Consider the following 72,089-nt stretch of genomic DNA (forward strand, 5'->3'; position numbering starts at 1 on the left):
GTAATTTAAGCTTCAAAAAAAAGAATACAAATTAGTTACTTTCAATAAGAATAAGAAGGTCCATGCTTATTATGTTGAACGCTTCAAGTGCTACTGATGATGACAAGAAATCAACAAAGGAGAAAGCACTTGCAAGCACTGCAAGAAATCTTATATCTTCAACACCACTACCTCTTCATCATGCTTCATGACCAAGCGCTCTAATGTACAATATAATGAGAGTGGTTGTAAAAGTGAGGATATGAAGGATCCCTCCAAAGAGGAACTCTTTGAGCTATTACAAGAGGCTTATTCTCTCATGGACAAGAAGAGAGAAGAGTTTAAGGAATTACGTAAGAAGCACAAAGCCCATGATTAGCTACTCATGAGAAGCTCATTGATGCTTATGAAACTCATTCTTCTCTTCTTGTCTAAGAGAAGGAACATATTGAAGTAGCTAATGTAGGTGTGATATGTGATGTTCTTGATGAATCTATTTATGAACATATTGTTGTTTCTCCTACTAGTCCCTCTTGTAGCACTATTAGTGATGGTTTCACTGGCGATGCCTCACTTATGGTAGAAAATGTGATCCTCCAGAAGGTGGATGAGCTCCAATACGCCTTAGGTAAAACTTATGGCGATAGAGACGCTTGCTTAAGTGTTTAGGTAACCGAAGATTCTTTCTCAAAAGAGAGGGATTGAGATATGACCCTAAGAATGGCAAGACGGGCTTTGCTACTCACAAGATTAATTTTGTAAGGGGTATTGGTCGGTTTTTCTCTATATTGGCTACTTAGAGCAACAACACAAGAATAAAGACAATGCTATATACTCAGCTAAGTTTGATTCTTGTTATTTACATACAAGGGTGTGAATAGTAAGTAAACTAAGTATTATTGGTGCACCTATTGTTTGCCAAAAGAAGACAATCTAGGCGCCAAGAGTCTAGGTACTAACCTTGGATTACCTAAGAAAGTTTGAGTACCAAAAAGAAATCAATCTAAATTATAAGATCGAAGGAAGATATTGAGTGTGATAATGGATGCACTCAACATATAACCAAAGATCAAGGATGTTCAATTGGTACGGTGGCAAAGATGAGTTTGAAAGTGCCACGTTTGGTGAGAATAGCAAAGCCATGGTTAAAGGTCTTAAAAAATTACAAGATTCAATGATATAAGTATAGCAAATGTGTTGCTAGTGGAATGTCTCAACTTCAGGATTTTACTGTTTTCACCCTATTATTGTTTGCACAATTGTGAAAGCATTTATGTGGAAACTAAAACATTCAAACCCCAGTTTAGTTTTTATAATTAATAAAAATATAAATTAATTGTGACTGCCAGAACAAATAGGTTAGGTCACAATAATACAAGATGGTTAAACTAATATAGTATTCATGTCCAGATCAATGATCGTTAATGTACTTGCTGATGAAGATCGATGGTCGTTTTTTAAAGAATGGTGAATCGTTGGAAACTTAGATTAGTGACAGAGCACTTGACCTAGACATATCTAATTAAACATGGCGGTGCACACTTTTAAAACTAGTGCTAGCTAAGTAAACCCAAGAGAGACCAAAAAAGTTTAAAACAAAAGTCAACTCAAAAAGCCAATAAGTTCACGGTGCTGAAGTAGCAAAGAATATGTCCGGTATTTCATCACATAAAGCAACCAAAAGAAGTGTGCCCTACTGTGTTTCAGAGTAACACCAGCAATCCACTTTCTAACTGGCACTACCGGACTATGCTACACCAATTCAACGGAACGGAAGCCCAGCAATGAACCCCATGCACTTTCTAACTGGCACCGACCACACTATGCTACACCAACCCAAACTAGCCAAGTCCTTGACCTACAACAATACTCTAATCTAAATAACTGCCTACTGTCAGATTTCCTAAACCAGGCATCTTGTACGCCTACATCAACCTTGGGGCCTAAACACGGTATTTATAAGCTGCTTCAGGTTGCTGCAGGGCAAGATCTCAATGTCAATATCAAGTGGTCTGAGCAACTTCTCGGAGGTTTTGGGAACGACGCACTTCTTGTATCCCAGCTTTGAAATAGCAATCACTCGCTTGTCCATTCTTGGCACCTTCAAAAAAATGGAAAGAAATATTACTACAACTGGTTAAAACAAACTCCATACGAGCAGAAACCCCTTCAGGGCTCGTTCGGTTAGGAGTGGATTAAAGAGGACTCGAGGGGATTAAATCCCTTATTCAAAATTGAAGAGAGAGATTTGATCCCCTTCAATCACCTATAACCCACTTGCAAACGATGTCCTGAGTATGCAACAAACTCCATCGAGGGAATTATTAAATGTGGTCAGGATGAAGTAGCAACAGCGCAAACCCACTGTTCACCAGATCCAGATCCAGACGTTTCATCGAGGGAATTATATGTTCACAGCGGCTTTAATCCGGCTGCGGCTTCTAAATATTTTGTCACTATAGATTGCAGCTGCAGCAGTCGGAACAGCTGCAGCAGTGTTGGCTGCCAGCCAGCCAAACTAGTGAACAGATACTGAGTTCCATCATATGAAGTACTGACAGATGCATGGACTAGATACTAATGCACATTATTTTCCACAAAGCACAATATTACTGTTTTACACCCAGAGCAGAGTCTGCTTTACACGCTAAATTGTAAGGTCTGGATGAATCAAGCATCCCACATTAACTGAGGATCAAAGTCCTCTAATGTTTATTCTTTTTCTTTCACAAAACCTTCCATACGCCACTTAAATCATTTCAAAGTGTTGGCGTAACTGTGTATATTTCTATTGTAATGAGACTTGGTCCACATAACTCAGCTATATTAATATATTCCCAGCCCACATTAAGATTAAGGTTTCATTCTACTAACATGGTATCCAGCTAGTGTTTTCCTCCCTCCCTCAGCATCCACCCCCCCCCCTCCTCCACTGCTCACATGTTCTTTTGCCGCCACCCTTCCCTACTGCCATAGCAGACAGACATGTCCCCCCTGTCTCCCCCCCCCCCAGCGACGACCTTCCCCTCCCTAGTTCTCCAACCCGTGGCCCCTCCCTTGCTCCCTGTCTCTCTCGCACGCCGCCACGGCTGAATCGTCGCGCCCATCTGCGTCCCTGCTGCCGGCGATGCGCCTGCCTCCGCTTGCTACCTGGGCACCACTCCAACCCTACTCGATGCCCGTGTGGCCCTGGGCGTCGTCCTCCCCGACGCCTACGCCACCCATCCCACCTCCGTGTCGACGCCGCCCAGCGTGTCTCCTCCAACGTCGCCACCTGGCGCAACATGCTTGTCTTCCCAGATGTTGGTGCAACACCCGCTATCTTCTTCGACCTCCCCATTGTCGACGTAGCTTCCGCAGCCCTCCCCAGCGCCTCCATACACCGGCACGGGCGCAAAGCCCTTCCTGCGTGTACCCACCCACCCGAGCGTGGTTGGTGCGACCTCCGTGGCCGCCCTACGCGCAGCTCCCCACGGCGTCCATGCCCTATGTACAAGCCCCTGGCTCCCACATGGCTGACCTCGTGTCGTCCCTTCTTCAATCCGCGCAGCACACCCCACACTCTGATGTGTGGGCATTCATGGCGGATGCGCCCACTTCATCGTCGGTTCCCACGCCCGCTCTGGGTACCCCTGTTCCTGTGCTTCCCGTTGCGGCTTCCTCAGGCTTCGCACCACCCCCTATCAATGTCATTGTCGCTCACTCCTTGGTCGTTACCACGAAGTGTTGCGGCCCTCATTTGGGAGCACAAGCGCACCACGGTGGATCCCTTGCCTCCCAGTTGGTGGAGGCTGAGCACCACCTCCACAGCTCCTCAGTTGATGGTCCCCCAAGTTCGATGCTGTTGCCATCGCCATCCTCCACGCTCAGACGTCCTGTGTCCAAAACAGTCGTTCGCTTGTCGTTGTTGTCCTTGACCCGGCGTCCACCCACTACGCCCGCCAGCGCAATCAGGTGCTCCTCACGCTCTAGCGCTAAGCCCTCGACGACCACGTCCTCGTCAATGTACCTCCCCGTTGCTCCCATCCTGGCACTAGATGGACAACATGGTCCTTTCATGGATCCTCGACACGCTCGTCGTAGAGCTTCAAGACATCGTCTGCGAGCGGGTGGCACTGCACGCCAAGCCTAGGTTTCCTTGAGGCCCAGTTCCTCTGCAATCGAGAGGCATGTGCCCTCCACCTCGACGCCTCGTTCCGCCTATTCTCCGAGGGGACCTCTCCGTCAGTCGTCGGATGAAGGGCATGGTTGACTCCCTTAGCGACCTCGGTGAGCCTGTCCTGACTACACCCTCGTCCTCAACCTTTTGTGTAGTCTTAGTCGACACTACGACCACCTGAAGGCCCTCGTCAAGCAGACCGTGTCGTTTCCCTCCTTCCACGACGTCCGCAACGCTCATTCGTCAGACAATGAGGGAGGGGGGATGCGTGCCTCCTACCGCCCCCACTGCCCCTAGGAGCTCTTCATCAGACACCTAGCTCCGATGGAGGTCGCCGGCCCCACAAGGGCAACTGCGGGGGCGATGGCTCTTTTCGTGGCGGTCCCACAAGTTGCGGCGACGGTCTCGTGTGGCCGCCCTTCTACAACCCCTGGACCGAGACCATCTCCATGTACTAGGCCTAGCCATGGATGCTTCCTCGCCACGCCCACCACATCCAGTTGTACTTGCTACGCACTCCTACGGTCCCCCACCACCTTCGGCGCCCCCTCTACCATACTCATCGCCGACTCCGCCTCTCCTCCCGCTCTCGAGGACCCCTACCTCGGCACCTTGGTCGTCATTGGTTGGAGGTTGGGATCAGGCTCCCCTCACTGCTTTGTTCAGTACTATGGCGTTGGCGCCGCCCCCACCTCTCCAGATTGGGTAGTCGACTCTGACGCCTCCTACCACACCACTCCTGTTGTCGGCACGTTATCTCACTCTCATCCTCGTAATCCCTCCCTTCCATCCTCTATTATTGTGGGGAACAATTCCACCCTCCCGCTCACCTCAGTAGGTGATTCAGTTTTTCTGGGGTCGTTCTACCTCAAAGACGTTCTTGTTGCAACTCACATCATTCAGAATCTTCTCTTTGTTCGTCGGTTCACCACTGACAACTCTTGTTCTATGGAGTTTGACCCTTTTGGTTGAGTGAATTATCTAGCCACCAGGACCCTTCTCGTCCGATGTGATAGCTCAAGGCCGTAGTACATGCTCCGGCTACTCAATTCCTCCATCGTTGTGTCTTCCTCGATTGCTTTGGCTACTACCACCTCGGCCGCCACTTGGCATCGTCGTCTCGGACACCCTAGGCCCGACGTCATGTCCAAGTTGTCTAGTTGTTCCGATATCTCTTGTAGCAGGGGCCATTTTGGTACTCTATGTAATGCTTGTCAGCTAGGCCGACATGCTCGCCTACCTTTCTCTATTTCCCCCTCTCGAGCTGATTAGGCCTTTGATCTTGTACATTGTGATCTCTAGACTTCTATTTTCAGCCATTCAGGTTATAAATATTATCTAGTGATTTTGGAATTTGGATGATTTTTCCCATTTTCTTTGGACTTTTCCTTTGCAATTGAAGTCTGATACTTTTCATACTCTTTGACACTTTTTTGCTTGGGCCTCTACCTAGTTCGGCCGCCGGGTTCATGCTCCAGTGCGACAATGGTCCCACCTCCAGCTCTTTTCTCACAGAGTTCAGTTGCGGCTCTCGTGCCCCTACACTTCTCAAAACGGCCAGGCCAAACGCATGATTCGCACCACCACCAACATGATTCGTTGTCTTCTCTTCCAAGCATCTCTCCCCGCTAGCTATTGGGTGGAGGCGTTGAATACTGTCACACATCTCAACCGCCTCCCCTCCAAGGCGGTTTGCCATCCCACTCACTTCTTTGTCGTCTTTGGCATCATCGCTTCCCATACGCACCTCCACCACCGCTCCTCAAACTTTCGTCCCGCTCCACTCGCTGCCTTTTCCTTGGGTACTCCTCTGACCACAAGGGTTATTGGTGCCTCGACCTCCTCACCCACTGCATCATCATCTCTCGCCATGTCATTTTTGAAGAGGGTGAGTTTTCCCTTGTCGGCTCCTCCCCCTCCCAACCTCGATAGTCTTCTGGATGTCGATCCTGTCATTCGTCCCTTCCCTTCCCCCATCCTCAGTCCCACCAACTACTTCCACGCCGATATGCGACTCCTTACCCTTCAATCGTGACATGTGTGGCCCCGTCGTCTTCGCCTGCGCCATGTGCGGCCCCGTCACCTTCAGTCGCACCACGTGTGGCCCTATTGCCTCTGTCTGCGCCATGCGCGTCCTTGTCACTCCCGCCTACGCCACACGAGGCCCCACCTCTCTAGCCATCTTTGGCTCGCTCTCCCAATCCCGCCCACGTCTATCAGCTACGTGTGCGACCTGATCCCCCGGTTCCCTTCGCTACGCCAACCCATGCCTCGACCCGCTCCCGTGACAAACTGTTGATGCGCCAATCAGACGCTATCCACCGCAACCCACACCACGTCCACCCAATGGTGACGTGTTGATCAGCTGGTGCTCACGGTCGTCGCTACTTCGACCCCCTCGCCTGTCCCTTCCTCCGTTTGTGTCACGCCGGCCGATCCCCATTGACGCCGCGCTATGGAGGAGTACACGGCCCTGCTCACCAACCACACATGGGACTTGGTGCTATGTCCGCCTGACACCAACATGGTCACTGGCAAGTGGATCTTTCCACCACAAGCTCACGTCTGACAGCTCCATAGATTGGTACAAGGCCTGTTGGGTCCTTTGAGGTTTCACTCAGCATCCCAGAGTGGACTATGACGAAACCTTCTGCTCCAACGTCAAGCCCGCCACCGTCCGGACTGTCCTCTCCCACACCCTCTCCCGAGATCAAGCGGTCCACCAGCTGGACGTCAAGAATGCCTTTTTACGGCACTCTGACCAAGACGGTGTATCTTAGCCAGCCCATCGGCTTCATCGACTCCGCTTGCCCGAGTATGGTGTAAATTGAACCGCTCTTTGTATGGCCTCAAGCAAGTGTCGCAGGCTTGGTACAATCGCTTCGCCTCCTACTTGGTCTCCCCCGGCTTCGTTGAGGATAAGTCGGACACGTCCTTGTTCATCCATTGGCGCGGCAACGACATCGTCTACCTCCTCTACGTCGAAGACATTGTGCTCACGGCGTCCAGTGTCGCCCTCCTTCAACGCACAATCGCTACCCTGCAGCACGAGTTAGCGATGAAGGACCTGGGCCTCTACTTCCTCGGGGTCACCGTGAAGCGACGCTCCCAAAGCCTCTTCCTTCACTGGCGTGGCGTCAGTACGCCATCGACATTATAGAGCGGGCTGGCATATCCGATTGCAAGCCCTGCTCTACGTCCGTTGACAATCAAGCGACGCTATGCGATGACAAAGACGTCCTGGTAGACGACGTGACAGCCTAACATAGCCCCATCGAGGCTCTCTAGTACCTCACCTTCACCAGGCCCGACATCACATACGCGGTCGAGCAAGTGTGCCTTCACATGCACACCCCGCTGAAGCCCCACCTCACCACTGTCAAGTGGATTATTCGCTACCTTCGAGGCACGCTCAACTACGGCCTACTCCTTTGCCCCCATCCGACTTCTAAGTTGATGGTCTACACCGGTGTTGATTAGGTCGGCTGCCCCAACACGTGTAGGTCCACCTTCGGCTATGTCGTCTTCGTCAATGCCAACCTCGTCTCCTGGCCCTCGAAGCGGCAGCTCGTCGTATCTCACTCCAGCGCTGAGGCCGAGTATCACGCTGAGGCCGATGACGTGGCCAAGGTTTCCTAACTCTGTCAGCTTCTTCATGAGCTCCACAACCCCCTCACGTGTGCCACCCTCGTCTACTGCGACAACGTTAGCACGGTCTACCTCTCCACCAAGCTCGTGCAGCATCAACGCATGAAGCATGTGGAGATCGACATCCACTTCGTCCGCGAGTGTGTCCTTATCAGCGATGTTCGTGTTCTCCACGTCTCAACCACTTCGCAATTCGCCGACATCTTCACCAAGGGGCTTCCTTCCACAGTTTTCACCAAGTTCAAGTCTAGTATCAACATTTGTACAGGATAGAGTTGTGGCAGCGGGGGTAGCGTAATTGTGTATATCTAGGCCTTGGCCCACATAACTCGGCTATATTAATATATTCCCAACCCACATTAGGGTTAAGATTTCATTCTCCAAACACAAAGTATAAATTATCTGGCCAGGAGAGCACATTTATTATTAAGGGCATAATTTGCAGTTTTGACATCTAAAAACATCCCTGCCCTTTCACTTTATTTCTAGTTAAATTTTGTGGGACTAGGATAAACACACCAGTGCGAGTATATTATATTAGCTGGGGTTACAGCCCTAAGGGCTTGTTTGGGACCAAGAGAAATGGACCCAAACAAGCCCTAAGTGTTGGGGAATCAGAGATATAGTTTATGGTCACTGTTTACTTGATTAGAAAGTAACTTTTTCAAAAACAAAATTAGCATACGTTTGAGTAGGCTTGGAAGAATAATATAGGTGTTTCTTTTTCCTCTGAATTAAAACATTAATCTCTGCTATTCCTATTGACTAAAACATGTGATCTCTTTCCTGTCAAGTGTCAGCTCAGATTACAGATAAAGCTGTTACAGTGATAATTAATGCTTAGGGCTAACCCTAATGGGTAGCTATATAGTGTTATACATGGGCCACATGGGCCTACCATATACTCTAACACCCCCCGCAGTCTGAACTTCCGTCGCAGCGAAGTTCACAGATTGGACTGAAAAAGGAAGACGTACATTACACCGTACATTACACCATAGGATCCCCCCACAGCCGCAACTAGCCACTACTGATGTTGAGGCTGGAGCGAAACTCGGCGAAGGTCGAGGACGGAAGACCCTTGGTGAAGATGTCGGCAAACTGGGAGGTGGTCGGGACGTGGAGGACCCGATTAGCACCGGCGGCGACATAATCGCGGACGAAGTGGAGATCGATCTCGACATGCTTGGTCTGCTGGTGCTGCACTGGGTTGGTGGAGAGGTAGACCGCTCTGACGTTGTCACAGTAGACCAACGTGCTCCTGGAGAGGGGACTGTGAAGCTCGGCGAGGAGCTGTCGGAGCTAGGCAGCCTCTGCCACGCCGTTGGCCACGGCACGGTACTCCGCCTCGGCACTCGAGCGGGAAACGACCGGCTGGCGCTTCGACGACCAGGACACCAGGTTGCCGCGTAAGAAGACTGCGTAGCCGAAGGTGGAGCGCCGAGTGTCTGGGCACCCGGCCCAGTCACCGGTGAAGAAGCAGCCCGTAGTCGACGGTGCCCCAGAGGTAGCGGAGGAGGCGCTTGAGAGCCGCGAGGTGGGGCTCCCGAGGATCGTGCATATGGAGACAGACCTGCTGCACGGCGTAGATGTCCGGCCTAGTGAAGGTGAGGTACTGAAGGGCACCGGCAAGACTCCTGTAGCTGGTAGGGTCCGCGACTGAGTCACCCGTGGCCTCAGAGAGATTGGCCTACGTGTCGACTGGGGTGGAGCAGGGCTTGCAGTCACTCATCTGGGCCCGCTCCAGAATGTCAAGAGTGTATTGTCGCTGGTGAAGGAGTCCGGAAGGGCGAGGCTCAGCAGTGACCCCCAGGAAATGGTGAAGCACGCCCAGATCCTTGACCGGAATCTCCCGCTGAAGGGCGTCGACGAGGCGGCAAAGAAGTGACGGACTAGAGGCGGTGAGGACAATGTCATCCACGTAGAGAAGCAAGTAGGCAGTCTCTGCTCCATGATGGTGGACGAACAGAGACGTGTCTGACTTGGCCTCCACGAAGCCTAGTGTCAACAGGAACATAGCCAGTCTGGAGTGCCACGCCCGGGGGGCCTGCTTGAGGCCGTAGAGGGACCTGTTGAGCCGGCAGACCATGTCAGGGCGAGAGGAGTCCACGAACCCCGCCGGCTGACAGCAGTAGACGATCTCGGTGAGGGCGTCGTGCAGGAAGGCGTTCTTGACGTCGAGCTGGTTAACTGGCCAGCAGCGAGCGAGGGCCAGCGAGAGCACCGTGCGGACGGTGGCCGGTAGGGCTGGACGAAATGCTCGTGGCTCGTTGGCTCGCTCGTTTCATGGCCAGCTCGGCTCGGCTCGGATCGGCTCGTTTGAATTTTTTCACGAGCTGAGCTGACATCCTAGCTCGGTTCGTTAATGAGCCAGCTCGGTTCGTTAACGAGCCAGCTCGCGAGCTAAACGAGCTACCACATTATAGCAAAACGAAACTATATGTATATCATTTACAGAATAATTAATGAACATGTTATATATATGTGAGGTGTCTATGGCCTATGAGTTAAACTAATGATTAATGAACTATGTCTATGTGTTAATTTGGTCTATGCAAATATAATTGTGGGTTAAACTGATGAACATGTATGTGAATTGTGAATTGACGAGTGATGAATTGTAATTTGGTGTTACATTGACGTGGTTTGTGAAACTATGAGTATAATTACTAATTTTTATTATTAAATTAGTTTGAAATTAACTAAAATTAATTATTACGTATATATTATTATTTTTTCTGCTCTGGCTCGCGAGCTAAACGAGCCAGCTCGAGCTCGTAAACGAGCCGAGCCGAGCTGACTCTGTGGCTCGTTAATTTAACGAGCCGAGCCGAGCTGGCTCGTTAGCTTAACGAGCCAGCTCGAACTCGGACGAGCCGAGCCGAGCTGACTCATTATCCACCCCTAGTGGCCGGCTTCACAACCGGGCTGAAGGTCTCATCGTAGTCAACTCCGGGGCGCTGAGTGAAGCCCCGAAGAACCCAGCGAGCCTTATACCGCTCCAAGGTACCATCGGCCCGCCGCTTGTGCGTCCAGATCCACTTGTCGGTGACGACGTTGGTGCCGGGCGAACGAGGTACCAGATCCCACGTCTGGTTGGCGACGAGCGTCGCGTACTCCTCCATCGCCCGACGCCAGTGGGGGTCCAGCAGGGCGGCGCAGACGGAGGAGGGTACTGGAAAAACCTGCGAGTCTTCGGTCGTGGCCGCTAGGACTCAGGGGGGCAGGGTACCAGCCGCGTGCCGCGTCACCATCGGGTGGACGTGCCGCGGGTCACGGTGAAGGAGCGGTGGGTGGTACACCGGCGTCTCGACACGTGCCGCTGGTGGCTGCCGCGGAGGTGTCGGGGTCCCTGGCGGGGACTGGGCACCGGAGGTGAGGTCACCGGTGGGGACGGCGCCGGTGGAGGTGCGAACCCCGGCGGCGGCAGCCGGCGCTGGTAGACGCGCACCGGCTGGGCGAAGCGTGCTGGAGGGACCGGCGGTGGCGGTCCTGCGGCCGGCAACGTGGGCACCGGGGGGGCTGGTGCTGGTAGACCCGCACCGGCTGGGCGAAGCGAGCCGGAGGGGTCGGTACCGACGGCCCCGCAGGCGGTACAGGCCCACCACCCCCGCTCGGCCCGGGGGTGATCGAAGATGGGGCCCCACGGAGAGGCGACACCACCGTAGGTGACACCACCGGACCCGGGCAAGGCACTGGGCCAGGAGTAGGACCGACAGGCAATGAGCGAGTACCTGCAGAGAGAGGAAGGATAGGTGGCTCGACCACCACGTCAGTCGGAAAGAGTGAAGAGGTCAAGGTCAGGGTCGGAGGAGGGTGGTGTGGTGGTGGAGAAGGGAAATACGAACTCATCAAACACCACATGGCGAGAGATGAGGACCCGGCAAGAGGAGAGGTCAAAGCAGCGGTAGCCCTTGTGGTCCGGGGAGTACCCGAGAAACACACAGAGGGTGGAACGGGGTGCTAGCTTGTGAGGAGCAGTGGCAGCGGTGTTCGGGTAGCAAGCACACCCGAAGACACGGAGGTGGTCATAGCGCGGAGGGGTACCGAAGAGTGCCTGGTGAGGAGTGGGGGCCGGGCACGCAGTGGAAGGGAGACGGTTGAGGAGGTATATAGATGTGTGGAGGCCCTCGGCCCAGAAGCGTGCCGGTAGGTGCGCCTGGAGGAGAAGAGTGCGGATGGTGTCGTTGGTCGTGCGGATCATGCGCTCAGCCTTACCGTTCTGAGAGGAGATATACGGGCAAGACATATGCAACTGCATCCCGTGGGAGAGAAAGAAGTCGCGGGAGGTGGAGTTATCGAACTCCCGACCATTGTCACACTGAACGGCCTTAATGGTGAGGCCGAACTGAGTGGACACCCAGGCGAAGAAGTGGCGAAGGGCGGGGAAAGCCTCAGACTTGGCATGCAAAGGAAAAGTCCACACATAATGAGAAAAATCATCAAGCACCACAAGATAGTATTTGTAGTCGGACATACTGGTAATAGGTGAAGTCCACAAATCGCAGTGTACAAGATCAAATGCATGAGTAGCATGAGAGGAAGACGAAGAAAAAGGAAGACGAACATGGCGGCCTAACTGGCACGCATGACAAAGATGCTCATCACGTGATCTAGTACATGGGATAGTGGCACTACGAGTAAGCTGCATCAAGGCCTCGCGTCCGGGGTGACCAAGGCGACGATGCTAGGTGGTAGAAGACGTGGTGGCAGCAAAAACAGCAGCAGTGGCAGGTGACGAAGACGAAGAAGAGGTGGCATGCGGAAGTCAAAGGGTGTAGAGGGGGTCGGTGCTGTCACATCGAAGGAGGGGCGCCGAGTTGCCGAGTCCTTCACAGTAAAACCAGAAGAGTCAAACTCGACAGAACAAGAATTATCAGCAGTAAAACGGCGAATAGAAAGAAGATTGTGGACCAAAGAAGGAGCGACAAGAACATCGAGAATGCGAAAAGAGCCGGAAGGGCCGGCGGCACCCACAGATGTGACAGGAAGACACTAGCCATTCGCCACCATGATGGACGAAGGGAGAGAGGAAGGAGGGCGAACAGAGGTGAGTATACCGGGGTTGGGAGTGGTGTGGTAGGTAGCACCGATGTCCGCGATCCACTCGGGACCCATCGGCGGAGTCAGAGTGGGAGTCTGGAAGGCAGCCAGGGCGGCCGCGTCCCAACCAACCAGCCCGGGCGGTGGAGCAGCCGGCAGCGTGGGCCACGACGAAGCGGCAGGCGTCGAGGTCCAGGGCGACGGAGAGGCGAAGGCGAACCCCGGCAGCGAGGTGAACCCCGATTGTGCACCAACGAACAGGGCCGCCGGGGGACGAGCCTCAGAACCGGGCCCCTGGAACGGCCACATGGAGATGCGCCCTGACCACGGGTAGTGGAAAGTGGGCCAAGGCGCACCCTGCTAGGGTCCCGGCGTCGATGCGTTGCCACGGGCACCCCCGCCGGAGCCACCACCACCACCACCACGGCCACCACGACGGCGACAGCCACCACCGCCCCCGCCTCCGCCACCTCGACCCCTGTCGCCCTGCTCGGCTCGGGTTGATGAGGGCCAAGGGCAGACTTGGATGGAGTAGGTGGACGGGTCGGGGTGATAGCCGCCAGTGCAGCCGAGGAGGACGAGGACCCCGGGCCGGAGATCGATGCAGCCTGAGCACCCAGAGTGATTTCCTCCAGGGCAAGGTCGTCGCGGACCTGGAGGAAGGTAGGGAAGGGGCGCTGGCGCATGATCAACGACCGGAGGTGGGTGTAGCGATCGCTGAGGCCGCGGAGGACGTTGAGGACGAGCATGCGGTCCTCCACGGGGCAGCCCAGATCGCCAAGTGAGTCCGCCATGGTCTTCATCTTGCGACAGTACTCACTGACGCTGAGGTCCCCATGGACGAAGATGCGGAAGGCCGCGTCGAGGCGGAGAGCCCGAGCCTCGGCGTTGCCCAGGAACTAGCTCTCGATGGCTAGCCAAGCAGCCCGAGCGTGAGGAAGGTTCCGGAGGAGGTTGTGGAGGTCGCCGGAAATCGTCCCCACGATCCAAGTGAGTACGATGTTGTCGAGGTGGACCCACGCAGCAGTCGGCGCCACGCCGGTGGGGTCGTAGAGGACGTGGTCATCCAGGGCGTAGCGGCGAAGGGTAAGGATGAGCAATTCCTGCCAGCATGCGTAGGACGGCGACTCTGGCTCCAGGACGACAGGAACCATGAGACGAATGTTCTGGACACTCCCAGCCTGAAGGTGGAGCTGAGCCACGAGCGGGTCAGTCGGGTCATGCCAGAGCACCGTGGGGATGGTGCGTGGCCCGGTTCCGACAGTCGGTGCGGTCGGGACGCCGTACACGCCGCCCACGGTGTCAGAGGAGGTGGCCCCGCCGTCGTGGGCCACAGGCGAGGCAAGGTGTTGTTCCGCCGCGGCAATCTAAACAGCGATAGCGTCGGCGGCATCGCGCTCACGCTCCCACACGAGGGCCGCTTCCCGCAGCCGCGCCTATCGCGCCGCGTGCTCCGCGCGGGCAGCGGTAAGGGCAGCGACGGTGTATCCCTGGTGGGCGACCGGTGGAGGAGGTGGCTGATCGACGACAGGAAGCGACGGTGGCAGGGGAGGGTCCTCCGGATCTGCAACCCCCGCAGGAACCGCAGTCGCCACAGCAGTAAGGGCAGAGGCGGTGCTCGCAGCGGCGCTAGGGCCTGACCCCCACTCCGGCCCGAAAGCAGGGGAGACCGGGGGACCGCGCGCGACGTAGGAAGCGCGAGGTGTACCAGCGGCGGCGCGAGCCCAAGAGGAGGAGGAGAGGGGAGGGAAGACGTGGAAGTAAAAGGGAGGAGGAGGTTGTTGCTCAGCCATGGAGGGACGGGTGGCGACGCGGCAGTGCTGCGGGCAGAAGCAGGGGCGCGGCCACCAGAGAGACTTGGGGCGCGGCGAGCAGAGGGAGATGGGGCGCAGCGAGCAGAGGGAGCTGGGGCGCGGCCGGAGCAGGGACCGACGACGGTGGGGGCGGGCGCGGGCCGCGCGGGAGCTGCGGCGGCGGCGGCCGCGCGGTGCCGGGTCGACGTCGACGACGGCCGTGCGGAGTCGGGTCGACGACGGCCGCGCGAAGCCGGGTCGACGGGCGGGCGCGGGTGCGTAGCGCGTGCGCGGGGCGGGCGCGGGTCGCGCGGGAGCTGGGGCGGCGGCGGCTAGCCGGGTCGACGCCGACGACGGTGGGCGCGGGCGCGCAGCGCGTGCGCGGGAGGGCTCCGGCGGCGGCGCTTGGAGGGAGCAGAGAGGGCGGCGGCGGCCGCCTGAGGGAAGGGCGGCGACGGCTGGGTAAGCCGCGCATGCCTGAGGGAAGGGTGGCGGCGGCTGGGTGGGAGAGGAGGGTAACCTAGCGTGATACCATGTTACAGTGATAATTAATGCTTAGGGCTAACCCTAATGGGTAGCTATATAGTGTTATACATGGGCCACATGGGCCTACCATATACTCTAACAAAAGCAATATTACATGAGGCAGAAGAAGACTTACAGTTCTAAGTTCACCACCAAGGCCGACCTCTCCAATAAATGCAACGTCATTTGGGATAGGAAATTCCAAGAAACTGAAATAAGAAGAAAAGAAGATTTCTTGGAATAGTGGAAAATAAAAACAGGCCTACCTACCTGCTTTTATATACAGAAAAGAATGACAAGAAACCATAGAACCATAACTGCGCTTTCATCAATCAGCTTAATAAATAGCACAAAGTTTCAGTGAATTTCAGTTATTCTGCCTAACTACAACCCCAAAATCACAAATAACTGTACAACCATATCAGATGAATAAGAAATAGTTGAGGGAGCTTAGGTAAGAGGTAACCCATATAAAACTAGAACTAAATCCTGTATAGTTAAGGAGGAGATCAGGTACCTATATAAAACTAGTACTAAATCGTATATCTATGGCTGCCTAAAATATAGCACAAATTACTACCTGCTGCAAATTGAAGCTGCTATAGCCAGATCTCCTGCAGTCTCAGTCAACTTGAAGCCACTCACAACATTCAAAAAAACAATCTGCAGTACGGAAGAAATATAGCACCAGAAGAATATAAGAAAAATAGAACATTACTATATTGTCTCAAAAAAAACAAAATTAGCAAATTAAGCAATTCAGTAAACATGGTCACAATTATGCCATTATCATATCACATACTCCTAGATACATTCAGAGTGTGTGTCAATGCACCAAACAGGTCAGAATATCAACAAACCGCATGCTCTAATGTTAGTGCAAATTAGATCATCAAACCACATTGATGCAAGTAATAACCCTATATATAGTGGCAGCCAACTGATTGTATCTCAGAGTTAATTAACACCAACAACAAAATGCAAAGAAATATATATTGCCTGACATAGTAATATGTATATATGTGGACTTACATTATCCTGGAGTTTTAGGCCTGCTTGCTTGATGAGGACCTAGAACACAAGAAAGTATATACCATTTAACAAAGTTTAAGTAAGAAACTCTTGGCCAATCGGTTGAATTGTGCCTCACGGGTGTATGGCTCATTGGCTCCAACCAGGGATCAAATTTTGGTTGTGCAACTTGGTGTGAGCATGTCTTAGAGAAAAGTATGTACTTCTGCTCCTTGAGGTCATGAATTTATGCCTGGTCGATGTAAAATCAACGCAAGTACCAGCACATGAGTGTGCAGAGGCATGTGTGCTTTGTGTGATTGTATCAATGGGTTGTTGTGTCAAAAAAACATTCACATTCCAGGCCTGTTTGGTTTACTACCTAGCTTGCCACACTTTGCCTAACTTTTCTGTCTAAGGTTAGTTCTTCAATTCGGATGACTAACCTTAAGCAAAGTGTGGCACAGTTAGCCGTGAACCAAACAGACCCTCCATATGTTGATTCCTGTCAAACAATAACCCCCTTTTTTCTCTTATTCAAGCAGAAATGCAAAAAAAACATGCAAACCTAATTCTGCAAGAGGAAATGTTTTCAAGTCGTCCGGCTAATCGCGATTAGACGGCCTAGTCGATAGCTTGTAACCAACCAGCCCCACCGATGCGACTAGTCCGACCAGAATATTAGTCATCCGATTAGTCGTCCGATTAGGCATGGGACGACTAATTTAGACATGACTGTAGATGGGCTGGGATGTAATCGGATCGAATACGGATTGATATCACTGAAACCATATTTGTTTTTATATTTTTATTCGGATTCGAATTCGAATACGAATAGCTTCGGATACGAATACGAATGTTCTCGGATACAAATACGGATAGTTGTGTCGAATATAGAGCTAGTCGAACACGGATATTGTCGGTAACGAATTTTGTCGGATACCATATAAGACATCATTCCACACATATCATGGTTGTAATCATCTATCCACTCCTTGAGTCCAAACATTTTTTAGCGTTATATGTGTACATATTTGTGTTTTTGTAAAAAATCATGAATTATTTTGCATAAAATCATCAAAATGCAAATAAGTTACCAAGACTAATAAACATTCTGTAAGGATATAACCTCAAGTCTCCACATGAAAATGATAAAGTGAAGTATTGATTATCTTGAAACTTGGATACTTAGAGTGATTTCACATGTAATTCACGCAACAAGTGAAAGTGAAATAAAAGGAACACTAGCATATTGTGGATTTTATGGTCCAAATATTTCGGAGGATTATATGTGGACATATGTTATGCCTCCATAAAATTTCATTAATTACTGAGGCTATTTGTGCATTATTAATTTCTTTCTACAAAAAATCAACAAAATGCACACAGCTATCAGGACAAGATGTCCAAATATCCGAGAAGATTTATCCGAGAAAATATCCAGATATTCGGTATCCGAAAGATATCAGACATATTGTATTCGAATTCGATATCCGAACATAATATCCGTATTCATATCCGTTATCCGAAAAAAAGTCCGGACATCCAAAAATTCCAACCGAACCAGTGTTCACCATCTTTGAATCCGAATCCGAACGGATATTTTCCGAACCATATTACATCCCTAGATGGGCATGGGCTTTTGGAGCTGGGGAACTTGTGGGCTGCAATTTGCTTTGTGGGCATCTAGGGTTGAGAACGCTCAGGCAACAACTCCAGTCTCAGTCTGCACAGCGCACAGCCGCCCTCCAGTCCGCATAGGCGCACATCTACCCTCCAGTGTTGCACAGCTGCCGACGAACGGGGACCAGGAGCATCCGGCACACACGGTTGCAGCCCCTTGCCGACGAACACGAGTGAAGCTCCCGCCGTCGCCCCAAGACAGAGTCGCCGCCCAACCCAAGGTAGAGCCACCACCCAAGGAGGAGCCACCGTACTCCTTGACCTTGTGCAGTGCCCTACTCCCTGACCTTATGTAGCGCCCCTCGCCATCAAGATGAGCACATCCTCAGATAAGTATATATGCATACTATATCACTATATTACTATACACTATATAAGTATATATTGTTAGAGTGTTTATGTACTAGACCCTATCTGGGCCTTATGTTAGCTGGCCCATTAGGGTTCCCCATATTTGTACCCTTGTCCTCCTAGGGTTTCTAACACTATCCAACATATATGTCCAGAAACATATGGACGACTAGCTCGACTAGGGTCGATTAGTAGATCTGGTCGCCGACTAATCGACTGGTCAGTAGCTATACGACTAGGTTCGACTAGATGACTAGAAAACATTGGAAAGAGGGCCAAAATACATAGGATAAACTCAACAGAGGATTGTCCACATTCATAATAAGCTAAACTCATTCTAACAAGATGTGTTGTTGAAATGAGATGACACCTAACCCAGTAACTCAGCTTAAGGTGTTATGGCAGCAAAAAGTCCTCTAGCTAAGTTGGTTAGGTGGTTTGAGTAGCACACTTCAGGTTCAAGGTTCGACTCCCCGTGGGACTGAATTTCAGACTGTGATTAAAAAAATCCCCTCGTCTGTCCCACACCAAAGCACAGGTCTAAAGCCTGGTCCCAGTCGCGATCGTATTCTCACATGGGCTACGGTGCCGTTGTGTATGAGTGGGGCAAGGGTTCGGGGGTTTTCTCGACCTGCGTGAGCTATCTTACCCCCCACAGGTCGAGTTTTTTTATGGTGCTGTGGCAAAGGGTTATGCAACCATGATCAAACTAAGCGAACTCGACTGACAAAATGATCTAACGAGATGGATACGTAAACCAGGTCTGGTGCTAGTTATGCAGCTCTAATGGCAAAAATTAATAAAATAACATTTATGCTAGGTGTGCTTTATTGGTTGAGATGTATTAACACTTACAGAGATTATGACATCAGCCCTGCTTTGTGGTATACCAACTACTTGTCCAGAACGATGATAACCAGAAACACACAATGCCTGCAAATGGAAGAAATTGCACATCAAACTATATGTAGGTACTGATAGCTCAAGTATATGATAGTACTATGGTAAGAAAGAAACAATGTGAAAAACATTGGAAGAAAAATAATTTAACCACTTCAATAGGACACCAGTAAACATACGAAGACCCATGTACCTGAACTTCAAGAGCAAAGGTCCTAGATCCATCTAAAATAACAGCTACAGCAAGACCAGCCATAATTTCAGAATCAGAGTCATGCTCAGTTAAGAACATCTGGCTTGGATTCAGAACAGCTTGCAGACCAAATTCAGCCATCTCAAATACACCAAGCTGGCACAGTAAGAGAAAGAGAACAAGTGAATACAGGTTCTTTAATATCTTCCAAAAAAAGAACTGTTTTATGCCATATGAACAAAAAAATGAATATGAATATAAAGCTAAAAGGAGAATAGGTAAATGTATCTCAAATGGAAGGTCTGCAATATTCACAAGAGAAACTGTAGCAGATACCGCTTGGTCCTGTACTAAGAATTCTGATTGGACAGTCAAAATCATGGAGTTACACAGCAGTAAACACTGTGCTCTCCTAATAGATAATCCCACTCTTGTAACAACCACCTTGTTGACAATGCTAGACACACTAGTATGAGTTTGTTTTATGATGATGATGATGTCCATGAGCAACAGAGTGAAGAAGGTAACACCCAATCTGAGAAGAGCAGAGCTCTAGATGGACAATGCCAGCACATTAAGGGAAGACAAATGATGGACCATGATTGTTGGGGTAAATTGAAAAGGAAGGGCTAGGGCAAGTCAGTCAGAAGTTAGATCACAGGGGAAAGTTAATGATTAGTGGGATTCTTTTCTCATAAAACTTGGAATCGTGTTACATTATTCACGAATAGGATTATCATGGTCAGGGCAATTCACAAGGAAGTTTGGTACCTCATTAAGCCATGTGCACAAAAGAAGTTTGTTTGGTTGTCAAGGGCGTCGGGCCCGAGGGTAGGAGGACCGCGGCTCCGAAGGTCGTAGCCGCCGTCCGTGTTGCCGACCGGGTTATGCCCCCAGGAACGGCGGTCTTCGTCAACGGGTTATGCCCCCTGTTGCCGAGTAGAGAGAGGTAGGAGACTGAGATAAAACTTTCTTGTCCCCATCATGGGTGCTTACAGGGGGTATATAAGGCCATAGGCCAGGGCTACTAAAGGAAGCCACTAATCACTCTTATTCCCTTCTAAATCTATCCCAGATTATTAAAGGAAAGCCATCAATCACTAATCACTCTTATTCCCTTCTAAATCTAGCCCGGACTAATAAAGGAAAGCCATCAATCACAGATCACTCCTATTCCTTCTAAATCTAGCCCGGACTAATAGGAAGGCCATCAATCACTTTTATTCTTTCCAGATCTAGCCGCTAGGCCTGGCTGCCTGCTGGATCAGGCGCTGCCTGCTGGATCAGGCGTCCTGCGCGCTCAGCCGCGCGCCGCACGTCGCGTGCCCTGTGCCGACGTGTGTACGTATTTCCGTACATCACATCTCTCCCCTCCTCGAGAGGCAGCTCGTCCTCGAGCTGAAATAGTGGGTATGAAGCGCGAAATGTGTCCACATCCTCCCAGGTAGCCGATGCCGGAGAGGCTCCCCGCCAGCGAATGAGGACCTGCCGAACTCCCCTGAGCAGCCGCATCTTGACTGCTTGCTCTGGCTCTGGAATAACTGCGCCGTGGCGAACCGGAGGTAGAGCTGGAGGCTCTTGCGGAGGCGTGCCGTGGAACTTCTTGAGAAGCCCCACGTGGAAGACGTCGTGGAGGCGAGCTTGAGGAGGCAGGGCCAGGCGGACAGCTACGGCGTTGATGCGCTCGACGACGCGGTAAGGGCCGTAGAACCGCGGCTTCAGCTTGCCAGCCGACGAGTCGGGCATGGAGGCCGTCGGGCGCTGGCGTAGACGAAGCAGCACCCACTCACCGACCTGTATGTCGATGTCACGATGTAGACGATCATAATGATGTTTCTGGACAGCCTGGGCCTGCTCCAGCCGGTGACGGATATCTGCCAGGAACTCCACGTGCTCCTCCAAAGTCCTGGCCACCGCAGGCACCCGCGTTGCCCCCTGCTCGTAGGAGCGAAGTGAGGGAGGGTCGCGGCCATAGACGACGCGGAACGGCGTGTCGCGCAGGGACGACTGGAAAGCGGTGTTGAAGATGTATTCCGCCCATGGGAGCCAGCGCAACCAGTCGCGGGGTCGATCTCCCGTCAAGCACCTGAGATACATGATGATGACCTTGTTCGCCGATTCGGACTGGCCGTCTGACTGGGGATGAAATGCCGTAGTCATCTGTAGCTTGGTACCGCTCAAGCGCATCAGCTCGGTCCAGAAGTTGGAGGTGAACACCGAGTCCCGGTCAGAGACGATCGACTGGGGAATGCCGTGGAGACGGACGATGTCGGTGAAGAATGCCTGCGCCACAGACTCGGCCGTGTACGGGTGCGCCAGGGGAACGAAATGTGCATACTTGCTGAAGCGGTCTATCACCGTGAAGATGACGGTCTTGCCGCGGACGCGAGGCAGCGCTTCGACGAAATCCATGGCGATGTCCGTCCATACCCCTTGCGGCACCGGCAGGGGCAACAGCAAGCCGACCGGGTGCTGATGGTCGGGCTTGTTGCGTTGGCAGACTGCACAGCCACGAATCAGATCCTGCACCACACGTTTCATGTGAGAAAAATGGAAGTCGCGCCGGAGTCGGTGCAGGGTGCGTTGTACGCCCTCATGGCCTTCCTCGTGGACCGCCACCAAGATCTCCTGGAGCAGCGGGGAGGCGGGCGGAATGTACAGCCGGCCCGCATAGTGGACGAGGCCGTCGGTTAGCGCCCAGGGCCGTGACCTGGCGCCGCTACTGATGTCGTGCTGGAGGGCCGCGAGCGTGGGGTCGACGGTGTGTGCCTGACGGAGCCGATCTATGAAGTCGAAGCGTGGTCCGGACAAGGCCAGCACCAAGCCCTCCTCCGGTGTGTCGCGGCGTGAGAGCGCGTCCGCGACGGCATTGGTATGTCCCGGCTTGTACTCGACGGAGAAGTCGAAGCCGAGAAGTTTGCCCACCCAGTGGTGTTGTGGTATGGTGGACAGCCTCTGATCCAGCAAGTACTTGAGGCTGTAGTGATCGGTCTTGACTTCGAATCGGCGCCCCCAAAGGTAGGGCCTCCAATGGCGGATTGCCTGGACGAGGCCGATCAGCTCCCGCTCATAGGCGGCTAGGGCGCGGTGACGAGGCGCCACGGGCCGACTGAAGAAGGCCACGGGGTGGCTGTCCTGGACCAGCACCGCCCCGAAGCCGTGGGACGAAGCGTCGCATTCGACGACGAACGTCTTGGAGAAGTCCGGCATGGCGAGTACCGGGGCCGACGTGACCGCCTCCTTCAGAGCGGCGAAGGCAGCCGCCGTCTCGTCCGACCACAGGAACCCGTCCTTCTTGAGCAGGGCGGTCAGCGGCGCGGCGATTGTGCCATAGTTGTGCACGAATTTCCAGTAGTACCCGGCAAGACCGAGGAAACCGCGAACCGCGCGGGCCGACCGCGGCTGCTGCCAGTCGCGCACCGCCTGCACCTTGGCGGGGTCCATGGCGACTCCGGCCGCCGAGACGACATGTCCCAGGTACGCGACGGAGGAGGCCGCGAAAGCGCACTTAGAGCGCTTGACGAAGAGCTGGTGCTGCTGAAGCGCGCCGAAGACAGCACGCAGGTGACGAAGGTGGTCCGCCCATGTGCGGCTGTAAATCAAAATGTCGTCAAAAAATACCAGCACGAAGCGGCGGAGGAAGGGGCGCAGGACGTCGTTCATCATGGCCTGGAATGTGGCGGGAGCGTTGCACAGCCCGAACGCCATGACCAGGAACTCGTAGAGGCCGTCATGTGTGCGGAACGCCGTCTTGTGCACGTCAGTCGGCCGCATGCGGACCTGGTGGTACCCGGAGCGCAAGTCGAGCTTGGTGAAGAAGCATGCCCCGTGGAGCTCGTCCAGCAGCTCGTCGACGACTGGGATAGGGAATGCGTCCTTGATCGTGAGCGCGTTAAGCGCCCGGTAGTCGACGCAGAAACGCCACGATCCGTCCGGCTTCTTGACGAGGAGGACCGGGGACGAGAACGCGGAGTCGCTGCGACGCACGATGCCTTGTGCGATCATTGCTGCACATTGTCGCTCCAACTCATCTTTGTGGGCCGCCGGGTAACGGTACGGCCGGACCGCTACCGGCAGTGTGCCCGACTTTAGTACGATGCTGTGGTCACGCGCCCGCGGCGGTGGCAGGCCCGCGGGCTCGGCGAAGAGGCCATCGAACGTGGTCAGCAGCTCCTCCAGCAAGGCTTCGGGCGCCGTGATGCTGTCGAGGCGCGGTGTGCGCCGGGCGGCCACGTCCTCCCAGCAGACGGGGCGGCCATGGCGTGTGAAGGCCACGGTGCGCGTGGTGAAGTCCCACACCATCTTGCCTAGCGTGACCATCCACTGGGTGCCGAGGACGACGTCGTAGCCGGCCAGTGGCATCACATAGAGGTCGACGCAAAAGTCCTCGCCTGCGATGGTGATCAGGGCCTGACGGAAAACACCCGGGCAGGCGATGCGCTCGCCATTCGCCACGGTGGCCGTGAGGCGTGGGCTGGTCTGGACAGCAAGCCCCGTGCGTGACGCTGCGGCCTCGGCGATGAAGTTATGCGTGGAGCCAGTGTCCAGCAGGGCGGTCAGCGTCACGGCGCCCACTTGCACGCGCACCTGCATGGAGTCACAAATGGGCATACCAGCCACAGCGCGAAGGGAGAACAATGGTGCGGAGGTGTCGACGGCGTCAGCCTCCTGGGCAGCGTCCTCCAGCTCGAAGCCGTCAATGTAGAAGACGCGGCGACACACCCGATTGTGCCCGCGGGAGTACGGCTCATTACAGTTGTAACACAAGCCAAGACGACGACGTTCCGCCTGCTCCTCCGTCGTAAGGCGCTTGGCAGCCCCAGCCGCGCCGCGTGGAGGAGGCGCCGGGAGGGCCAGCTGCTGTGCTGGGGGAACCGGTACGGGAAGCACTGGAGGCGCGCCGGCCGCTGGCAGCGCTGGCCGCGTAGGTAGAGCGGGCAGGGCCGCGCGCGGGGCCGCCCGACCGAGTAGGGGGTTGAGCCGGTCTAGCTCCACCAGTTCCAGCATCCTGGCCAGGCTCATGGCTGCGGCCAGGGACTCCGGCGCGTGAACGCGGACCTGATGGCTCAGCGGCGGCAGCAGCCCCCCTGTGTACAGTTGTACGCGCTGGCTTTCCTGCAGCCGGCCAGCACGCGAAAGAAGGGCCTGGAAGCGGTTGGAATATTCTTCCACCGATCCCGTGCGTCGACACTCCGTCAGCTCGAACAGCGGCGCTGATCTCAGCGCTGGTCCGAACCGGAGGTTGAGGAGTTCCTTGAAGCGACCCCAGGGCGGCGTGCCCTCATCCTCCTGGAGTTGGAGGAACCACAGCTGGGCCACGTCGTCCATGTTGTAAGATGCCATCCATACCTTTTCCTCCGGCATGGTGCGTTGATGTCGAAAGTACGACTCGCACTTGTTGATGAAGATCAGCGGGTCGGACTTGCCGTCATAGCGCGGGAACTCCATCCTCTGGAACTTCGGCGGGTGATCCGTGCGGGGCTGCCCATCTTGGTGGCCGCCGTAGTCGGTCGCGGAGGCGACCTTCTCCTGCATGATCACCATGTCGGACTGCATCTTGGACATGTTGGTGGACAGGGTCTGGAGCATCTGCATGACGTCGGCCATGGAGGGTTGAGCGCCGTCACCCATGGTGATGAACCTGGACGTAGCGGTGGACGGGGAGGTGGGGGCTGGTGGTGGTGGTGCGGCTGAAGGGCTGGGGGTGGTGGTTGGGGATCGCCGACTTCCTGATACCAGGTTGTCAAGGGCGTCGGGCCCGAGGGTAGGAGGACCGCGGCTCCGAAGGTCGTAGCCGCCGTCCGTGTTGCCGACCGGGTTATGCCCCCAGGAACGGCGGTCTTCGTCAACGGGTTATGCCCCCTGTTGCCGAGTAGAGAGAGGTAGGAGACTGAGATAAAACTTTCTTGTCCCCATCATGGGTGCTTACAGGGGGTATATAAGGCCATAGGCCAGGGCTACTAAAGGAAGCCACTAATCACTCTTATTCCCTTCTAAATCTATCCCAGATTATTAAAGGAAAGCCATCAATCACTAATCACTCTTATTCCCTTCTAAATCTAGCTCGGACTAATAAAGGAAAGCCATCAATCACAGATCACTCCTATTCCTTCTAAATCTAGCCCGGACTAATAGGAAGGCCATCAATCACTTTTATTCTTTCCAGATCTAGCCGCTAGGCCTGGCTGCCTGCTGGATCAGGCGCTGCCTGCTGGATCAGGCGTCCTGCGCGCTCAGCCGCGCGCCGCACGTCGCGTGCCCTGTGCCGACGTGTGTACGTATTTCCGTACATCACATTGGTACGTAAGTTCGCAACTTTGTTTCAAGCCCAAGAGCAGAAACAAGTTTGAATACGTGATCGTTAAGGCTGCTCCAGTGGCTTTCACAAATCGACTCATTCTCTTATGTGGGACCTGGATGAGTCGATTTTATCACTGGAGAATGCCGAATAGTCAAGGAGAGGGAGAGAGGAGGTCGATGCAAGATTTTGCATCGGTTCATCCCAGTTAAAAAACGAATTGGCCACGCCATGCGGGCCCCTTGGCCTTGCCTGGCCGGCTGGCCGTGACTTGCGCATCGTCAGCACTGTTGGAGGCATCGCCTCGCCACAACTCGCGCCCTCGCCGGCCGGCCATGATGGCCGCGCCCGCCCAGTCCTCGCCAACTGTGACCTGCGCCCTCATCGTTGAAGATGACCTGCGCCCTCACCTTGCCGTGCCCGCATGGGGCCTGACCAACCACGCCAGCACGGGCCCTCGCTGATGGAGACAGACACAGATGCCATTGGAAGGCTGTGCTGTCGGAACAAGCAGATCAAGAAGGGGAAAAAAGTAGCTGGTAGATGAAAAGAAAAGGGATGAGCCAGGTGTCGGTCCCATACCACTCAAGAAGTATGAATCGGCTTATTGGTGATTCTTTTAAGCCTACATGGGACCTCTCTCTCTCCTCTATGAGTTGACCCACCATCACGGATGCTCTTAAAACAATAGAATGTGAATGTCAAGGACTTGAATAATTACATTTTACTCCAGCAACATCTAATAATATGTGAAATCCGATGGACTAGCCTTTGTTCAAATACATTAGACAAAGTAAATTAGTTCTATTAGATGAATGCCGGAATTGTATCATTTAAGGTTTGTCTTGTCAATTCACATAAGAATCAGGAAATAGCGTCTATGCCCAACATAATCATGGATTATGCCCTTTTGCAGATTAATCCAGTATAGCAGCACTAATGTTTGTGTACGGAGCAAATTTAATATAAGAGCATACCTCATCAGCTGAACCAAAACGGTTCTTCACTGACCGCAACAATCGATGGGATGAGCACCTCTCTCCCTGAAATGATAACAAGAAGCTTTTGTCAGGTTTAACATCTAGAATACGTGAATTGTGCAAATAAAAAGTTGAAATAAGCAGCATATTTTAAAGCTTTATCATTTTAGCATTTCACATGTTTATTATCTTAGACGATCACGATCCTAAAGTACAAACAAGTACTACCTGTATGAACTGGATCATTATATCTTCTACGATACGAATGGCAACAAATAAAAAACATTTGAAATGCTCAACAAATGTTCAAAATTGACCTTCAAAAATCATTCAGAAATCAGAAATTTCCCAGGCAGAATCAAGTATTTGTTTTGTGTGCGACACTATTTGAAACAGCAATTCACCAACCTCCATATACAGAACAACATCCACTATGTGCTCCAAGAGGCGAGGACCAGCAATATCGCCAGTTTTCGTAACATGTCCAATCTGAGAAAGACAGACAGACAGGATGCAACTAATAAGAAATAAAGGCAGACATTTGTCTAGGATGTTTCGTAGATAAGGGCAAACTTCTTGCATGGTGCTTAGCTTACCAAGAAAACTGGGATATTAGTCAGCTTTGCAAATCGTAACAAGGCAGAGGTACATTCTTTGACCTGTAGTCCACGAAAGAGAGATTTGCAACCAGTCATGACAGTATTTATCACTAGTCACTACCATGGCAAAAGTGGATGAAACTGATAGAGTATAACAGTAAAAAAAGCTAACATAGACTAGTCATCAGTCAATAATGGCAAGACATAAAATATTGGCATACTAGGCTGCACCCATTATAATCAGAAAATTATTAGATTAGGTGAACTGATAGAAGCACCTGTGACAAATTACCAGCACTTCCAGCAAATGATCTGACATAAACTGTTTGAATCGAATCGATAATAAGAGCCCTTGGAGAGAGGGGTTGAATTTTGTCCAAGATATCCTGTGAAACGAAGATTTTAGAGGTACAGAGACAGTACATAAGGATCAGAAGGGCTCCTAAGGTTTCTTCGAGGAATATTTTAATAAGAACAGCTGGTAAAAAGAGATGCTTATAATACTTTTAGTCAGGGTTATTATCATCTGTTAAATCTACTTTTTAGATAACATGCAGACTGCTCTGCTTTATTAGAAAACCAGTATTCAAAAAATCGTCGAGTGTTTGATCCTCAACTCTTAATTTTGCTTTGTTGATATGAAATTTGAATAGTATTGGTACAGAACATTTTAGTAGCTTTATAGATAAATACAGACAAGGTAATATTGATGCATGTTGAACAAAAAAATGGTAAATCTATGAGTAACAAATACACCTACCCTATCAGTAGTCTTATTAGCTGTCGTGAGGAAAACTCAAAAAAAAAACTCGACCTGCGGGGTAAGACAGCCCCAGGGTATTATATTAAGAAGAAGACATTCTCACGCAGGTCAAAAAAAACCCCAAACCCCTGCCCACCCATACACATCAGCACCGTTGCCCATGTGAGAAACGACCGCGACCGGGACTAGACCTTAGACCTGCGCTTTGGCGTGGACAGATGAGGGGATGTTTTAACCACAGTCTGAAATTCACTCCCACGGGGAGTCAAACCTAGGACCTGACGAGTGCTACTCACACCACCTAACCAACTCGGCTAGAGGCCCTTTCACGAGGAAAACTCACATGTGGAAAACGAGATTTGAGATGAACAAAGAGTTTCATATACTTTTGGCACTAGAGAACATCATGTGACAATAACTTAATTTGATGGAATTATAAGGAGCTTCCCGAGGATAATAAAGACCTTACATAAAAATAGACCTATGATCCAAATAAATTTAAGAGTATGCACAAGTGGTGTCAGCTGAGAAAACTACCTCAATATCCGTACCAGAGTAGAGGTACAAGTTGCTGGACGTGATACTCATCCGGTCAGCCCTGTTTCCAATTTGCTCAATACTCTGGAGCAGAGCTACAAAGTTAGCAAAGAGTGTTCTAAAATTCTACAGATCATTGAAAAATCAGCAATCGCTGAAAGCATGAAAGCTAACAGATGAAACATCATATGGATATGTCCAAGAAATTTCAGAGAATAAGACAACATAAATAAGAAGGTGCAAATTACAGAGATCGAATAAGACCATAAGGATTTAAGAAATTGTCAAGTCCGATAAAGGAATGCCTGTCATAACTAACCTCCTCACCAGACACATATACAACAGGAGAAGACTCCTTGGCCTTGAAACCCTCCAATATATTCGAAGCAAGCTACAATTACAGAAAATGAGATAACATGTTTTTCAGATTCCAGCGAGAGAAACATCTGCTACATTCCAAAAGTTAAGTTACGATGTTATAGGAAACTGCATAACTAAAAATGGAAGAAAAAATCAGAAATGTATTGGAGGTGGACAAAATGCGTTAAGAAAAAAAAGCAGGTCAAACTGATGCTTGATAACCAAATGTGTATTATCTTTTACCTGTAACATCAATGAACTTTTGCCAACACCTGGATCCCCACCGACTAAAATCAAGGAGCCTGCATAAGTTTGATGGAATAGATTGATTCATGAGATAAACTGGTAAAGAAATGTCTATAACATGTCAGTTTTCATTATATGCGGGAGACAACACCACCACCAAAGCCAAGCAAATTTGGACATGCTTATTTGGACATGTCAGTCCCAAGCAAATTTGGACATGCTTATTATTACGCAAGGGAGCTGCTCATTATTATTACATGAAATTTTTACAAGTGTCCACAGCATGAAAATTACAACATAAGACAACATGCTAGTTGCTGACACTTGATTTACAGGAAAGAAATCGGTAAGGGAGGGGAAAAAAGAAAAAATGCCTACTATCAGATGCTAAGATGATTCTTAATGTATGCTTGGCTGAAAGGTAAAGATTGTGTTCAACCAGTGCCATAAAATTTAAGTGATGGTTTACCAGGAACAATACCACCACCAAGCACTCGAGATATCTCCATCCCGAAACTCCCCCACCTACAAAAAAAAATCGATAGATCCATATGTCATCTACTCATAATGAAAGAAGAAAGAACAAAATTCTTCAAAGAGTTGCCCATTATTGAATTGCATGGAGATAATATATTCAGGCTGACTCCTACGTAAGCAACAGAACAACCACAAATTTCAACATCATAACTTCGTCTATCTATTCAATTACTTCCCTGATGCATTAGATAAGAAGCCACTGAATACGGCCTTCAAAAATTTCCCATGATGACAAAATATTGATCTGGGTGAGAAATGTTACAGAGGTATGCGCCACTGTGCCTGATCGACCCCCTTGTTCACCTCCTGAAGGCTCTGTGGCACCACCTCCTTGGCCTTCTGGGGCATCCATGATCGTCCGATGTGGTGCGACCACTCCACATCGACACCACCGCTCTCAGGCCCTGCTACGCCTACGTACTTGTCAACGGTCCCCATCGCATTGCAGTGGCGGCATTTGCCCCACCACTGTGAATCGCCCTCCCCGCAGTTGCTGCACACGTACGAGCTCCTCTCCTTGCCGCCCTTACCAGCGGGCCTCCGCGCCGCCGCCACCGACGACCACCTGACATGGTCATTCACGCCGACCGCTGTCACCCGCCTCTTCCCCTTCTCCTTTACGCCCGCCTTCTCCTCCTCGAGCTTTCCCGCCTCTTCCCCCTCCTCGTCGTCCTCCTCCACGGTGATGGACGACGAAGGAGGTGGGGACCCCTGCTTGACGATGCGGCCCAAGACGGGGTCGTAAACGCCCCAGGCATCCGACACAGCGGGAGGCTCGGAATCGGAGATGGAGGCGGAAGAGAGCGCAGCGGAGGCGCTGAGGCTGTCGCTGAGCGGGTCGTAGGTGGCCCATCCTGCGCCGCCGGGGGTGGACGAGGAGGACGAAGAGAGGAAGCGAGGGCGGGCGGAGAGCGCGGAGCTGGGGAGGAGAGGGTTCCTGGAGAGGAGGCGGCGGGAGAGGTGGAGAAGCAAGCGGAGGGAGGAAGGCGAGCGGAGCATCGCGGCGTGCGAGGGGGGCATGGAAGACGAACGGGGTTTCGACTTTCGAAGGGTTTTGGCCGGGGTTTTGGAGGAAGAATGGAGAGCAGGGGGCGAGCGTGGAAGCCTGGCGGCGAGGGAACCGAGAAGAAGGGAAAGCAGCGCCGGACTGGAAAGCGACTCGGGAGGTGGGCGGAGTGGCTACGGTTAGTGCTAGTTTGGCAGTCTAAGGGCTAATTTGGTGATTAGGGATCTCAAGGGGATCCATAGGGGAGGAATCCCCTTCCAATTTAATTTTGAATAGCAAGAGGTTTTCTTTCCCTGGGATCCCCAGTCACCAAATCAGCCCTAAAGGCACGTTTGGTTCACTACCTCAGTTGCCACAATTTGCCTAACTTTTCTGCCTAAGGTTAGTTATTCAATTCGAACGACTAACCTTAGACAAAGTAGGGCACATTTAGCCACAAACCAAACAGGCCCTAAATACCGGAAGATATTGGAGGGGATAAAATCTATCTCCTTATTCAATTTGAATAAGGAGGGGATTTTAGCCTCTCTAATTATCTTCAGTTTTGTGGCTCTCAAATTAATTATTAGTATAGCTCTTATGTCGTGGTTTGGGTTAGACTCTCTCTATATTTGTGCATGCGGGCCGGCCTGGTCCGGCACGGCACAGGCCCACAAAAGCATGGTCTATAAAGGCATGGCTCATAAAAGCACATATCTAATTATGGGTCGTGCCGTGTCAGCACGTGTGCCTAGACATCGGCCCACGGCACGACCCACAATTAGTTATGTGTGTCAGGTCGGCCCAAATAGCCCAAAATACCTTAATGTGTCAAAACGGCCCATATACATACAACAACAATAAATAAACAAAAAAATATAGAATATATATGATCAAAATAAAACTAAGATGTTTTGTGGATGCACATTAAAAACATTTGGTCAGAAAGAAAAAATATTACAACTAGCTCAGAAATAGTATTCAGTTCTTTGTTCACAAAACGGCCCATATACATACAACAACAATAAATAAACAAAAAAATATAGAATATATATGATCAAAATAAAACTAAGATGTTTTGTGGATGCACATTAAAAACATTTGGTCAGAAAGAAAAAATATTACAACTAGCTCAGAAATAGTATTCAGTTCTTTGTTCAGTGTTTAATTGAGTACTATACGGTCATACAGAATACATATACAATGATCATTATCGTTATCCACTATCCTCATCTAGGTATTGGTTCTTGAAGCCTATTGAAGCTCTAGATTCTCCAAGTTGTGCTAGTCATGTGGGCTTTGACGGACCTTAGTTAAATACTAAGTCTATATTTAGTGGGCATCGATGTGCCTTAGTTAAATGAGTCGTGCCAGGCCGGCCCATGGGCTTGACTTGAGGCACAGGCACGGTCCACATGTTGGGTCGTGCCAGATCTGGGTCGTACCAGAAATTATGTGCTTTGGTTCGGTCTATTAGGCACAGCACAAAGATACACCTATAACTCTCTCTCTCTGATAATTCTGCCTACCAAATCCCTCGTTTATAATTTCTATTCAGATTATTTAGCTCCTCTTACTGTGAGATATTTAACTTTTCTACATTATAGTTTTAAATTATACTATTATCTCTCTTTTTTTATTTATCACGGATTAGTTTAAAAATAAACTAGTAATCAATAAATATTAAGAACCGATGTATTACCATATTTATAGTACTATAATACATATTATTATTGAGCAATTAAATTTAAAAAGTTAATTTCGTGGTTAAATCTCTACTACTCTCTACTAACTATTAAGGGAGCAGTGTAGACTGCCCCCGCTCCCGCACATCCGCGCGCCAGCGAAACCGCCGCTCCCGCAACGCCCGCGCGTCAGCAACTCCTCGCTCCCGCACGCCAGCGAACCCCCCGCTCGCCCGCGCGCGCCGTCGACCTCGCTCCCGCACGGCCTCCCCACCCCCGCCGCGACGGATCACGCGCACGGCTCGCCCCCCGCCGCCGCGATTCCCCTCGCCCACCCCCGCCGCGACGGATCACGCGCACGGCTCGCTCCCCTCGCCCACCCTCGCCGCGACGGATCACGCGCACGGCTCGCCCCCCGCCGCCGCGATTCCCCTCGCCCACCCCCGCCGCGACGGATCACGCGCACGGCTCGCTCCCCTCGCCCACCCTCGCCGCGACGGATCACGCGCACGGCTCGCCCCCCGCCGCCGCGACAGATCACGCACACGGCTCGCCCCCCGCCGCCGCGACGGATCACGCGCACGGCTCGCCCTCCGCCGCCGCGATTCCCCTCACCCACCCCCACTGCAACGGATCACGCGCACGGCCGCCCCCTCCGGCAAGCCCGCTACTCCGGCAAGCCCGCTCCCCGACTGTACATCTACTCCACTGTCACCTAGCAGCCGCCCTCGTCACGTTGGTTTTCGCCGAGGTGAGTTCTCCCTCCGTCCTTTTTCCTCTGCCCCACCGGTTGCTTGTGTCATCTGTTGCGAATGTCCGTAGAAGGATTGAATATTCAAAAGTGCACGTCTCTGATGTGCTTATAGGTTATGTCATTGAATTGAAACTGGAAGTGTAGGTAGCCAATTTCTACGATACCACAGGATGTACTGCTCTATCTTCTATGAACACACCCAATGCTAAGAAGTCTGACAATTGATAGGGTGTGAAGGCAGATTGTTTGCTCTGCTTAAGAAGTTGTCTCGGTATTAGTAGACCCGTGCTTTATTGGTATAGTAGTTGGACCTAAAAAAACTTTACTGTATCGATCTAATTTTATATGGGAAGATGACCTCACAATGGAAATTCTCCAGTGAATTTGAATGGTACTCTGGTTATTAATGCCCATTGAAGATTATTGGCTCTCCTGTATGACATTGCAAAAAGGTTCACTTTATTCATGGACACGCGATTCACCGCATTACTTGTTTCAGTATCAGGATTCCAGGATTCCAAATCTGAGACGGATGTTGATGTTGACTATAACAGTTTGTACTCAAGGCAGGACTTTCTAAAAGGCAAGGACGATGAGCTTTCATGGTTTAATGCTGGTGTCCCTATAATACCTTGCTCATTTATTTTTTCTGCTGCACCTTAGTTTGCACCTCTGGAGGTCACCTTGAAAGGAATATAAATCAACAAAGGGGGCTCATTTATTTTTTTTGCTGCACCTTAGTCTACACCTCTGGAGGCCACCTTGAAAGGAATATAAATCAACAAAGGGGGCTCATTTATTTTTTTTGCTGCACCTTAGTCTACACCTCTGGAGGCCACCTTGAAAGGAATATAAATCAACAAAGGGGCTCATTTATTGTTTCTGCTGCACCTTAGTCTACACCTCTGGAGGCCACTATTTTTGCACAGCTACTACTTCCCCCTTTGTTGATTTATATTCCTTTCAAGGTGGCCAATGGGTTCAGATTTGGCGCACCCGTCGCATGTTAGTCTTGCGGATTGTAATATTTCCTTATCCCTTAGTTCAATTCATGGATAAATTTTTGTTTTAGGCTACTCTTTGATGTGTTACATTATTACAAAAAACAACTTGGTCTTGGTTCATTTCTAACATGAAAGTGGCCTCTTGTTGTTCTTATGCTTCCCCTAATATAACTTTTATTTTTTTTGAATAATTTCCCAGCTTGTCGACAATTAGAGGCTCTCCCATTCTTGGATCCACTGAAGCATTTTAGAGGTGCTCTGTTCTACTATCAAAGGTTAGCATTATTGTTTCTGCACATCTCCTACTCCCTTCTTTGCATATTTATGGTTGATAAGTATAAGCACATGAATAGTATGGAAGAGAAAAAAGATAATACATTATTACAAAGACCAACTTGGTCTTGGTTCATTTTCTGACATGCAATTATCCTCTTGTTGTTCTTATATGCTTCCCCTAATATAACTTTTATATGACAAATGTTAAGTAATACAATGTCGAGCTTGTGTGTATTGGGGTTTTTTAAATGGGGTATAAAGTTTATATGCATTCTTCCGGTATATATCGGTTGATGCTAATTTTTAGATAAAATTATAGTGGGGAGGCTTAGCTGGTAGTATACTTTGACTTCGGTTCATTTGTATTTCTTAAGAAGTGTTGGCAGTTATCTGTAGCAGTCACCAAAAGCAGACCATTCTAGATCAAACTGAAATGTGTAATGCTTGACAGCTTGAGCAATATGTACTTACCGTCACAAAAACCATATCAGCACCAGCACCAAGACCACGTGTCAATTCCTGGCCAATCTGTAACCTATTTTCTGGTTCAATGGGTGACATCCGCATAGCCTGAAAATTAGTGTTCACAATCCAGAATTCCACACCCTTCATGGAGCTTTCAATCATCTTGTACACAGCATTGGAGCCACCACCTCCAACCCCTATGACTTTAATCCTGGGCTCATTATAGCAGTAAGAGGGAGAAGTGTCCACCAATCTTTGTCGATGGCCACAAAATGGCATTACATGTAGGAAAGCACAAAAGAAATACAAGCACGATTGCAGGTGTTTGGGTAGCAGACACATTAGTTCCAAAATCTGGGGAAAAACAATCAAGCCTCCATATGGTTTCAACTTCCAAGCCAACTGACTTTCCTAATGAGATAATTGCATTTTTGGGACTTCAAATATGACGTTTCACAATAATACCATCCAAAACATTTATTTTGTAAAAACAGGACAATAAACATCTTCCAATTGATTATACTACCATTTATCGTATTTTTTCACTTTTCTAATTTCTTTCCACGTATTTTATACTCACATTTACATCTCTTCGTCACCTGGCCAAGCTGTCAAGCGCGTGGCAAAGCAGGAGCAGTCACCAAAAGCAGCTTCTAGCTTCCTAATTTTTTTAGTGACTAGCGACTCATCAATGCTTTTGAAGCTAATCCACTTTGAAGGAGTCCTTTTGTTGGCTTGTAGTACCTTGCTCCTTCAAGACGCACCAAGCACCAAGAGGATACTGAAAATGAACCAACATTGTTGCCTCTTGGAAGCGCAAGGGTAGGTAATAGGTCATCGCAATTTTGGAAACAATTAAAAGACACGTTGGTTGTCTGAAAGTCAAAAGGTTCATCTCTAAGGCGGCGTGACCGGCCACAGGAACATGCATGGAGGAAGACATATCCACTAAAATGTTGCTCCATTGCATCTGATGAAAAGAAATCGCCATGCCTGCGGTGCTTACATGGTCTGCCAGTTAGGCTAACAGTGTCACATTGCTGCCTTCCAGATTCCCATATTGCCCGGCATTCATCTTCTAGCTTCTTTGAGAATACCCTGACTGCTGGTCCTTTAACCATTGAGCCAAAGGACCGCAATGCCTTTTGTAGCTGCACTTCATGCATTCTTGTGGTGTAAAAGGCAGGCAAACCTTTCAAGTATATCTCCTTATCAGTTGGAAGCACCCTTTGACACCATGATGAAGAAAATTTCATGTTAAGCCCATTGTTACTTTCCAAGCACGATAATGTGATCTCAATAGCATTAGATCCTACAGGAAGTTGTCCATTCTTCTCAGTAGGACTTGTATGAGTCTTGCTTTCAGACTGACATCTCAGCACATTTCTTCCACTCAACAGTGCAGTTAGAATAGAGGTACTTATAGACAACCATTTATCAAAAGTAGGGAGGTCAGGTGCATTAACTGGTTTCCCAGATGCAGCTGATACTGCAGCTGTAGCTGATACTGCAGCTGCAGCCACCATGCCAACACCTGCAACAGACCGGCACTTGCATTGCTTGAATATCCCCCTCTCCCTCTCAGCGCAGCAGATTGCCGAAATATAAAATCCTTGATCAACTGAAAGTCATCATGGTTTGTTGAATATCCCCCTCTCCCTCCTACCTCTCACCAATCGCCCCGCGCCCTCGCCTCCGGTCCTCCGCACACCGCTCGGCTAGGAACCAAACAATCACTAAAGCAAGTGGATCTCCAGGGCCCAACCTAGCCCAAAAATGAGTTGATGCATTTCTCTGCTGAATTTCTACAACTGCGTACAAAGTAATTTAATCTAGGTAGCGACAATATTTAGAAACACTTGATTGGTCGAGTACTAATTGACACACTAATTAGTAATTAGTATAATATTCCAAACTTGTGTGTGTTTCGGGTATTTATTGGGGTAGTGTAAAGTTTATATGCATGCTTCCTGTATATAGAGGTTGATGCTATTTATCTAATGATAGTGGGAAGGCTTAGCTAATAGTATGATTTGTGTACGGTGAGCCCATTGCCGAATAGATTCAAGGGTTGATGGCGGCAGACGTGGCAATGGTTGGCGATGGGGTAAACGACTCCCCAGCATTGGCGGCGGCAGACGTGGGCATGGCGATCGGTGCTGGCACAGACGTGGCCATCGATGCTGCTGACATCGTTCTAATGAAGAGCAACCTTGAGGACGTCATCACTGCCATTGATCTCTCGCACAAGACCCTCTCCAGGATCCGGCTGAACTACGTGTGGGCCCTGGGCTACGTCCTGGGCATGCCGATCGCCGCCAGCGTCTTGTTCCCTTTCACGGGCGTCGTCTGCCCATCCAGCTCTACAAGAAATCGCTGCACGTTGAAGACGCGCCCAGGCCCGGGGAGGACTCAAATTTGGTGTGACTGCGAGTGAGTACTGATCCCTCGATCTCGATGTGTACTAACGAGAGCATGTTGGCGTCACTGATGCTTAACGAGCCAACACCTGATCGATCTGTGTACAACAAGCAACACGTTTTGGAACAGTTCGCCAATTGATTGTGCAATAATTTAAGACAAGGTTTATCTCTACTATATTAAGCTTCAAGAGTTTTTTATCTTTTGTCTGGAAATGATGTTTACTTTTATTATCAAATATTATGTCAATCACTGTGTGTTGTGTCCTGTGCTGCAGTTTTTTACATGTGCCATGAATTGTTATGCATTTCCTAAAACAACCTTCCCTTTACCTCATACGTATGATCCCTTTATTATTTTCCTTTCAGGTTTTCTCGGCTTTTGGGTATGTTCATAAAATAGCCACCTTTGAAAAGGCTACAGGTTTTTAGGTCAGGTTAAAGTTACTTGCTTCAGATACTTAGTAATTTTGAAATGAACATCAAGAGCCTTATCTTATTCTTTCTGGCAGGCATTGATCCAGTACACTGATGCGGCTACTGCTTTAGCTGCTAGAGAATCCTTAGATGGAAGGAGCATCCCAAGGTGACATTGTGTGGCCTTCTTGTTGTTTGTTGTACTTTCTTATGCTTGTTATAAATTGAATTTTCCTTTGGACCTTTATCGTAGTTACTTGCTTCCGGAGCATGTAACATCCTGCTACCTGCGAATTTCTTTTTCTGCACATAAGGATTTGAACATCAAGTTTTAGTCGATCCGCAGCAGGTAATGCCCATAATTTGTTTTCATGGAGTTATTCATTATTATTTCTGATGTAAGATCCATCCTTTTGTCCCATGTTCTCTTAAGTTTGATCATTCACTACTTTAAGGTGTTCTTGCCTGAGCAGTTCTCGATGTGATGCCATAACATGATTTGTTTTTCAACTTCATTCTTCATGGCTCGGTCTGAGTTGTCACTATAGAACATTATTCATGTGGACGTTTTTTTCCTCCTATATTTCTGCTGAAACGTAGTAATACACCAATGCTACCTGAAGCTAAATGCTTGCACTTATGGTCTTATTTCGTTGCTAGAGAGTAGAGACATCTGTAATTCACTTGAGTTGGTCAAATTTGTTAACGGGTATGTGCAAAGGTAGTCTTTTGGATACAAAGTGTTGCCTATCACTTTCTAATTTTTTGGATATTGATCTGATTCAAGTTTTTAAAATATTAACAGTATAGAGCAACTGGTAAAGGTTTCAGTTCGTCAGGTTGTCTCTTGCCTGCTCATGGATTCAGCAGGCAGTTCAAAAGGTTGACCTATTTGGGAATCTCTGGATCTATGCTTCAGTTACAAGATCAACACATCCACAAGCACCAGTTCAAGCTGAAATGTGAGCCATCTGTTTAAGATATTGGAGCCACTGTTTTTTCTGACGGTGCAAATATACGAATCTAGAATTTTTTATCCCTATTGGTAGCTTGATTTGTATCATAGTAGAACACTGATACACTGAGTAAAGTGTTCCTCGTTACAATACATTGATACACTAAGTAATCTTGTTTTTTTCAGGCTGGAATGGACTCCACTGTCACAGCCAACATGTGACTAAATTTCCTCACTACAGTCTACACCCTGTAGGTCAGTCTCTCTGTCTTAAGTCATCACAAGTTTAATGTTTTTCTTGCTTTCAATGACATTTTCTTTGAAAACATTTGCTCTCTGACTTATTGCAATTGGTTGCTTCCAAAAGTGTTGGCATCCTCGACTCCACTATAAGTCTTGTCTTTTTATCTTTTACAGTAGTATTCTTACGGACGAATCAAACCAAACATCAACCCGGGATCAGGTGATTACTTTAGCAGCAGTATTTCTCTAGCCTTGCTTTGCTATTTTCATAAAAACATCTTGTGTTTTATGTTATTATTAGGCACATATAGTAATGTTTTAGGCATGATCAATGAAACTCAAGTCCTGCTTAGTCTACTTCCTCCCACTCGCATTCCCATCTCATTGTTCTATTACACCAAAGCCAGATGAATTTTAAAAGGTGTTACAAACGCTACCACATTGACATGTGACTTTACTCTGTTTTTCAGGTAGCATGCCCGCTACTCTACCACCACTGATCCATATCTTTCAGGTCATTGTATTGCTATTCTGCAGGCCATCGACTAGAACAAAGATCTTTCTAGAGAATTATATTGTTGATTCAGAAATTTCTCTTATAGCCACTGTTAATTTGGTGCGTGTTTCGTCTTTATATATGTGCTTTTGGAGAAAGCTGATAGGCTAAATTGTTTGGGTTCTAGGCAGTAGCTAGAAAGAGACTTGGAAGCTGAGAAAAGCTGCTGCAATATATTGCAAGAACTTATCTCACGGCATTTCAAACTCGCTCGCTTCTTTCTTTTCTACATACATTCATAGTACATTGATATGTGATCCAATTTATAAAATTTTAAGCGAAATTTCTTGTGGATGGTGACCACTACCAAGTCTGGATCGTGAGTAGTACTTGGGAGATACTAATCAATTGTTTGGTATACTAAAATAATCTGTTGTGGTTCTATGCATTTAGAATATGCGTTCATGATTTTGTTTTTGAGGATTGGATGATGTGTTGTTTACTATCCTCGGGGCTACATGGTGTGGACTGTGAAGGCCGGCCGATGTACATAGAGAGGCCAGGGAAGGTGTCCTGGAGTTTGAGAGAGCTTTTAGGGAGAGGTTCTCTGCCTGCACATTAGCTGCTAAGAGGCATATTGACTCCACTACCATCTTCGATGTCCAAGGTGTGGTATGTTAATGATTCAGTTTGAGCTGTGCTTACAAAATGCAGATTTGTGTGGTTTTTGCTCTTAGAATATATTGCTTGTCATATATATGTTTGTTGTTCTGTATCACAGCTTCTTTAGCTAATCGATATGATATGAGGCCTAGGAGTTGCCACTTTGCTTATGCTTGCTTCAACTCTTCTCAGGGGCTCACATGGATCATCCCCGAGCGCAAGCAAACTTTGAGATCGCGCCGAAAGCATGCCATCCCTGGAATCCTTCAGTTGGGAGTAACATTTAGTTCCACTCTGTGGTTTTTGCTCTCTAAATATATTGCTTGTCATACATATGTTTGCGATCTCATAGATTTGGATTTTGAGCAGTACCAGTTTATTATTTTTGTTAATGCAAGCCTTGAAGCGTATCAAACTCTATGAACTGGTATGATTTGGAAGATAGGAACTGTAACTTCTATGTTGCAAATAATCTATGAGGTGTGAGCTGCTAGAGGTAAAACTTGCTGAAATAGTTATGATCTGAAATAGTCATGTATCTTGTGATATTAACAATTCCTCATAGTATTTGACTATTTGTATTGTAGCAACTGCTCCTTTTGCTTCGTGTAGTACTAAATTTACTGTTGCTTGTTTAAAAGAAAAAATTTAGGTTCCATTTGCAATAGTGGATATGTTTTCACTGTCTGATGAATGCTGTTGAGATATTTGGTTTTTCTTTTGTCAAACTCCAATTAATATATTTTCCTTGTATTGTATGAATTGCGATGTTCAGAAGCACAAAGATATTAGTAAAGCCGAGAAGGACATCGTTCTCAGGTATGTTCTTATGTTTACTTTACATTCAAGAAGGACATTCTATTTGAAGCTCAACTTATCGTGTAAATTGGTTTCAAAGCTCAACAAGTATTGTGATGCTTGGTATTTTTGTTCTTCACACCCCCTTCGCCAAGGCCATCAATGGCGCCGCGCTGCACCTCTTCAGCTTCGCCGAGGCCATCAACATCGGTCGCCCACCTAGAAACTCTTTAAGATCATAGACCTCCACGATAGGCTCTCGAAGTCTCGGACCTCCTATCCGACGTCTTTGGCTATACCTAGCCTCAACATCGAGATGACGATGTGAGGACTCTAGGTCAATGTCTCTAGCGTTGTCCTATCATGAAAAGCAAATTATCACGAAATGTTTTTATGGATTTTATCTTCATTAATAAAGATAAAATTATAGTTATGTAAACATTCTTAACCTTTAAAAAGATGCTAACAAAAACATTGAATGATAATTAATGCTTCTGCATCTCAATATATCTTATTATAGCATGTTTACTCCGTAGCAACGCACGGGCACACATCTAGTTATTAAGTAAGCAATAGTAGTCTGTCTTTGACCGTTCTGCCTCTGACCCGTTCTGTCGTTCTGCCTCCGACGGTCGTACAGCCTCGCGCCAAAAAATCATCTTGCTGCGGCACCAGAGACGTTAGTCTGAGCAACAAACAACACACACCAACGCGTCTGAGCAACAAACAACATACACCAACGCTTATAAGTCACGTTTCGACGCTCTGGGTGGCCGGTATGGCACTAATCAAATAACATCATAGCAGTGCCTGTGTAGCGGTGTATGCGGCCCAACGATTAGTGCGGCCCATTCTGTAGCCCATCCTGTGAGCCGCTGCAACAGCTCCTGGCCGAGCCCGTGTGGTGTCGCGAGATCCTGGACGCCCGCAGCCCACAAAGGCCATCGTTCCCTCACCGCGAGTACGACCCCGTGCCGCCGTCGTCGTCGTTCTCACCGCCGGGCGACATGGTCATGCGCACCTTCACCTTCGGCCCGGGCCACGTCGCCGCGATCAAGAAGAGCCTCTCGGCGCAGCGTGGCAGCGGCGGCGGCAAGGCCACGACCTTCGAGGCGCTCGTGGCGTTCGTCTGGCGCGCCCGCACGACCGCGCTGTAGATCCCCGCGGACGAGGACGCGCACCTGGTCATCGCCGCCAGCGTCAGGGGCGTGCGCGACCTGGGGCTCCCCGCGGGCTACTACGGGATAGATCCTCAACTTAGCGACCTGGAGCTCGGCCTTCTTGGCCGCGAGCTCGGCCTCCAGGAACGGGACGATGGTGACGATCTCCTTGAGTATCTTCTGCTCCAGCAGCTCCACGTGGAGGCGCGACTCCCGCTCCTGGAGCTGCTCGATGGTGCGCAGCAGCTCGGCGACCTGCGGCGGCGCGCGGGCGGCGGGGCGCACTTGCGCCGAAGAGCGCGGGAAGTACGCGCCGAAGGACCGCGCGAGCGCCGACGCCTTGGACGGCGTCGATCCGGCGGTGGACACGGACCCCGACGTAGGCGCCCGAGAAGGAGACGCCGCCTCCGGCACCTGCGACTTGGGGCTGCGCTGGAAGCCCATGGCCGCCTTGACCCAGCCTGTCACCATGACAGTGTTCTTAACTTCACTAAACCACCGTGGAGAGACCTACGTACCGTTAGGACTGCGTCGGGGCGCACTCGCACATGACTACTCTCAGCGGCGGCCGCGGCGGCGATTGCACTACGAACTACGCCTCGGGGTTTAAGCTGGAGGCGCGGGGCACGGCGTCCGAGAAACGGGTCTTTTGGGTTGAGAGGGTCGTGGCGGGGAGCCGACGGGGTGCGAGTGCGAGCCGAGCTGCTAGCAGTACACGCACACTCTATCTATTTGATCGGCTGGCTGGCACGGGGATGGCGATGGACCAGCAGGAGCAGTAGGGACGCCACTGGCAAAAGCTGGCTACTCACCGCTATGGGTCAAATATCCGTGTGTCATCGTCGATGCAGGCGTGTGCCATCGTTGCATGTTTGCTTGTACGACCTGCCTAAAAGCTCAGAAACGGAGGGAATTAAAAGTTGATACTACAAAACTCCATATCTATAGGTTATTTCCAAATAAAAGCCGAGGATCCGACACCCTGTTTGGCTGTTTTTTCTATATAAACCCCGACATCCTGTTTTACATCATAGAAAAAAATCATTGTTATATCTAATGCTGGGGAAGCTTAATAGAATAACAGCTACTTTCTCCGTTCTAAATTTTCATATCATAAGTTATTCTATATTTTAAAGAATGAAAACTTCATAAACTTAACTGAGTTTATTTAATAAATTAATAACGTTTCTAATACTAAATAAGTATTACAGGATTTAAATTAATTAGTTTTTACAGTGTACTTGTTTGATATCATAAGTATGATCAAAATTATAGAAACAACAAATATTTTTGACATCAACGGATATACTTCCACCATTTTTTTGATGCTGCTTACTTCAAAATTGAACCGCATAATGACAAATATAAGCGAAAGGAGGTAGTACTATAAAAAATATTATCAATATTTTTTTGATAACACTAAGATGGTATTACAAATGTTATTTGTTTGTTATAGACAATCAAATTTGAGATGTTTTGACTCTCTAAAAAATTAAAATAACTTACAATCTCGTATGGTGGGGATGGTTTGACTTTTTTAAACATTGAAATCTCTACTACTTATTAATTAAGCAATAGTAGTCTGCTTTTGACCGTAATTATTGTGTAACTAAATTCACACTAAACTCAGTATGCATTACCGTTTTGGTTGCATCAACACTTAGTGGAGATATGTATTGTGTCTTGACCGGTCAAGAAACACCTGTCAATATACATCGGCACCACTTTTAACTTTGTGGTACCTACATGAGAAATTGTTATAAGAGCTTTATTCTGGTCATTATGTAATTGTAATTATAGAGAGAATCCGCTAACATTAATCATATTAATTATAGAGAAAGAAGAATAATCTGCTGCTTGCACTTCATAACATTGTTGTCAATGTTTCGGAACTTAACATTGTTGTCAATGATTCCAAATATTTCTCGGACGATTAAGAGGCCACAAAATGAGCCATGTACTCCATCGAGGACCTCAACTCCGAATGTCCTCACAGCATAGGACGAAAATTATTGTTTCTGCATCTCAATATATTTTACCATAACATGTTTACCCGTAGCAACGCACGGGCATACACCTAGTAATAGAATAATAAGGGAAGGGGATATTAGAGCTCCCCTTCAACAACGTGAAACTCTCTTCTCCCTACGCGAGGGGACGCAACAGCATGAAACCTTGGAGATGCAGGAGTGGACCAGAAGTTGTCGGGGCGAAATATTAGATATGGTCTTAGGCTTAAGCTATATTCAGCAGATTGTGTATATAAAAGGTTGGATATCAAGCTAGCTCGGTTCGGCTCGTTAAGATAACAAGCTATAAAGTCAGCTTGGCTCGACGCATTTACAAGCTCAAGCTGGCTCGTTTACCTCGCGAGTTAGAGCAGATAAAACAATATGTATATAATAATCAACTAGGTTTGTGCCCGTGCGTTGCCACGGGAGTGAAAAAACAGTATGAAACATAGATGTGAACCGACAAATATTAATATGATATGCAAAATTTGTATAGCAAAATATCACTGTAACACTAATATTAAATTTTTTGATGATATAAATATATAATATTATTATAAATACGCCGACCCAAATAGATTGAACTGATGTCAAACAAACATTATCAATAGCGCATAAACCCAAGCCCGTATACGACCTGGATGACATAGATGCCAATCAGCAAGAGGATCACTTCCTATAATAAATGACTTGTCCAAAAGAAATATATTGAACATTGATGACAAGATTAACAGTGGTGGTCTTTCTAAAAAGTTGGTTATACCTCTTATGGGTAGTAAAGTTCAACCCGAGCAGGTTCCTAGAACTAATGATGCAATTAGCTCTGGTTCTGCTAGCACAAATGAGAACCCTATTCTTGGTGGAAGAGCATTTTCTCCTCCAGTTGTTTCTAGGGTTCAATAGAGACATCAAGCTGCTGCTGCATTTCAAAATCAAAGTGAAACTGTATGTACCTCTTCTGTTAATTTTATTATTATTATATAGTCAAATTGCCCTTGGTCACTTCATATGATTTATTAATAGCAACTGCTCCATCCATAACAGAGTCCACAGATAATAAATTGTTACTCTGTTAATTGGCATGTAATGTTTTGAACAGACTGAAACAATAGCTCATTAGCTCTCTACACTTCATTTAATAAATGAATACAGTAAGGAATATGCAGTTGTCATGCAGAAGGCATACACTTTCATAATCGAGAATGCAGAAGGCAGACTGAACACAATTTGTGCACTATCTGGTACACATCATAGGAACATTGATGCAAACCAGACACCGGTACACATCCAAAAATGAACATTGATGCAAAATTAAAACATAATGACACACAAGAACATTGATCTCCATTTATATTAAAAAAAGTACACCATACATTATAAGTTTAGAACCACACTTGAAATGATATGGACATGTCGCAGAACCATCAAAGAATAAGCGCACCTCTTGCGGCGGCCGCCGCCTGTCCTAGGAGCCCTTGGCGTTGAGCTTCCGCGCCGCTACAAGGGGCTCGTAATCGCAGCCACGCTGCTTGCTGTGTGCGCACAAGTGATGGATTGGAGTCGTCGTGGAACGAAAACAACATATAAAAATGCTAAGCATCTAGGCGTGACAGATTTGCTGAGAGATCGAAGTGGCATGGTTGTTGAGGGATTGGAGCTGTCGCGTGGCGTAAATCTCAGAGGAGAGCGATGGGGCAGGGGTTGTTGAGAGCGAGGGGAGCAGATCGTCGTTGGGGGAGGGAGAGGGAGGATGACGGCCGAGACGCACGGTGATGGGGGCGAGGATTGTTGAGATGGGGGGAGCAGATCGTGGGGGAGGGAGAGCAGATCGTGGGGGGAGGGAGAGGGAGGATGACAGAGAGTAATGGGGTGGGGGTGGTTGAGAGCGGGGGGAGCAGAACCATCACGATCGAGGGTGAGGATTGAGAAGAGAGCCCTTGCAGCCTGCACGCTCACGATCGCGATCGCGACCACTATCTTTTGCTTCGAGGGTGAGGATTGAGCAGAGATAGATCGACGGTGAAGATTGGCTGAAGGCAGAACCAGGTGGAGGCAGACTACTCCCTTATAGCCTTAATATAGTAGTATAGATTTTAATTAATTTCAAACTAATTTAACAATAAAAAAATAGTAATTGTACCCATAGTTTCACATAACACATCAATGTAACACCAAATTAACACAACACATCACTCATCAATTCCCAATTCTCACACATGTTCATTAGTTGAACTCACAGTTATATTTGCATAGACCAATTTAACACATAGACATAGTTCATCAATCATTAGTTTAACTCATAGACCATAAACAACACACATACATATAACATGTTCATCAATTATTACGTAAATGATATACATATAGTTTCGTTTTGCTGAAATATGGTAGCTCATTTAGCTCACGAGCTGGCTCATTAACCAACTGAGTTGTCTTGTTAACGAGCCGAGCTAGGATGTCAGCTCGTAAAAAAAATAAAACGAGTCGAGCCAAACTAACCACGAACCGAGCGAGTAGACGAGGTACAAGCATTTCATCCAACCCTATGTATATAGTTATTTCCCAAACTCCTAGCTGTCATCCCCATGGCCCCACCCATCAATGGATCCATTGTTTTGGCTGCGTGACATAATCAACGCTCCTTGCCGGCGGCCAACCCCATCAACGCTTGTGCGGACCTCCCGGTGGTCAACCCGCTCCTAGTTCGATGAGCTCCATTGTTGCTCTCAGTTCGATGAGCTCTATCGCCTCTCCCTTTGAACCTCCTAGTTGCCATCCCATAACTAATTCGACGAGCCCCATCACTGCTCCTTGCTGGAAGGGGTGACCCGCCTGCTCCCTGTTGGGGACTTGTTCTCAAGTGCTATGAGTTAAGAACAAGGCAACACAAAAAATGATAAATGTTAATGCCCTTCGTCCTTTGAGACATTATTTCCCTTATGATATAATGATTTTCGGACGAAGGTCATGAAGGACATACCTTCATCATTGCAGCATACGATAATGAAAAGAGAATCATATAAAATGAAGGATAACATGAACAATTATGTATCATTATCAGATCATTTCTATTTTATTATCATGGAAAAATAGAAATGATATCAAGTTACAAATGTACCTTCGGCTTGAAAGAAGGTAAAGGTACGAGCGTGACGCAAAAGCAAATGCCAAGTCAACGTGAACAGTGCGGGAGCACTGTTCATCTATTTATAGGCACGGGACGCAGCCCATGTAAAATTACACCCATGCCCTTTACATTTGCTAATGACTCTATAGTGATCCATCGAGGTCTAAATAGCCTTTTCCCTTTTAAGTCGGTTCCCTTTTCTGCTATCATGTCGAAGCTCTCTTGTGCATAGCTTCGGCTCTGCGTCAACCTTCGTATTCTTTGTGCTTCTCACATTGTGGTTCTGATCCGAGTCTGAAGGTACCTGTTCATGTATTACACTCCAGAAACATTGTTAAATCATGTTTTTGAGGACCTTCGAAAGACGAAGGCCCCCAACAGTAGCCCCTCGCAATATTAATTTGTTAGAATAACGAATTCAGATTGTGATATGGACGAAGGCCCTAAGCCGAAGGTCCGAAAAAATACCTTCCCTTTGCTAGAATAGCAACAATCAATGACAGACAGGCCCCTCCAATTTGGAGCGCACTGGGCGTATAAATAAGAACTCACCCCGAGCACATCTGGTACGCTACTTGCCGCCTGCTTTGCTTGCTCAATTTTTTAGCTCTTGCCTACCAATGCTTGCTTGGTTTTTTAGATTTTCTAAGCTTCGACTTTAAGAACACATTTTCACCATTTCCGAAGAGAAGATATCTCAAGATAAAAAAGTGGTTGCTGAGACGAAGCTGAGCAAGGAGGAGAAGCTCCTTGAGGAGAAGACTGCTGGATTTATTGAATCGATAGCAAAGACACATACAGAAAAGATTACTAAGAAGATTCTAGAAGGCTTATCTGAAGATACCGATGACAGCGACAGTTATGATGTGGAAAGTGGGGGCGAAGACTCCGAAGATCGGCCCTGGCGACCAAGTCATGCAGTTTTCGGAAAATCAACTATTAAACAGAGTCATCTTGATAATATGAGAGGAAGGTACTTTCGAGATATGTCTATTGTGAGGGCTGACAACGGAGACAGGACTGTTCCTGTTCCTGAAGAAAATGAAGTCGTGATCTACCGAAGCTTCTTCAAAGCTGGGTTCGGTTCCCCTTAAGCAGATTTGTGGTTGAAGTTTTAAAGATATATCAGATTTTCCTTCACCAGAATTACTCCTGAAGCAATTATCAGAATGGGGATCTTCGTCTGGGCCGTGAGGAGCCAAGGTTTGGAGCCAAGTGCAAAATGTTTTTGCAGCATGCACGAACTTTCGTATGAGACGAAGCCCTGGGGTAAAGAACAGTATCATAACAATTTTGGTTGCTATAGCTTCGTTGCTCATTCTGGCTCAAGCTGCCCAGTACCAACTTTTCGGAAGAGATGGCCCGAAGACTGGATGAAAGAATGGTTCTATGTGAAGAATGATTTAAAGGCGAGAGAGGACATTAAAGAAATCATTATGCGACCCATCTGGTCCCGCTTTGGCCTCCGAAAGCCGAAAGTAGAAACTGATGAGGCAGCCGAAGCATGCCGAAGGGCCTTCAGCATAGTCTGTTCTTTTATTGGGACAAGGGACTTAGTCTAAGAACATGTAGCCTACAGGATATGGCCATTGATAGACAACTGGGAAATGCCAAAAGAGACAATCAACAATCCTAGCGAAGGTGGTTTGGTTCGATTGAAATATACCTTCAGGTTTGGAGACCAATTTATAGAACCAGACGATGACTGGCTGAAATGTGTTGAAAATACTAGTGATGAACTACTTGGAGCATACTCCAAGTCTGAAGATAATGCATTATCTGTGGCCTTCGGGAGCCGAAAAAGAAAAGACTAAATAGGGTTTTGACGCTATTGAATTTGTGTACCCTGACTATCGGTACCCGCCGCGGGGGCAGAAAAGAAAAGGTGCAACTTCTGGGAAGGATGTTGCTTCAGTCGCTTCAAGCGAGCTCGCGCCAAAGAGGAAAAAGGTGAAGGTTCTTACTCACTGACCGCGCTACATTGAACCGGCCATAGTGCCAGAATTTGGCGGTGAGACCTCTTCGGCGATTGAAGCCAAAGGACCTGCTCTTACGCAGAGGATTGAAGAGCCGGCTGCAATGCCGAAGGCTGACAAAATTGAAGAACCGAGAACCGAAGGGACGAAAACATCAGAAGTTCTAAGCCCTTCGGCAGGAGTGGAGGCGCCGAAGACACAAAAAGATCTAGCAGCAACCCCCAAGAGAAAAAGGATGGCTAGTGTATTAGATGTGCTGGAGACGATAAAAACTTCAAGCTCTACTCCAGGAAAAATTTGTTAAAGCTTCGAAAATACAGATTGAAACCAAGACAAAGCTGACCGAAGCCGAAGCTATATTGAGCCAGGCCAACGCCGAAGCTGGGCCTTCAGAGCCCGCCAAGGAGAAATCCTTGGAAACCGGAGAAAAACAGCGAAAGAAGAAGCTGTAGAACAGATTCTGCCTGAAAAAGCTGCCACTCCTACTCCCGAAGCGCCTTCCGAAGCTCTTGATTATATTATTCGACACGCTTCAGGAAAAAGATTATCTGAAGAAGAAATTTTTGAAGCTAAACACTACGCCCGAGAACTGAAGTACCCAAAAGGGGCCTTAGTGTTCAATGGCACAGATGAAGATGACTTCTTGTATTGCCTTCCGGACAACAAAGAATTATCCGTCTGCCGGGAGATGGCCAGAAGTATGGGGTTCCCGAAGCTTGAAGCTGGCCTCTGCGCCATGACTAAGGACGGTCTTGCGGATAGCCTTGCATATAACATTCTGAAGGTACAAAAATTGTATATTTGGAAGTTTATGAATTTTGAATTATTCTTTTGTTCTTATATTAACCCGTTCATTCTTTTCATATAGGGTTTGATACTTAGCAACGCCTTAAGGGCGCAAAAGAATGTCGAAGACGAGAGTTGCACTATTGCTCTCAATAACCTTCGAACGGAGGTTATCAAACTAAGGAACGAAGCTTTGGAAAAAGACAAAATTTTACTTACATTGGTGGATAAAGTAAAAGTGGATGAAGCTAACTTCAAGGCTCAATCTGAAGTCCAAAGGAATGAAATTGAAAACCTTCAAAAACAACTGGCCGAAGCCAAATTGAAATGCGCTATTGCCGAAGCTGACCGAGATGCCAGTGATTACTGGAAAAATTATTGGGAAAAAACAGTTGCAGAACTTCGCTCATCAAAAGAAAGATGTTTTGAAAAATCTATGGAATGCGTGAAAAAGATAAAAACTAGCTTCGCCAACGTTGGCGCATATTCAAGCGAAGATAACTTCATATGGGGCGACCCCGAAGGCCCAATTGAGTGGATCAGCAGCGAAGCCGAAGCTTTTGAAGAAATTTTGAGCGACCGCGGAGACGTCTGTGCCTTTTCTGGTGCGAGAGGAGTTGCAACTATTTTGGAGTATCTCCACTAGTTCCCAAAAAATAAGTTTCTAAGAGTATCTCCAACAAACGTCATAAACGGAGTTGTATTTTGAAATATATGACTCTAACACCAAAAATCTGCTCCAACAAGAGTCCTATTCCACAAAAAATCATCAAATAATTATAGGACTCGTTCTCTGAGGTCCCATATATAGGTCCCCATATGCTAGATCTATATCCTTATTTTGTACACTATTTCTAACATTTTATTTCCTAAATAACATAATCTATTTTCTAATAATATGATATAGGACTCAACTGTAAGAGTATATGGTGTATTCCTTATAAACAAAGGCTAAACTTCTAATCGGTACCAATCTCTAATATAGTTTGTCCTCGAATTGTAAGCCAATTAAATCTATAGCTCATAACCGACATAACTATAGCCCTCATATAAAGGTGTGAGGACGCTTAGCCTTGTCTCTTGCCCATAATTTTTGGATACTGATCCATGAGGTATCAAGAAGAGTGGGTCTACTTATAGAACCATTTTTGCAATGGACCTAGGGCCTATGTCAGTGCTCGGGGATGGGCATACCCCTAACTACTGTTAAGATGCGCTCAAGGATCTATGACCAGGAAACTAACTTCTGGGTCCATAATAGAAGGTCATTACTCTTGGAACCCCACAACCAATGGCCTCCTTTGTCCTTTATTGATGAAGTGACTGTCACTAACTCTGATTTATACAAAGGTGTTCCTAGATAAGCTTGCTATATTGTATAACGTGACATGTAGAAGTAAGCCATCGAGGTCCATCGTGCCTAGGGGAACTTAACAGTGAAAGCCTCTAGGGCTTCTTACGCCCTAAGGCACTGAACATTATAAGCATCTAAGGCCCTTTACCTCAGACTAGGGTTGGAAATGAGCCTAGCCAAGCTTGGCTCGGCTCGACTTGGCTCAACCCAGTGCATGAGCAAGCCGAGCTAGGCTGGGCTCATCCTTCCTACAAGATCAAGGTAGAGGCTTGGTTTGGCTAGACCCTGGCCTAAAAGACAACCCACTTTGCATCCAAATTTTAGTCTTGGGCTCTATTAGGCTAGTTTCGGCTAAAAATCTCCCTATATAAACCTAGGGTTGGCTAGTTGGACAACGTCTTAGGATTTTGACCTCTATTAGGCTAGTGCATGCCAACTGGAGGATACAAGAGCACAATTGAGTGATAGGACGCGGGTGGTTGGTCCTTTGACAGGTAGGAACCATACTATGTATATACATGTAATACTACAAGTCCTTTGGACTAACTAACTCTCTATAAGAGTTCCAAGCAAGATCCACCAAATCCAAGGCAAGGGAGTTGAATGCAATCTGACCAGGGCGGCAATAGCGAGTGACAGTCTAACCTACCATGTTCCACTCCTTTGTAAGGAGACAGTCCCTCTCTAAATTATAGTTGTAATCTTGCACGTCGCCTACATACAAAAATCCATGATTAGCAAGAGGGCGTAGGGTATTACACACACTATGATCAAAACCTCTATAAAATTATGTAATGTCACGACCTAGTAGATATACTCTATGGTGACATGACTCACACTCTTCTCCCTTTAAAATTTTTTGGTGCTTTGGTGTCTTTGCTATAACATTTGACATTGTTAGTGGGGAACTTGGCACCTATAGCAAGGTTTTGCTAGCATGGCTTCACCTTCCTTCCCGCTGGTTCTCATACTCTGGCTCTAGCAATTTGAATCGTGGCCTGCGACATTGACACCGTTAGTGTGCGGCTCATCTTGTCCTCATCTACCTCATGTAGGAGAAATATGGAATTATGCCATTATGAAACGCGGGATTCATCCAAATGCCATTATGTGCAAGGTCTTCGCTGGTGCACCATTTTCACACGTTGTTTACCTACAAAATGCCATTTATCACCTATTCAATGCATAAACAAAGGAGAGAGCATCTACTTGGACCTTTTTGTCCTTGTTCCAAATTAGGACATGTATTGTCCGTTGCCGGTCTACTACTGGTTCTCAACTACAACACAAGCAGAGGATAGATCATTTGCACTTAGCTATTATGCCCAGTCCAGGTTGCAAGTTTTAGAAGCTATTGCGCCCAGGCTATAGCACAAGAGCAAGCAATATCTGGTAAGAGAAGAAAGAATCTGCCACCCAGAAAAAGACTATAACCATTGGAGATCTCAAACCGATGACAACAGCAAGCACATAAAAAGATCACTGTGATGGGGGAGGAGGGGCAGAACGAACGGGAGGAGCAGTCGAAGGAATTGCAACAGCTGCTCCCGCCGCCATCGAGGAATGGGAGGAGTGAATGGGTCCAGCGAATGGGAGATGCTAGCGAAGTTGTCAGCCACGTCCTGATTTGGAACGGGAGCAAAAAGGTCCAAGCAGGTGCTCTCTCCTCTGTTTATGCATCGAATAGGTGAAATGACATTTTATCGGTAAACAACATGTGAGAATGGTGTACTAGCGAAGACCTTGCACATAATGGCATTTGAGCGAATCCCACGTTTCATAATGGCATAATTCCATATTTTTCCTCCTGTAGGAGGACAAGCCCTGGCTGGTGCACACAACATTGTATCAACATCAAGCGTCTTGGCTCATGTGCCTCTAGGAGGCACTGCCCCCCAAGAGGAAATACATCACACACGTATGTTGGCATAGGGTGGCCATGACCATGCTTAGCTCGCTACTCCATCGGCTTTGCTCCTGGTTGACAGCAGTGGTGGGCTTAGACCATAGATGCATCCAAGGCGCTCCTCTGCAATCTACCTATGCTAGGCACATGTCAAAGGATCACGATGCCCAAGAGGGGGGGGGGGGGTGAATTGGGCTTTTCTAAAAATTCCACAAATATTAAACCATAAGCAAGAGCCCAACTTCACCCAACTACTAACAATAAATAAATACTACTAGAAAAACAACAACCCTAAGTCATTACTTCAAATACTTGCTAAGCAATTGAACAAAGTGAAATGCTCAAAGTAAATGCGGAATGTAAAGCAAGGGTAAGAAGATTCCTCCAATTTTTTTGTCGAGGTATCAAAGAGTAGGCACTATTCCCTAGTTCTCATTGGAGCACCCGCTCAAGGGTATCGCTCCCTCTTGGTCCTCGCAAGAACCAAGTGCTCACTATGAGGTGATCCTTTGCCACTCTGGCCTGGTGGATCCCTCACGACCGTGTACAAACTTGAGCCGGGTCACCAACAATCCTCCGGGGTGATCACCGCACTCCAATCACCAGCAAGACGTCTAGGTGATGCCGATCACCAAGAGTAATAAGTCATAGACTTTCACTTGAACAAGAGAAGCCTAATGCATGTGTTGTGTGCTCTAGGTGGCTCTCACTTGCACTAATGAGGTCCTAAGACATGATTATGATTTTCTAATCACCTCACTAGGCTTTGTGGGGCTTGCAATGCTCTAGCAATGAATGGACTTTAATGTGGGCAGCAAGACACTAGATGAGGCTGGTGGAGGGATATAAATAGCCCCAACCACTAAACTAGTCGTTGTTGTAGCTCTCTACGCATGGGCACACCGGACAGTCTGGTGCGCCACCGGTGCGCCAATGGTCGGCTCCAATGGTAGTTCTGACAGCTAGCCGTTGGACTGACAGTGCACCGGACAGTGAACAATGACTGTCCGATGGTGTGACTGCTAAAAATCAACTTCGCTAAAAATCAGACTAACAGTGCAACGCACCAGGGGCCTAGATGCTTTCAATCTCCCCCTTTTTGGTGATTGATGATAACCCTACAAGAGTGTGAGAGTAGTTTGTTTGTTTTTCTGTCAATAGAGAAGATGGTTAGTGATACTCAACAAATTTGACAGAAAAAATTGTGTGATAGAATAGTAAGTATAAGCGCATACACAACATAAGTTTCTTGTTCATACAAGTATGAAATGAAATCCATGAATAAGAACTGAACGACTGGTGACAACATCATAGGTGAAAACATAATACACACACAGTCATTAACAAACATTGAGAGCATATCATAGAGTTTGTGAGTTAAGCATCATACAAAGTGGAGTTAGTACAAAGAGTATCATGCATATATATTACATAAAAAGATCAAGAGCTCTCTCAATGAACTCTCTAACTCCCTCTAGCTCTCACAACTCACATCTCTCCCCCTTTGGCGTCAAACACCAAAAGGGTGACCTTAACCTATAGCCCAGAAGAAGGAGGAGGTGTAGGTGGAGCGGAAGCGGGAGCAGTGGAAGCAAGAGTAGTGGAGTGGTGGATGGCTCGAGTGCGGCAGGAGCTGGCGAAGTGGGAGGTGGAGTGGAGACTGGGTCGGAAGGAGTGGAGCGAGCAGTGGAGGAGCAAGTCCGAGACGCGAGGCGACGAACTCGGTAGACGATCTGATCAGAGGAAATCCTCAATTGCCCTCCCTACTTAGCCTGATCTGCTGCAAGCGCTGCACGAGCAGCTCTGTCTAGACGCCTCATCTTTTAGCCCTCTTGTTGCTCAAGATAGACAGTCTTGCCCTTGACCTGTCTGAAGGGGCGAGGAGGGTCTTCGTCATCTCCTGCCCCTAAAGGTGTGACATTCTTTGTCCTCACCATCCTGAATTGGCTGCTGCAAGATAAGGAGAAAAGATAAACGAGAGTAGAGAGCAGTAGGTAAGGCTTGAATAAAGTGATAGCTAACTGGGAACTTCTCGAGAGAGAGGAACCAGGCAGGACAGGAGACGCGCAGGCGAGCAGGCGAAATCACTGAAACAACAGAAGAGGTGAGCACATATTAGTCACATAGTCATAAGTATATGAAATATGAATAAATACATACACAGAGAGTTATGACACAAACACGAAGTGATTTGGAGAAACAGAGGTCAAACGGCGCGAGAATGACGTTTGAACGGTGAATTGTGCCATAGAGAGTTTGAAATTCGAAATGAGTCATGAAATGACTGGGAATTGAGCCAATACTTCACGGATAGGTATATATGTATGAAAATGAGTGAAGTGAGTGCTTGGTTTGAAGTTTGGTAGAGAAAAGGCATTTTGGCACACGGCTCAAAACAGATCACTATAAAGGTGAACTAGTTGTGAAACAGGTGTCTGGGATATCGGATAGGCATGAAATTTGGCATGAAAGGTACTGGTAGTAGCTGGAGTGTGCTAGAAAAAATTGGGGTCAATTTGAGCCATTTTGACTGGTTTGGGCAATTCACCGAACACTTGGTGCGCGAGATTTTGGATAGGTGGTGAAATGACTGTTTTAGGGTTTGAAACCTCCCAAAGAGAGAGGGAAACCTGCATGGAAGCTCTAGGGACACATAGACACACATGGATTCACAAGATTTCACATTATTTGATTGAATGTTGAGTGCAATTCAAAAGAGTGGTGGAGCTCCTACACTTCACTGGTGAGAGAATAGAGAGGCTAGGGAGAGGAGTTGCTCCCCACGAGAAAGGGGGAGAGCAGCACCAACTGAGGCGGCTCGTTGGAGCTCGGACGACGGTCACCGGTGAACACCGATGGAGAGGGAGAGGAGCTGGAAATCACCTGGGCGCAGAGAGACAGAGAGCAGCACGGAGGAAATGAGGCTCGGCCTCGGGCGCAGACGAGGAAAGTTTTTTTAAAAATTAGTTATGGGCACACCAGACAGTGTATAGTGACTGTCTGATGCACACCGGATATGGCAGCATAGTAGCAGATCTACGCGCGCCCAGCCGGTGCACCGGACATTGCATGGTGTAGTGTCCGGTGCACATCGGACTATCCGGTGAGCCTAGACAGAGGGAATTTTGAATTTTTCTAGGAAATTTTGAACCAAACTGTCGGTACCCTGAATCAGGGGTACCCTCTTCTACAGTATGAAGGCGCTGCGCTCGTACGACACCTCTAGGTCACATGGAGAATGACACCCGACCCTACCACATGGGCAGGCCTAAGGGCACCACGTGGCGAGGAAGGATAATACATCCCAGGAAGCACCGTTGGGTCCGAACCTCCGCAGGGGAGCACCGGACCCCTGTGAGCACGAGCCCGGAGCTCTCGAGGAGACATGTCGGGTCCCCTCGAGTGAGGTCCAGGCCTTAGCAGGGTCCCGGGACGGAGAGGACCCCGGCATAAGCAAGGGTCCGGTGCCGACACGTGTCCAGGCCTTGCCCTGCGCTCCCCGCTAAGGCGAAAACCGCCGCAGCCGCGTAGCTTATGGCCCGTGACATAAGCCAACGGACCGAGCCTGACATAAGGCCCATACAGCTGTGCATTCTTTGCATTTATTGCGGAAAGGACGCGCCGCCTGCCACCACGCTGACGGGCGACGCGCCCTCTCAGCATTTAATGCGTCCTGTCCAATCAGACGGCGTCAGGGTCACCCAGCAGACAGCGCGCCTGACCAGTCCGTTGGTGAACAGTGCGCCCGTGCCAAGCGGCGCACAGTACTCATCATCCCTCTTATAAGAAGCTTCCCCTGCACACCGAGGATATGGAGATTGTGGGCGTTTGAGAACAAGAAGATTGCCCCAGCAGCAAACATTTGTAGCTCCAAGCGCTATATTCTTTATGTCTCTGGGCCCACATGTCGGGGCCTTGTACCTTTGTACATGCCCCCTTCAACTATAAAAGGGGAGGCATGCGACGTTAAGCCCAGGCTGGAGGGCTAGACATCCAAGGCTAGGCTCACTCAGACACTCACAAGTTCATACAAGCTCTCAAGCAATACATCACACAGTGGAGTAGGGTGTTACGCTCTGGCGGCCCGAACCACTCTAAATCCTTGTGTGTTCTTGTGTTCTCCCCACTTTTCCAACTAACAAGCAAAACGCTTAGGCCCCTCCTCATCTTAGGATTTAGGGCGGGTGCACTCCACCACCTGGTCGGAGATTTGCTCTCCGACATTTGGCGCATCAGGTAGGGGCCAAGGCATTAGGTTTTTGCTTGCTTTCCTTGTCCAAGAATGATGGTGCAGATCATTGAGCACCGCACTGAGACTTCGATGGATTTTGCGGTGGAGGGAGAAGCTACTTCCTCCACACCGTAGGTTCCCAATCGCCCAGTGACAGGCACTGCTGCTGTGCACGCCGCACGACAGCACACGGCTGCGCAAGCATCCCGGACTCCAGCGAGGGCATCACCAGGGGTGTTGTCGGCAGCCAGGGAGTTGTTGCGATACCCTCCAAGCTCCACGGCCTCACCAGGGGCCATGAAGCAATGGCGGGACAACGTCGACCGCCTACTCAATATGGCACATTCTACCTCGACCAGGTCAAGGACACGGTCATCCCGGCGCTAGCACGAGGCGTCAGCATCTGTGCGCTCGCCCTCAGTAAGGGGTGCACAGACCAATGATCTCCGGGCAGAACTCAACCGCAGGCGTGCAGGAGAGGATGCCCGAGTCTTATTGGAAAGGGCGCGCGAGCGCCGCTAAAACATTGATGGTCGCAACCTTGATGAAGACTTCGCTGCGGTTGCACCGTAGACACCAATGGGCACCTGGTCCCAAACGGGAGTCCCCTTGGCCAGTGTGGGCTGTGCCGCTCTTGCAGATCATCTCCGCGCGGCGTCATGGCCACCCAAGTTCCAGCCGCACCTGCCATAAAAGTACGACGAAACATCGAACCCTTCGGAGTTCCTGCAGGTGTACGTCACCGCCATCATAGCAGCAGGTGGAAACACCGCTATGATGGTGATAGTAGACGTGGCCCGATCCTTCGTGAGATACGATAACTTGATTGAGTGGATATCTCGACGTTGATGATCTAAGGCTCCGAGCGAACGGTTCCTCGCAATCACTACACCACAGCTCCGTTGGTTATCACCCATGACACACAAATGACCTCGCCACGAAGGCTTATCCCTGCAAGCGCAATCAAGAACACAAGCAAGAACGGGAAAGAAACGCAACCAAAATTGTATTGATTACGGGATGGGGTCTCACAAACCGATGACGGCGATACTGTTCGATGACAGAATTGATCTAAGAAAAACCCAAACCTAATGTGGCGGCGGCTGCTGAATAAATAGAGTATTAGGGCGTGCGTGACCCCTAGACTCGCCCCTAATGGGCTCCAACGCGATACACGGCCCAATGGCCCAACAGACGGTGTCGCAGCACCAAAATAGAATCTGAATGCTGAATTGTTTTGATGATTTCCATTGACTCCAGACGAATTTTAAGGTGGAACCAGTTGGGTTGGTTAGATAATCTCGTTATCTTTCCAACCATATCCAGTCCGTCGCAATCGGAGTTTGGATGCATCTTGGGCATCCATTTTAGTGCAGACTGGTCCTGGAACCCGAGATGGAGTCGCAGCCGACTCGGACTTGATCTCCTTCCTGTTGTGGACGCCCTTGCTGCTCCTCCTCAACACTTTGGCCTTTTCCAAGTCCTTGCTGGTCCTCTCCAAGGTACCTAATCATCAAAACATCCATGCCCCCAAGCGTAAGCTCTGAAACACAATTGACTAGGGTAGAATGTACCTAGAGATTTAGCTGTCGTGCACGAGATTGTGTTATCGGTCCATTCATTGTATGTATAGAAGTGATGTCCTCATCAGATGGTGACATATTTCCATGTAGCCTTGTCTGGACCTGCCCGGACCTAGCTCATGAACCTCACCTCGGGGTCGGTCTACTCCTAGGAGGAGCTCTGCGCGCGGTTCGTTGTGAACTTCGCGAGTGCTTACCAACAACACGGCGTGGAGGCCCACCTCCATGCGGTGAGGCACGAGCCCGGGGAGACCCTTCAGAAGTTCATCTCCCGCTTCACCAAGGTGCGAGGTATTATACCTCGTATTTCTGATGCTTCCATCATCACGACCTTTCGACAGGGAGTACGTGATGAAAAGATGCTGGAGAAGTTGGCCACACATGACGTGGAAACTGTCTCCACGCTCTTCGCTCTGGCCGATAAATGCGCCAGAGCCGCTGAGGGCCATGCATGGCACTCGGCCCCACAAACCGTAGCTGCCCAGTCGGGTGGCTCGGGTGCCGTCCCCCGGGACAGAAAGAAGAAAAAGAAGAAGGACCGCGACTACCAGAAGCCGCGGTCCACCGCTCTAGTGGTTGCAGCCACGACCGGGGGCCAGGGCGACCGCAACAAACGCCCACGGCCGCAGAGGGGTAACAGCGGCCCATGCCCTATGCACCCCAACGGTCGCCACAGCGCCGCGGAGTGTCACGAGATCATTGACCTTGCGAAACGCGTCAGTGAGCGGCGTGAGCAGTCTTCCAAAGACGGCTCCCCACCTCGCCGCCGACCTGGCAAAGAAAAGGTGGACGATGGCGAGGTGGCGCGGCTGAGCGGGATCTCAGGTATCAGTCGCCAAGCAGCGGCGATCATCAGGGTCACCCAACAGACAGCGCGCCTGACCAGTCCGTTGGTGAACAGTGCGCCCGTGCCAAGCGGCGCACAGTACTCATCATCCCTCTTGCAAGAAGCTTCCCCTGCACACTGAGGATACGGAGATCGTGGGCGTCTGAGAACAAGAAGATTGCCCCAGCAACAAACATTTGTGGCTCCAAGCGCTATATTCTTTATGTCACTGGGCCCACATGTTGGGGCCTAGTACCTTTGTACATGCCCCCCTTCAACTATAAAAGGGGAGGCATGCGACGTTAAGCCCAGGCTGGAGGGCTAGACATCCAGGGCTAGGCTCACTCAGACACTCACAAGTTCATACAAGCTCTCAAGCAATACATCACACAGTGGAGTAGGGTGTTACGCTCCGGCGGCCCGAACCACTCTAAATCCTTGTGTGTTCTTGTGTTCTCCCCACTTTTCCAACTAACAAGCAAAACACTTAGGGCCCTCCTCATCTTAGGATTTAGGGCGGGTGCACTCCGCCACCCGGCCGGAGATTTGCTCTCTGACACAAACCAAATCCCAACTTATAAGCACACAAAAGAACACCTGTTGGGACAGGTATTGGTACCCTCACATATTCTCTCATATTTTTTAAAATATTGTGCCATAGGCTAGATAGTTTTTAGAGAAAATTGGCAAATGGTGAGATTTTGCATTTGGGTATTGCAGTAGAGGTTTCATGTATGAATTGAGTTGTGAATACTCCCCCTAACTGCAGTACCACATGCTTATCTCAAAAACCAACAATTGTATAGTAAATGAAATTTAAGTACCAAAAGCTTAAAAACTAGAACTTGTCAAGTTTGAGTCCGGGTTAAGCTTTTTCACTCGCTTTTGTTGTCGGTTATCTTAACTAGGTTAGACAAGCCCTAAATGCAATACAAGAAATTTAAATATGCAATGCAAGCTTGACATCACCATTTTATGATTAAGTAAAATTTCTGAGATCAAGAATATTTAGCTCATTTCTCAACATACAAAAGGGGGTTTTGTTTAAAGGCTTTGTGAAAATATCCGCTAATTGATCTTCTGATCTCACTCCTTCTAAAATCATATCTCCTTTAACAACATGATCTCTAAGGAAGTGATGACGGATATAAATGTGCTTGGTGCAAGAGTGTTGTATAGGATTATTAGCAATTTTAACAACACTCTCATCATCACACAACAAAGGTACCTTTTCTAGAACTACACCATAGTCTAGAATAGTTTTTTTTCATATAAAGAATTTGTGTGCAACAAGCACCCGCAGCAATGTATTCCGCTTCGGCGGTTGACAAGGCAACACTGTTTTGCTTTTTAGAGGCCCATGAAACTAGTGATCTACCAAGCAAATGGCATCCTTCGGTGATACTTTTTCTATCAATTTTGTAACCGGCATAATCCAAATCGGAATAGCCAATTAATTCAAAAGTAGCTCCTTTGGGATACCAAAGACCAACGCTTGGGGTGTGCTTAAGATACCTAATAATTCTTTTAACAACGCGAAGATGAGCTTTCTTAGGATTTGCTTGAAATCGAGCACACATACATACACTAAACATGATATCGGGCCTAGATGCGGTAAGATACATGTAACACCCTGAATTTGGGGGTATAAAATTTCTTTCTTATGATCATCCAAATTCAGGTGTTACTCTTCTCTATCTCACTCTAGTTTCACTCTCTCTCTAGTTTTCTCCCTCTCTTTTTCTTTTAATTAGAGTTAGTGGTAGTAGTGAAGGATTATTTATTTTATTTTGCCCAAAACCTATGAGTCATGGAATGTTGCATCATAGTGAGCCTAAATATTCTTTGAATTGTTGCATATATTTGATTTGGTTTGAATTTGAAACTTGATTTGAATTTGAATTAAAAACCCTAGAGAAAATAAATAGAAAAGCAATTAGAAATTCCCTGGAAATAAAAAAGCCATTTCAGCCCATTTAGCCCAAGCCGACCCAGCCCCATGCGCGCGCCCGCGTCTGCGCGCCCCCTGTGCCTGATAGGCAGGTCCCGCTTGTCGGCTCCAACCAGCGCGCCCTCTCTCCCCCTCTCTCGCTGCCCCGTGGGCCAGACCTGTCGGTGCTGGTTCCCTCGCATGCGCCCACTCTCCCTCTCTCTGCCCCGCCGTCCCCACCTGTCAGCCGTCCTCAACCTTCCGTCAACGATCTCCCCAACGTGGACGCGCCCACGATCGCGCGTTCTCCGGCCACGTCCGTGCGCCCGCGCCCCTTTTGAGCCCCGCGCCCTGCTCGCCCACCTCTCCTATCTCATTTGCGCCCTCTGCCCAACTCTCTCACCCTCTCTCTCGGTCTGCCCACGCGAGCATAGAGCTCTGCCACCGCCCGCCGACGCCCACTGCCTGTTCCGTGGCCACCATCACACCCGTGCCCCGTCTAGTGCCACGGTGAGCTCTGCCTTACTGTCAGCTGCTCGGGACACCCTTCGGTGTGCCCTCTCCCTCCCTTGCGTCGGGTCCGCGCTCACCGAAGCAGCTTTTGCGCAGCCGGAGCCCCGCCGCCGTCGACCCGAGGTTCCACTGCACCTTCACCGTCCTCCACGAGCCCCAGAGTTTGCACTCGAGGTGAGCACCCTTCCCATGCCTTTATTTCGGCAAGTATTGCCCCAGCGCCCGCGCAATTGCTCGCTGGAGTTAGCTACGCCACCGTGGAACCTTTTCCACCGCGACCTACGTTCTCTGGCGCCCCCGTGCTAGTTCTACGCCCACGGTCATGTTCGCCGTGTCGCGCTGAACGTGTCTGACCCTTTCGCTAAGCCACAGAGCCCCGCCGTGGCCAGCCTTCTCGTCTCCGGTGAACTCTCGCCGCGGGGCTGAGCGGCGACACCGCGCCCAAGCCAGCCCCTGGTCATTAGATCTCGGTCGTCCGTCCGAGATCGGATGGTTTGGACTTAACCCGAGTAGATCTAATCCTAGCCCTTCGATCGGGATCTGACCGCCCCTCTCTCTTCCCCCTCACCCGCGTCTCTGCCTCTGGGCCCAGCTAGTCAGTTCGCCCTGACCCGCTGACGCCTTAGCCCCGCTTGTCAGCCGCGCCCGCGCGATCTAATCTGGGCTGTTGATCTCTGATCCGATGGCTGAGGTTACCCCGTACCCCTTCGCGTGTGAGTTTTGCTTAAGAACCCCCTAGTTTTAGGAAATCAACCCGCCGTCCTCTGTTTTAGCGCATAGGTCCCTGGTTTCTTTAGAATATCCCCCTGAACTTTTATTTAATTACAGATTTAGCCCTAATTTAATATTTTAAACTTCAAAACTTGTTTATTTCATATCTTTTTTATATGAACTCCAAATTTAGTGGTTCAAATTACAAAATGTTCACAAGATTATTCTCTATTCAAATAAAATATGACCAACTGTAATCTGTATACTTTAATTTTTACACTTAGAATATAGAATTAAAGTATATGTTGATTTATTTATTTAACGAAATAAATAAAAGGAGAATCCTAGGAGTAAAGTATATTTAATCTTGTGAGATTAGTGTTATGCATTTCATGGATTCATTTTGGTTTAACCTTTAGGCCTTAATGAGATAAATAGAATTAGGTATGTAATTATGGATAACATTTAAAGGATAATCAAATTCCTAAATGAGGGTAGTTCATCTTATAATTTAATCTTTTATTTGTTTAATTATTACTTTACCTTTTTGGGGTATGTCCCAACACTTAGAGAGTGTTGGTGACTTGCTCTCAAATGCTTCGGCTTAAGAGCAAGGCAACATAAAGAATGTTAAACGTTAAAGTCCTTCATCCTTCGGAGCATTATTTCCCTTAGGATATAACGACTCTCGAACGAAGGTTACAAAGAGCATACCTTCGTAAGTACGACATATATAAAAATGAAGAAGGGGTCATACGAAACATGAACAATGCGAACAATTAAATATGTTATCATTATTGTATTATTTTTATTTTATTACTATGAATAAGTAAAGATAATAATTTATTACAAGTGTACCTTCGGCTTGAAGGAAGATAAAGAATACAAGCATGATGCAAAAGCAAATGCCAAGTCAGCGTGAACAGTACAAGTACTGTTCATCTATTTATAGGCACGGGTCGCAGCCCATGTAAAATTACATCCAGGCCCTTTGCATTTGATAATAACTCTATAGTAATTCATCGGGGTCTAGATAGCCTTTTCCTCTTTTAGTCGGTTTCCTTTTTCCTGTCATCATGCCGAAGCTCCCTTGCGCACAGCTTCGGCTCTGTTCCATCCTTCGTTCCCCTTGTATTTCTTCATACTGTGATTTTGACTCAAGTCCGAAGGGTCCATGTCCGAAGGTACTGTTGGGGACTTGTTCTCAAATGATATGAATTAAGAACAAGGCAACATAGAATATTAAATGTTAAAGCCCTTCGTCCGCTGAAGCATTATTTCCCTGATGATTTAATGAGCTTCGGATGAAGGTTATGGATGATAAATCATGAAGGTCTTACCTTCGTGATCAGAAGTAAAATAATGTGAAATAAAATATGAAATATATAATATAGAACACTAAAGAATATCAAAAGTAAATAACATCATTCATTCATTTTATAATATAAATTGAAATATTAAGGCATGATGTTTAATTACATTTATACCTTCGCCTTGACAGAAAACAATAACTCCAGAGCAATGCGTTAGCGATTACAGGATTGCGTGAACAGTAAAGGAGTACTGTTCACTATTTATAGGCACAGGACGCGACCTGTAAGAAATTACAATCATACCCTTTACAAGATATTACAATTATGACTCAGACCCTCATGGACTAAAAAGTCATTCCATCTTTAAGTCGGTTCGATCCTTCATCTTCGGATACGCTATAATATCGAAGCTTCATGAGCGGTAGCTTCGGTGTCACGTATAAACAAGTTTTGCCGAAGGTGTTTCTTCCTTCAGGACCTTCGGCGACGAAGCATGGGCCCAACAGTAGTCCCTTCGCGGTGCTAGATCGTTTTTCGTAACGAGCTTGATCCGTGAAAAAAGTCTCTTAGGCTTCGGGAAGCCGAAGGTCCGAAAAACACCTTCCCTGAGCTCGTTGCCGGGAAACGATACAACTTCCGAACGTGAAGCGGTCCCACCATGCAGGTTCACCTTCTCGGGTTTTGTGGCCCACCGCTCAGTGGGTGCGAGCGACTGTTTGTTCGGTGTGAAAGACTTTGACGATTCACCTTCTTACCTGCAGCACTATATAAACAGATGGGTAGGTGTGAAGTTACCATAACATTCATTGCTATTGCACTGTTTTGCTGCCAAAAATTTAAACATAGCCGAAGCTTGACTTTTGCATTTGAACGAAGCACCACCTTGGATTCTGCTTCGTCACAAGAAGAGCTTCGGAAAAAAGGTTATTAATTTCCAAAAAACTTCCAAGAAATTTGTAATCAAATGGCCAGAGTACGCTCCACTGCTAGGGTCGAGCGTGATGGAGATGAGACCGAAGCCACCAAAACTGTTCCGATTTCCGAAGCAATGAGGCGTTCTGGGCTGGTTTCATCAGAGGACACACCTGCTGCCGAAGCAACACAAGCTAATGTTGAAGAAGTTGGTTCCGATGATGAGTACAGCTGTGGGGCGCCAAGTAAACCTAGTCATCTGGATTTTGGAAAGTCCACCATCTCTAAAGCTGATCTCCCTAAAATGGTGAAGCTAGGCTATTTCAGTGAGGCCAAGAAGGAATTAATTCGTTTTGGTGGAGAAGAAACTATCCCAAAGCCAGGAAAAGATGAGGTAGTAGTCTTCAAAAGTTTTCTTAAAGCTGGCTTAAGATTCCCCCTAAACAGGATGATTGCTACTGTACTGAAGAAGTTTGGGGTTTACCTTCATCAGCTGACCCCTAATGCTATCGTTAGATTAAGCGTTTATATTTGGGCCCTTCGTAGCCAGGGAGTGGAACCGTTCGGTGAGGGTTTCTGCCGAGTTCATGAATTACACTACCAGACTAAGGCCAGAGGAGATGGTCTGCACGAGAATTTTGGCTGCTACAACTTTAATTATCGCAAGACTACGAAGTTTCCAATGATAAGCTACCGAAGCAAATGGCCAGCCGGATGGAAGTCTGAATGGTTTTATGTTAAAGTTGATGAAGATGAAGATAAATTGGTCCAGAGTCCGCTAGAACTAACCTTCGGAGAGACGAGGCCCCGATGCAACATGATAATGGGGAGCCCAAGTCAGATTGTTTTGGCTGAATTTCGAGTGATTTCAGATCATATTGGCACTAGAGACTTAGTGCAGGAATTTTTGGCTTTTAAAGTGTTCCCAACACTAAGGGAGTGGGAGATGCCGAAGCTAGAGGGAGAAAAGAAGAAGGGAGAACTTGTTCGATTGCCTTATCACTACAAGTTTAAGAAACACTTTAAAACACCCTGCCAGGAGTGGTTGGACACAATCGATGTTATGTGCAACGATATCCTTGGTAATTACTCTAAGAAAGAAGATCAGTTAATGACTATGGCCTTCGGCACTCGTCCGAAACGAAGATTGAATCGGGTTCTAGATGCCTTGAATTTTGACTACCCTGATTATGAGCAACTGGGCGGAGATGCCGAAGGCCAGAAGAGAAAAAGGATTGCCAGCATCCTTGACAAAGAAGGCACCAAATTGGCTAAAAAGGATAAAGAAATTTCTGCGAAAAGAAAACTGAGCCCTGAGCCGAAGATAGCTGCTCCAAAGAAAAGAAAAGCTACATCCCCAAAACTAACGACGTCGGCCCAAGAGGAGGAAGCTCCTGCAACACCTTCTGCTGCCAAAGTGGAAGAGATTCTAAAGGTAATGACTGAACCTTTGCCTATCAAGCTAAGTCCGCTGGCGCCAGAACTGTCGAAGTTTTTTCAGAAGGAAAAAGAAACTTCGGCAACAGAAAGTCCCGCTAAGCCAAAAAAACGAAGAATCATCCAAGTGGCCGATGTCATTCATCAGACACCACCACCGACATCGGCGTCAAAAATACCATTTATTGAAAGCACTGTTACTGCCGAAACCACAGCCACCGGAGCCGAAACCACCGGAGCCGAAGCCATCGGAGCGGCCACTGAAGCCGAAGCCACAGGAGCCGAAACCGAGGCCGCCGAAGATCCTAATTTAGAAACCACACTTGGTGATATTGATAATATACTTCTGAGAATGGCTGAAGAAGAAACTGCTGCGGCCGCGGTGGACATGACAATTGAGAAAGGAAAAGAGCAAATTGAAGACACTTTGGAAGAGGAAAACTTTAATTTTCAAGATATACTTGGACAAGAATTATCAGAAACTGAGAAATAAGAGCTAAAGAAATATGCTATATCCTGTGGATACAAACCAGGGTCTCTGCTATTTGGCGGAGTCAACGAAGGGAAACTAAGATGCCTTCGGAATCGAACCGAGGCAAAGGTTGTTAGGACCTTCTCAAAGAGCGTTGGTCTGCCTAAGATTGAAGCGGACCTCTGCAGGTACCAGCGACAACATATCGCCGGTAGCTTGCTCTATGCTAATTTCAAGGTACAATCTCAACTTTTTATTGTTTTTTTAAATTAAGATGTTTTCTGACGAAGATTGTTTTGGCAGAGTATACTACTAAGTAAAGTGCTGAGGATGCAACAAGATCTTGAGGACGAGAAAAACGAAGCTACCATCAAAGATCTAGAAAACAAAGTCGAAAGTTACGAAGCTGCTTTGAAGAAAAAGGACTTAGTCATTCAAGACCTTGAAAACAAAGTTAAAGATCACGAAGCTGCTTTGGAGAAGAAAGACTTCGTCATCCACTGTGCGGAAGGTTCACTGGCTGAAGCTCAAACCAAAATTGACAAATTGAACAGCGAATTACTTATAAAGTCAGAAAAATCTGAGCAAGAAAAGAAGAATTTCGAAACAAATCTCAAGACCGAAATTGAGAAGAATTCAAATTTGCAGAAATCATTGAAGGAGCTTCAGGAAAAATGCTTAGATTTTGGCAACCGCTGCGTGCAGCGGCTGAAGGCTGTGTTCTACTCAATTGGAGCCAGTTCTGATAAGTTTACACCTTCAGCTGAAAACCTGCCAAGCACTTTTGAATACATTGAGGGCGAAGTTGATGCACTTGACGAAGTTATCGCTGGGCATGCCAATTTCTGCGCCCTGTTAGCTTCTCGAGGCACGGCTACCGCTTTCCTGAAGGCTGGCTGCACGCACGGGAAAATTGTAAATAGGCCAAACTTCAGCTTGTCACCGACAGATTTGGTTGACATCCCCAGCCTAGCCCATAGCATAGGAAACAGGTTTATGACCCAGATTTGGATAAACGGCGGGCGAAAAATGGTTGGTGACGAAGCTCTGAGCCACCTTAAGCCAGTGAGAAACTTATACTTGTTACTTTTACCTTCTCCTTGAATTCTGCGCCATTCTCATTTCGTTTTAATATGTGCAGGATGATGAAGCTGAAGAATGACGAGCTGAAGCTTAACAGATGCTCCGAAGGACTTTTCTGCAAAAGATTCTAGAGAATTTTTTGTGATATAATTGTAAAGAAACTTATGTAAATTTGTGCATACCTTGTAATATATCTTGTTGGGGACTTGTTCTCAAATGCTAAGAGTTAAGAACAAGGCAACATGAAGATTGTTAAATGTCAAAGTCCTTCGTCCTTCAAGACATTATTTCCCTTCGGATATAATGAATTCTGGACGAAGGTTGTGAAGGAAAAAACCTTCGTAAGCACAATAAATGATGAGGAAGGATTCATATACAAATACAAAAAAACAATATAAACATTATCATCAACTTATTTTTATTTGTATTACCATATTCACAATAACGAATTATAAATGTACCTTCGATTTGACGGAAAGTAAGGGTACAGGCGTGAAGCTAAAAGCGAATGCCAAGTCAGCGTGAACAGTACGGGAGTACTGTTCATCTATTTATAGGCAAGGGACACAGCCCATGTAGAATTACATTCATGCCCTTTACATTCGCTAATAACTCTATAGTAATTCTTCGAGGTCTAATGTGCCTTTTCATCTTTAGGTCGGTTCCCCTTCTCTGCTGTCATGCCGAAGCTTTTCTGCGCACAGCTTCGTGATCGCCTTGTCCTTCGTCATAATCACCTTTCGTCTCGCTCAGGCTTCGTCCTGATCATGCTCTTGTATATTCATGACCCGATTCCGAAGATACCTGTTCACATACTTCACTTGGAAAACATTGTCAAATCATGTTTTTGAGGACCTTCGGAAGCCGAAGGCCCCCAACAGTAGCCCCTCGCAATATTAATTTGCTAGAATAATAAATTCATATTGCGATATGGACGAAGGCCTTAAGCCGAAGGTCTGAAAAAACACCTTTCCTTTGCTAGAATAGCAACAGTCAATGACAAGTGGGACCCTGCCACTTGCAACGCGTTGGGCGTATAAATAAGAACGCACCGCGAGCACACTTAGCATGCTTTCTTGCCATTTGCTCTTGCCTTCCTAATTTTTAGCTCTTTGCACACCAACGCTTGCCTGGCTTTTTAAAGTTTTAAGCTTCGTCTTTGAGAGCACTTTCTTGGCATTTTCGAAGATGTCTGAAGACAAGAAAGCTGTCGCTGAGGCGAAACTAAGCCTTTCCGAAGAGATGAATCTCGGCTTCCTTGAATCAATAGCGAAGACAAACACAAAGAAAATTACTAAAGAGATTCTAGAGGGCCTCTCTGAAGACACAGGTGACAGTGACAGCTATGATGTGGAAAGTGGTGGTGAAGATTCCGAAGATCAACCTTGGCGACCAAGCCATGCAGTTTTTGGGAAATCAAGCATCAAACAAAGCCATCTTGTCAACATGAGGGTAGATATTTTCGGGACTTGTCTATTGTGAGGGCTGATGAAGGAGAGAAAACTTGTCCGACTCCCGAGGAGAATGAAGTCGTGATATTCCGAAGCTTCTTAAAGGCTGGACTTCGGTTTCCCTTGAGCAATTTTGTCGTGGAAGTTTTGAAGATATTTGAAATCTGCCTTCATCAAATTACTCCCGAGGCAATCATAAGGATGGGCATCTTCGTATGGGCTGTGAAGAGTCAAGGTTTGGAGCCAAATGCCAAAAGTTTCTATAGCATGCATGAGCTATTATATGAGGCAAAACCCTGGGGTAAGGAGCAATACCACAACAATTTTGGCTGCTACAGCTTCGGTGCTCGATCTGGGTCAGGCTGCCCCGTGCCAACCTTTCGAAAGAGATGGCCCGACGACTGGATGACAGAATGGTTTTATGTAAAAAATGATTTGAAAACACGATAGGATATTAAAGATATAATTATGCGCCCTATCTGGCAGCGCTTCGGCCTCCGGAAGCCGAAGGTGGAAATTGACGAAGCAGCCGAAGAATGCCAGAGGGCCTTCGGCGTGGTTTGTTCTTTTATTGGGGCAAGGGATTTGATCCAAGAACATATTGCCTTCAGAGTATGGCCACTTGCAGAAAAATGGGAAATGCCGAAGGAAACTGTCAGGGAACCTGACGAAGGTGGACTAGTTAGGCTAAAATACACATTCAAATATGGAGATAAGTTCGTCGAGCCAGATGATGACTGGCTGAAAAGTATTGAGGCCATAAGTGATGAACTGCTTGGATTATACTCGAAGGCGGAAGACACTGCACTATCTGCGGCCTTTGGAGGCCGAAAGAAGAAAAGACTTAACCGAGTATTTGATGCAATTGGGTTTGTCTACCCCGACTACCGTTATCCAACACGGGGTCAAAAAAGAAAGAATACATCTTCTGCGAAGGAAGTAGCTTCAGCCGCTCCTAGTGAGCCGGCGCCGAAGAGGAAAAAGATGAAGGTTCTCACACACCGGCCACGCTATATTGAACCGGCCACAGTGCCTGAGTTTGTCGGTGAGACCTCTTCGGCCACCGAAGCCAAGGAGCCAACTCTCCTGCCGAATATTGAAGGGCCGGCCAAAGTGCCAGCGACGGAAAAAATAGAAGAACCGAAGGCTGAAGAAACAAAGACATCAGAAATTCTAAGTCCTTCAGCAAGAATTGAGGTGCCAATGCCAATGCCGATGACGACCCCCAAGAGGAAAAGAATGGTTAACGTACTGGATGTATTGGAGACAATAAAGTCTTCAAGCACCACTCCAAAGAAAATTTTCGAAACTTCCAAAGTGCAAATCGAAGCCTTTGGTGCCGAAGCTTCAAAGCACCAAGCTGAAACTGAAGCTGGGCCTTCAGAGCCCGCCAAGGTGAAATCCTTGGAAGCCAAAAAAACAGAAACAACAGAACATATTTTGGCTGAAGAAACTAACACTGCCGCCCCCGAAGCATTCTCCGAAGCTTTTGATTATATTTTACGACATGCTTCGGGGAAAGAGTTGACTGCAAAAGAAAAGCAAGAGGCTCAGTTTTATGCGCAAAAACTGAAATATCCAAAGGGGGCGTTGATATTCAACGGCAGCGGAGAAGAAGACTTCTTGTATTGTCTCCCTGACAGCAAGGAGATTTCTGTCTGTCGGGAGATGAGCAAGTGCTTTGGATTCCCAACATTAGAAGACAGGCTCTCGGTGTTGTCGAAAAACGAGCTGGCCGACAGCTTGGCATACAATAGCTTAAAGATGCAAAAATGAGGTCTTTGTATTATTTCTTGGAACCAAAATTTTTCATTTGCTTAAACTTATTGACACACACATTTTTTTTTGCAGGGCCTTATACTTAGCAATGCCCTCAGGGCTCAAAAGGATGCCGAAGACGAAGGGTGTGTTATGGCCCTGAGCAACCTTCGTTCCGAAGTAATTGAACTAAGGAACGAAGGTCTCGAAAAAGATAAAATATTACATTCATTGGTAAATAGAATAAAAGAAGACGAAGCTACTTTTAAAGCTCAAGCTAAAGCTCAGAAGCGTGAAATTGAAGATTTTCGAAAACAAATAGCCAGAGCTAAAGAGGAACGCACACTTGAAGAAACAAGACGAGAAATCAGTGAACAATGGGCAAATCATTTGGAAAAAAACGTTGAAGAGCTTCGTGCATCCAAGAAAAGAGGCTATGAAAAATCTATAGAATGTGTTAAGACAATAAGAACCAGCTTCGCCAGCGTTGGCGCATTCTCAAGTGAGGAGAACTTCATAAGGGGTGACCCCGAAGGCCCAATTGGATGGATCGGCCACGAAGCTGAAGCTTTTGAAGAAATTTTAAATAGTCATGGAGACATATGCGCCTTTTCGGGTGCCAGGGGGATTGCTACTATTTTGGAGAGGAAAGGCTGTGACCATGTGAAATTCTTGGCACAATCCGAAGCCGCCTTGTCCTCCGAAGATATAAAAGACCCCTCGGCCGAAGCAAGCCTGGTCGGTGGAAAATTTTTCACCGACATCTGGGACAATGGTGGTCG

At 48.0% G+C, this 72,089-nt stretch overlaps 1 protein-coding gene and 1 long non-coding RNA gene across 5 annotated transcripts; one reads left to right on the forward strand and one right to left on the reverse strand.

Annotated features, from left to right (window-relative positions):
• Nucleotides 1-1,568: 1,568 nt before the first annotated feature.
• Nucleotides 1,569-30,777, reverse strand: LOC100384790 (uncharacterized). Of its 2 annotated transcripts, none has more exons than XR_004849989.1 (15): nt 29,868-30,777; nt 29,538-29,593; nt 29,066-29,124; nt 28,782-28,853; nt 28,463-28,546; nt 27,441-27,548; nt 27,160-27,222; nt 26,972-27,052; nt 26,561-26,626; nt 19,286-19,441; nt 19,048-19,125; nt 16,180-16,411; nt 15,728-15,810; nt 15,284-15,356; nt 1,569-2,080 (listed from the first exon to the last, which is right to left on the reverse strand). XR_004849989.1 is itself a non-coding variant. In NM_001177237.2 (15 exons), the coding sequence occupies exons 1-15, from the start codon at nt 30,602-30,604 to the stop codon at nt 1,910-1,912; spliced, it is 1,926 nt and encodes a 641-aa protein (NP_001170708.1). In that variant the 5' UTR covers nt 30,605-30,623; the 3' UTR covers nt 1,622-1,909. The 2 variants fall into 2 exon arrangements, 1 of the variants encoding a protein (NP_001170708.1); NM_001177237.2 differs by having other exon boundaries at nt 1,622-2,080; nt 16,180-16,218; nt 29,868-30,623.
• Nucleotides 30,778-34,230: 3,453 nt separating this feature from the next.
• Nucleotides 34,231-41,199, forward strand: LOC103629483 (uncharacterized). 3 transcript variants are annotated; one of them, XR_002748565.1, is made up of 10 exons: nt 34,231-34,308; nt 37,564-37,626; nt 37,707-37,780; nt 37,865-37,960; nt 38,417-38,573; nt 38,753-38,821; nt 38,984-39,029; nt 39,280-39,977; nt 40,161-40,787; nt 40,922-41,199. It is a non-coding gene; the product is annotated as an uncharacterized lncRNA (long non-coding RNA). The 3 variants fall into 3 exon arrangements; XR_002262695.1 differs by having other exon boundaries at nt 39,280-39,972; XR_002748564.1 differs by lacking the exon at nt 34,231-34,308 and adding an exon at nt 36,847-37,358 and having other exon boundaries at nt 39,280-39,972.
• The last annotated feature ends 30,890 nt before the right edge of the window (nt 41,200-72,089 follow it).

Source organism: Zea mays, chromosome 6 (genome assembly GCF_902167145.1).
Source record: "Zea mays cultivar B73 chromosome 6, Zm-B73-REFERENCE-NAM-5.0, whole genome shotgun sequence".
Lineage (NCBI taxonomy): Eukaryota > Viridiplantae > Streptophyta > Magnoliopsida > Poales > Poaceae > Zea > Zea mays.

Excerpts from the sequence above, each read along its gene's own strand:
- LOC100384790 (NM_001177237.2), bottom strand. The coding sequence starts at position 30,604 with ATGCTCCGCTCGCCTTCCTCCCTCCGCTTGCTTCTCCACCTCTCCCGC. Across the intron at positions 27,549-28,462 it reads ACTCTGGTACGGATATTGAG|GATATCTTGGACAAAATTCA; the intron begins GTAGTTTTCTCA and ends TTCGTTTCACAG. Across the intron at positions 2,081-15,283 it reads TTGGTGGTGAACTTAGAACT|GTGCCAAGAATGGACAAGCG; the intron begins GTAAGTCTTCTT and ends ATTTTTTTGAAG.